This window comes from Papio anubis, chromosome 13 (assembly GCF_008728515.1).
Source record: "Papio anubis isolate 15944 chromosome 13, Panubis1.0, whole genome shotgun sequence".
Lineage (NCBI taxonomy): Eukaryota > Metazoa > Chordata > Mammalia > Primates > Cercopithecidae > Papio > Papio anubis.
The window spans coordinates 3,738,257-3,799,204 of NC_044988.1; the positions used below are offsets into that span (position 1 = coordinate 3,738,257).

The window sequence follows — 60,948 nt, forward strand, 5'->3', positions numbered from 1 at the left end:
GGGGTGGCCAGCTTTTATTCCCTTATTTGTCCCATTCCATGTTCCGTTTTGTCCTATCAGAGTGCTCTTTTTTCAATTCTTCCAGCAATTGGCTACTTTTTAGGATCCTGCTGATTGGTGCATTTTACAGAGTGCTGATTGGTGAATTTTATAATCCTCTTGCTAACTACAGAGTGCTGATTGGTGCATTTTTACAGAGTGCTAATTGGTGCACTTTATAATCCTCTTGCTAACTACAGAGCACTGATTGGTGGGTTTTACAATCCTCTTGTAAGACAGAAAAGTTCTCCAAGTCTCCCACTCGACCTAGGAAGTCCAGCTGGCTTGCCTCTCACTGGGATTACAGATATGAGCCACTGCACCCAGCCAACTCTGTTATTTTGAAATATTTAACATGTTATTGACTATAGGCACCCTGTTGTGCAATAGATCGCAAAAGTTATTCCTCCTTTTATGTAACTTTCTACCCTTTGATCAATGACACCTCATTCTCTCCCTCCCATCCCCATCACCCTGGTAACCTTCATTCTACTTTCTATGAATTCAATTTCATTAGAGTCCACAGATAAGTTAGATCACATGGTATTTGTCTGTGTCTGCCTTATTTCACTTAGCATAATGTCCTCCAGATTCATCCATGTGTCACAAATGACAGCCTTTCTAAGGCTGAATAGTATTCCATTGGGGAATATATATATGTGTGTGTGTGTGTGTGTATAGATATATTTAAAAAATCACATTTTCTTTATCCATTCATCTGTTGATGAACACTTGTGGGTTGTTTCCATAGCTTGGCTCTTATGAATAATGTTATAATGAACATGGGAGTGAAGATATCCCTTTGACATATTGATTTGTTTCTTTGGATATATACCCAGAAGTTGGATTACTAGGTTTTATGGGAGTTCTTATTTAGTTTGTTGAGGAACCTCTATGTTTGCTGTTTTCCATAATGGCTGTGCTAATTTGCATTCCTGCCAACAATGTATAAGAGTTCCCTTTTTTCCACATCCTCTTCAGCACTTATCTTTCATCTTTTTGATAATACCCATTCTAACAGGTGTGACATCGTATCTCATTGTGGTTTTAATTTGCATTCCCCCCCCAGTGATTAATGATGTTGAACATTTTTTCATGTACCTGTTGGCCATTTGTATATCTTCTTTTGAGAAATGTCCTTTAAGGTCCGTTGCCTATTTTTTAATTGGGTTGCTTTCTTGGTATTGAGTACTTTATACATTTTAAATGTTAAACCTCTATCAGATGGGCCCATATATGATTTTGTTACACCATGAAGTGGTCTTTTGGAAACTACTGGTTCACTGAGATATGCAGGGCTTTCCAATATTAACACAATTTTTTTTTTTTTTGGTTGAGACAGAGTCTCATGCTATTGCCCAGACTGAAGTGCAGTGGTGCGATCTTGGCTCACCGCAACCTCCACCTCCCAGGTTCAAGTGATTCTCCTGCCTCAGCCTCCCAAGTAGCTGGGATTGCAGCACAATTCTTTATATAATATCAAAAATATCATTATCATTGATCTTATTGGCAGCATCTTTAAATATTGAGAAGCAGATACAAATTTCCAAAATACTAAACTTTGCTTGAAAGCTCAAATTTTATCATTGGCAACAAACGCTCTCAGAATGACAGGCTTATTTTATTAATTTTTAAGAAAATGCCTGCCAGATATCCAAGTCTGAATATTCATTTTTTGTCTATCAGTAATTCAAAGAAAAATGGTTTTCCTACATATATATAAAAAAAATCAGACTGGGCACCATGTCTCATTGCTGTAATCTCAGCATTTTGGGAGGCCAAGGCAAGAGGATTGCTTAAGCCCAGGAGTTCTGGGCAACATAGTGAGACACTGTCTCTACCAAAAAAAAAAAAAAAAAAAAATTAGCCAGTCATGGTGGCACATTCCTATAGTTCCAGTTACTTGGAAGGCTGAGGTGGGAGGATCACTTGAGCCCAGGAGGTCAAGGTTGTATTGAGCCGTCATCATGCCACTGCACTCTAGCCTGGATGATGGGGGAAGACATTAAAAAAAAAAAAATCAGTTACCGAAGCTCACAAACTCAAATAATTGCTCAAATGCTTTATGCACGCTTCCCATTTCATCATACAAAATACTAAAAACTCATGTATATAAGGGTGGAGAATTTTTTTAATTAATAAATTTACTACTTCAGCAAGGAGATTCTTCAGTAAAAGTGGCATTTTGTTTTTGTATTTTGAGATGGAGTTTCACTGTGCAGTGGCATGATTTCGGCTCACGGCAATCTCTACCACCTGGGTTCAAGCTATTCTCCTGCCTCAGCCTTCCGAGTAGCTGAGATTACAGGTGCCTGCCACCACACCTGGCTAATTTTTGTATTTTCAGTAGAGATGGGGTTTCACGTTGGCCAGGCTAGTCTCAAACTCCTGGCCTCAAGTGATCTGCCCATCTTGGCTTCCCAAAGTGCTAGGATTACAGGTGTGAGTCACTGTGCCCGGCCGTTTTTTGTTTTGTTTTGTTTTGTTTTGTTTTTTGAGACAGAGTCTCACTCTGTCACCCAGGCTGGAGTGCAGTGGTGCGATCTCAGCTTGCTGCAACCTCCACCACTGGGGTTCATGTGATTCTCATACCTCAGCCTCCCAGGTAGCTGAGACTACAGGCATGCACTACCATACCTAGATAATTTTTTTGTATTTTTAGTAGAGATGGGGTTTCACCATGTTGCCCAGGCTGGTCTTGAACTCCTGGCCTCAAGTGATCCACCTGCCAAGGATTCCCAAAGTACTGGGATTACAGGTGTGAGTCACTGTGTCTGGCCAAAGTGGCTTTTTATTTTTATTTTTTTAGACAGAGTCTCGCTCTGTTACTAAGGCTATAGTGCAATGGTGCCGTATCAGCCACCTCACCTGGCTATTTTTATATTTTTAAGAGAGATGGGGTTTCACCATGTTGGCCAGGCTGGTCTCAAACTCCTGGCCTCAAGTGACCTGCCTGCCTTGGCCTCCCAAAGTGCTGTGATTACAGACATGAGCCACTGCACCTGGCCCCAAGTGGCTTTTGAATGACTCTTTGTATGGCAGTGAAGAAAAAAGTGACTACTAGTATAGTTTGGTACTACTGCTTTGATTCATGCTAAAGGGACCAGCAGTGTTACCTATCATTGCTTTTGGACTATCTGTGCAAAAATTAACACACTGAAAAAAGTAAATAGGATATAAAATATTATAAAAATAATTTTTGATATTTTGGATCCCCAAAATAATCTTTTTTTTTTTTTTTTTTGAGACGGAGTCTCGCGCTGTGTCACCCAGGCTGGAGTGCAGTGGCGCGATCTCGGCTCACTGCAAACTCCGCCTCCCAGGTTCACGCCATTCTCCTGCCTCAGCCTCCAAGTAGCTGGGACTACAGGCGCCCGCCACCACGCCCGGCTAGTTTTTTGTATTTTTAGTAGAGACAGGGTTTCACCATGTTAGCCAGGATGGTCTCGATCTCCTGATCTCGTGATCCACCCGCCTCGGCCTCCCAAAGTGCTGGGATTACAGGCTTGAGCCACTGCGCCCGGCCCCCAAAATAATCTTAAGGATCCCCAGGAGGTCCATGGACCACATTTTCAGAACTGTTGATTGTCCAGTAATCAGGCAATGTGCCAGCTTTTTAGTTGGGGTTCTCTTAAAGGTCAGTATTTGAATGTCTTTCTCTGGGACAATTATTTCTACAGTCTTCTGCCAGGGGGAACTGAACTCACTTTACTTGAAGCAGAGTGCAAAAAGCCCTATATCCAGCAACTCTGTCAAAAACAGTAGCAATCTAGGTATCAAACAAATAGGAAAGGACAATGACTCAGCTACCCTGAGGTTGCAGTCCTGGTTGGGGGAAAGCAAGGCACCAGCAGACTAACCAGAAATTTAACAAGGAGATGTTAAAAATGAGGTAGACATAGAGAACCTTGATAGGCTCTCCATACGTCCCAAACTTACTGGAAAGCTGCACACACGTGTAGAAGAGGCTGGAGAGGACTAGAGCTATTCACACATTCCTGGATGACTGCAAGACTGTGCACACATGTAGAAAAGGCCTGAAAGGGCTCAAAAGAAATAAGAGCTAGGGAAGATTTGAAAGCCTAAACTTTGATTACTTTCTTAGTCCGTTTTCTTTTACTTATAACAACATACCCAAAACCAGGTACTTTATAAGAAACAAAATTTATTTTTTACAGTTACAGAGGCTGAGAAGTCCAAGATCAAGGGGCCACATCTAGTGAGAGCCTTCTTGCTGGTGGGGACTGATACGGTTTGACTGTTTTGTCCCCTATAAATCTCATGTTTCATGTGACCTCTGATGTTGGAGGTGGTCCTAGTAGGTGGTGTTTGGGTCATAGGGGTGCATCCCTCATAAATGGCTTGGTGTGTCCTCACAGTAATGAGTGAATTTCAATCTGTGAGTTCACGTGAGATCTGGTTGTTCAAAAGAGCCTGGCAGCTCCTCCCTCTCTCTCTTGCTCCCTCCCTTGCCATGCCACATGCTGGCTCCCCCTTTGGCTTCTGCCATGACTGTAAGCTTCCTGAGGCCTCACAGGAGCAGCTGTTGGTGCTGTGCTTCATGTACATCCTGCAGAACCATGAACCAAATAAATATTTTTTCTTTATAAATTACCCACCTTCAAGTATTCCTTCATAGCAACCCCAAAATAGACTAACACAGGGACTTTCTGTAGAGTTCCAAGGTAGCATGGGGTATCATGTGGGGAGGGGAATGAACATGCTAACATGCTTGCACATGTCTTTTTTCCTCTTCTTATACAGCCACCAGTTCCCCTCCCATAATAACCCATTAATCCATTTACCCACTAATCCATTAATCTATGAATGGATTAATCCATTCATGAGGACAAAACCCTCATGATCCAATCACCTCTTAAAGGCCCCACCTCTTAATAATGCCACATTGAGGATTGTATTTTAACCCAAGTTTTGAAGGAGACAAATATTCAAACCACAGCAAATACATTCTCCAAACCATACACAGATCTATCAGCAAAGAGTGGGGACCTAACTGGCTTAAGATGTTTGAACGGAACCTCTGACTAATCTTTGGCTGACAAAATATGCTGAAACAAGAGTAATTCTAGAAAGCCTGTCTCTTTAAAGAAATGTGAGTGCAGACATTAGCAGCCTTACATTGTAGTGGAGACAGATTCCACAGAATTAGTCCAGACAAGTGTATCATACAAACAGACAGCAACCCCCTTTGGGGCAAATCACAATGTAGCGTTCCTATAACATAATGTGTACAATGTCAATTTTTTCTTTTTCTTTTCTTTTTTTTTTTTTTTTTTGTTGAGACAGAGTCTCGCTCTGTTGCCAGGCTGGAGTGCAGTGGTGCAATCTCAGCTCACTGCAACCTCCGCCTCCCAGATTCAAGCAATTCTCCTGCCTCAGGCTCCTAAGTAGCTGGGAGTACAGGTGTGCACCAGCATGCCCGGCTAATTTTTGTATTTTTAGTAGAGATGGGGTTTCACCATGTTGGCCAGGATGGTCTCTATCTCTTAACCTCATGATCTGCCTGCTTCAACCTCCCAAAGTGCCAGAATTACAGGCATGAGCCACCATGCCCAGCCAGCAGTGTGTTCTATACTTAGGAAACAAGTCAACAGAAATCATCTTTCAGTAATCCCAAACAATAGATTTAGCAGAGACTTTTAAAAACTATTTTAAATGTATTTCAAAGAAAAGAGATCACATTTAAATCAACTGATAAATGATTACAAGTAGGGTTTATTACAGGCATGCATGGCTGTTTCAATATTTGAGAATCAATCAATCTAATCTACCATGTGGATAGGCTAACTAAGAAAAATCACATTTTATTTTTCTTTCCAAGATGGTGGATTGGAGACAGTGTCAGCATGACTCTCCCACTTGGAGAGACAAAATGGTGAGTAGAAATTCATACTGTGAACTTTTTTTCTAAGAAGCAATACAGGAACTGAACAGAAAAACAGAAACCATAGACCCTTTGAAAGAAGCAGCAGGCTGCAGCCTACACCCGCTGGGAGCCAGGTGAAAAACTGTTAAGTCCTCAGAGTGTGACAGGGGAGAGACGGCCTCCAGGATATACATCCCCACCAGGTAACCTGGCAGTCCAGCCCACAGGGGAAGGCCTTAACCCTACCCAGCACTGGAACTAATATAGGGAGTGGTGGGGGAATATAAAAGTAAGAGCAGCAGCAAGAAGAGCCTTGCATGCATTCCTAGTCTCCAGCATAGACCAAGGAAAGCCACTCCTGATTCTGTGTCACAGAGGACCTCACGGAAGTAGACTAACTAGCTCAGGCAGAGCTTGCAGGTTGAAAGAAGCTCCCAACTGAAATTCATATAATCTTGAGTGGGGATGAACTCCCTTGACCAGAACCAGTGGGTGAGTAAGAAGTGTGCTGCAGCCACAGGCACAGGAACTGGGCACTCTTGCTTTGCAGGTAGATTGGGAAGGGGCATGGCCTGAACGCTGGTTCCTGTCTCCACAGGGAAGGCTTATGGCCTAGGGCAGTTTTGAGTTCTGAGCTTACACAGCCTGGAATTTAGCTAGCAGCTGCTAGTGAACACTGCAGGTGAGAGACCTGCCTTGCCAAGTGCGTGAGAGCTGGGTGAGGCTTGTGAACTCTTTTGTGTGGCAGAGGCGGCTGTGTTCCTTCCTGAAACATTACCCCAGTGGCCAGAGAAATGCCCCCTAAACCCCACAGGAGCTTCTCTGCTTGCCCTGCACATGGAGAGCCAAAGCATGGCTGACCATGCCCTGACCCAGCCCCTACCTGGCTTTGCCCCTACACCAGCCCTGGTAGTTTACTACAAGGGACAGCAACTTTTGGGAGCCCTATGGCCATTGCCTGAGAATCCAGAGTACCTCTCTGAAGTAACATAAGGCAATTAACATAAAGCAAAGCAGTTAATCCCACCACTTCTACTGCAGCTGGTGCTCTTTTGCAAGTGCCACCTCCTGGCTGGAGGCCAACTGATACATTATAGCATCGTTGGGTAGAATAGCACTGTCCCCAGGAAAGAGAAAACTTGTGCATGACCTCAGCTATCACCATTGCCTGCACCACCCTGGCTAACCAGGAGGTCCTGATCTGTCCACATGACAGGTTCATTGCTACTACAAGCAGCATTTCAGAAAGCCAACACATTAAGGTTATTTAGAATCAAGGAATCTCAGAGTCTACGTCACTCCCCTGCGACCTGCATCAGAAGGGGTGTTGGTACTTGCTGCTGGGAGGATTAAGGACAGGTCACATCACTGGATCTCTTGCAGACATTCCCCAGCACCAGCCTGGAGTGTGGCAGCTCCACTGGGTGGCTAGACGCAGAGGAGCAGCAGCATTCACAGCAGTCTGTTTCTTAGGGAATCCTACTCCTAGGGGAAACTTCCTAGGGGAAGTGGGTGTGCACCACATCAAGGGAATACCCCATGGAAGAAAAAAATCCAGATGCAGGCCTTGAGTCCTAGACCTTTCTGCTGATGCAAAGTCTCTTTCAGCAGAGGCACAGTTACAGTACTGAGCTCAGCAGGGAAAGTCTGAAGCTCTACCCCAACACACAGGTGATCCTGATGCTCATGAAGGGTCTTGGAGAAGGGGACTTTTTTTCCCCTTGTCCACCACTGCTGAAACAACTGGGGCTTTTCCAGTGGGAGCATGTGTGGGTACACCATAGAGAGTCTTGCTGGAACACTTTGGGGTAACTGCATCCCCACAGTAGAGAGCACCTTCTATGTTCAGACTTGGATGAGATGTAGACTCACAATTCCTTTCTACTTCAAACATTAACCTTCCTGCAGACAAAATGAGGTGCCTGTCTGATCTGAATGGCTGGAACACTGGGTCAGTAGTGTGTCTGGGAGGTGGACTGCTTCCCTGCTGGCCTTGCAGGGGAGCTGAGGTGGCTCCCAACTGTGGGGAAAAGCGAGAGAGATCAGACTGTTACTGTAGAAAGTACAGTTCTACATAGAACTGTCTATGTAGAAAGAAATAGACATAAGAGACTCCATTTTGTTCTGTACTAAGAAAAATTCTTCTGCCTTGAGATGCTGTTAATCTGTAACCCTACCCCCAACCCTGTCCTTGCAGAGACATGTGCTGTGGTGACTCAAGGTTTAATGAATTTGGGGCTGTGCAGGATGTGCTTTGTTAAACAAGTGCCTGAAGGCAGTATGCTTGTGAAAACTCATCACCATTCTCTTAATCTCAAGTACCCAGGGACACAAACACTGGGGAAAGCTGCAGGGACCTCTGCGTAGGAAAGCTAGGTATTGTCCAAGGTTTCTCCCCATGTGACAGTCTGAAATATGGCCTCGTGGGAAGGGAAAGACCTGATTGTCCCCTAGCCCGACACTGTAAAGGGTCTGTGCTGAGGAGGATTAGTAAAAGAGGAAAGAAGGCCTCTTGGCAGTTGAGATAGAGAAAGGCATCAGTCTCCTGCCCATCCCTGGGCAATGGAATGTCTCCCCTTGAAGTAAAACCGATTGTATGTTCTATTTACTGAGATAGGAGAAAACCGCCTTAGGGCTGGAGGTGGGATGTGCTAGCAGCAATGCTGCTCTTTATACACTGAAAATGTATAAATACGGCCGGGTGCGGTGGCTCGAGCCTGTAATCCCAGCATTTTGGGAGGCTGAGACGGGCGGCTCACGAGGTCAGGAGATCGAGACCATCCTGGCTAACACGGTGAAACCCCGTCTCTACTAAAAATACAAAAAATTAGCCGGGCCTGGTGGCAGGCGCCTGTAGTCCCAGCTACTCCGGAGGCTGAGGCAGGAGAATGGCGTGAACCCGGGAAGCGGAGCTTGCAGTGAGCCGAGATCCAGCCTAGGCGACAAAGCGAGAGTCCGTCTCTAAAAAAAAGAAAAAAAAAAAAGATAAAAAAGAAAATTTCAAAATATATATTTTAAAAATCCATATGATCATGACTATACTAATAAATACAGAAAATCATTTGACAAAATTCATAGCATTCATAGGAACTCTCAAAAAACTAGCAATAGTGAGAAATTTCCTAAACTTGACACAGATTTTCTTAAAAACAGCTACAGCTAACATCATACTTAACAGTGAAAGACTCAATGTCTTCCAGGTGAGACCAAGAACAAGGCAAGGATGCCTTCTCTCACCATTCTTTTTCATCTCTGTGCTGGAAGTTCTAAGGCAAGCAAAAGCAGTTAGGTGATGCCACATAAATGATGGAGTAGGGAGTTCCAATAATCAGTCCAGTCCCTCCACTGAAGCATCCATTAAGCTGGCAAAATCTGACAGAATCAACTTTTTCAAACTCTGGATTCTAATACAAAACTGGGAGCAACCAGGGAAGTGCTTAATGAAAAAAGAAATGTTTGTTTTTGCTTCCTTTCTTGTCAATTCCACTTCCCAGGTCACCAATAGCAATGGGAACAGGGACCTGCATTCCTAGTGTGGCTTTCTGATGCCAATAACCATGTTGCCCAAAAATTATGGCTCTGAGTTTTTGTTTTATTTATTTTTTTGAGACTGTGTATTGCTCTGTCGCCCAGGCTGGAGTGCAGTGGCGCCATTTCGGCTCACTGCAACCTCCGCCTCCTGGGTTCATGCCATTCTCCTGCCTCAGCCTCCCGAGTAGCTGGGACTAGAGGTGCCTGCCACCACGCCTGGCTAATTTTTTTGTATTTTTAGTAGAAACAGGGTTTCACCGTGTTAGCCAGGATGGTCTCCATCTCCTAACCTCGTGATCCGCCCACCTCGGCCTCCCAAAGTGCTGGGAATACAGGCGTGAGCCACCACGCCCAGCCTGGCTCTGAGTTTTGACCTGACAATTCCCTGAGGGACTGGTGCATAGGAAAAGCTTTTTTACAATGCCTTCAGGCTAGAGTGGTTTTCCAGATGACATCTGTCAAAAGCATTCAAAGACATATACTACACACAGCTGTCTGGATCAAGGTATGGTGAATGGTGCAGGGGCTGGTGGGTGGCATACAGAATCAAACATCTGGAAAGAAGGAAGTTGAGGCAGAAGTTTCTTGGGAATTAATGGTTTTGAAGGGCTACTGCGTATACCGGAGAACCCAGAGTGCAATATGCATGCACAAGGCTGGAAACATGCTCATAAAAAAAGAATGATAGAACTCTAGGCTTGCACCTTTGGCTGATTTTTGGACTCTGTGCAAGCAGGAGGTAAAGACTAAGTCAGAGTCATAGACAGCCTGGCTAAGCATTGAAGGAATTCCTCAGCTCAGATCCAATCTGCAAAGACTAAGAGAGTTTTTTGGTTTTGGTTTCTTTTTGGACCCAGCTGTTAAGGCACATCTCTGTGAAATAACTGCTAAAAAAAGAGAAGAGACTTCAGTGACCACACAAGACAAGGAATATAGTGTTTGCAAATATAAATTTGGAAAAGTCACTAAACAATTGGATGATGGCAAACATCTACAATCAACAACAGCAAACAGTGGGGAGGAGGGAGAATCAGCTTTTCACATTATAATATTCCAAATATCCCCCCTTTATTTTATTTTATGTATTTATTTATTTATTTCTGGAGATGTAGTCTCGCTCTGTCGCCCAGGATGGAGTCCAATGGTGTGATCTTGGCTAACTGCAACCTCTGCCTCCCGGGTTCAAGCCTACTTTCTCTTTGCCTCAGCCTCCCATATAGCTGGGATTACAGGCACGCCCGACCACACCTGGCTAATTTTTGTATTTTTAGTAGAGGCGGGTTTCACCATGTTGGCCTGACTGGTCTCGAACTCCTGACCTCAAGTGATCCGCATGCCTTGGCCTCCCAATGTGCTGGAATTACAGGTGTGAGCCACCATACCCAGCCCAAATATCCCATTTTTAATAAAAAAATTGTATGGCATACAGAGAAACAGGAAAGTATGGCTAGCCAATAGGAGTAAAGAAATTAATAGAAACCATCCTTGAGGAAGCCCAGACTAAATATAAAAGGTTTTAAATCACCTGACCTGAATATGCTCAAAGAGCTGAAGGAAATCAAGAACAAAGAACTAGAGAGAACCAAGAATATATGAACAAATAGAGAATATCAATACATAGAAAATAGAAAAAGAAATTCAAATAGAAATTCTAGAGTACATGTTTAGGTCATAAGGGCTCCACCATCATGAATGAATTAATGACCCTATAGAAAGGGTTTGTGGGATTGGATTTGCTCTCTCTTCTCCTTCCACCTTCCACTATGTGAGTATGCAGCAAGAAGACCCACACAAGATGTTGGTGCTTTGTTCTTGGACTTCCCAGGCTTCAATACTGTGAGAAACAAATTTCTGTCCTTTATAAATTAGCTAGTCTGTGGTATTTTATTATAGAAGCATAAAACAAACTAAGATACCTCTTCTTACCACTTCTATTCAGTAATGTAATGAAGGTTCTAACTAATGCAAGAAGGCAATTTTTTAAGAAGCAGAAGGAAGATAAATTGCACCCAGATTGATAAGAAATAGTAAAACTGTCTTTATTCACAGATGACATGATCCAAATTGTAGTAAACTCTAAGGAATCCCCCCAAATACTACCAGAACTAATAAATGAGTTTAATAAGGCTACAAGACACAGATCGGTATATGAATGTCAACTGTATTTAGCAATGAACAATCTGAATATCAAATTAAGAAAACAATATGTTCACAATATTATCAAAAACAATAAAGAGCTGCACACAGTGGCAAACACTTGTAGTCCCTGCTATGTGGAGGATGGGGCAGGAGGATCACTTGAGCACAGGAGTCAAGGTTATAGTACACTATGATCACACCTGTGAATAGCCACTGTACTCCAGCCTGGGCAAAAGAACAAGACCCTGTCTCAAAAAAAAAAAAAAAAAAAGAATATAACAGGAATAAATTTAATAAAAGAAGTGTAAGACTTACACGCTGAAAACTCCAAAAGACTGCTCAAATTATAAATCTAAAGAAATTGAGAGATCATTCCAGGTTTGTGGACAGGAAAACTCAGCATTGTTATCAATTTGCTATCCCTGTCAAAATTCAAGATTTTTTAAGAAACTTACAGGCTGATTGTAAAGTTTACATAGAAATGCATGTAACTTAAGAGTAGCAAAAACAATTTTGAAAAAGAACAACACTGGAGGACTTATACTACTCAATTTCAAAACTTTATAAAGCCACAGTAATCAAAACAGTATGGTACTAGCATAAAGATATATAGATTAATGAAACAGAATAGAGGTCAAGCAATAAGGCCTCCTATATATAGTGAATAAATTTTCAGTTAAGGTGCCAGGCCAATTCAACTAAAAAAAGACAGTCTTCTCAACAAATGGTGCTGAAACAATTGAATAGTTTGACGGTCTGACATTTTCCTAGAAGGTTAAATTTAACATGCAACTCAGCAATTCCCCTCCTAGGTATTTCTCCTAGAGAACTGAAAACAGATGTCTACAGAAAGAATTGTGGACATTAATGCTGTGTAGCAGCATTAATCATAAGAACCAAAGCTAGAAAAAAAAAAATCCAAATACCCACCAACTGGTGAAAGGATAAACAAGGCTGGTGTTGTGGCTCACGCCTGTAATCCCAGCACTTTGAAAGGCCAAGGCAGATGGATCACCTGAGGTCAGGAGTTTGAGCCCAGCCTGGCCAACATGCTGAAACCCCGTTTCTACTAAAAACACAAAAATAGCCAGGCGTGGTGGCAAGCACCTGTAATCCCAACTATTCCAGAGGCTGAGGCAGGAGAAGGCTTGAACCTGGGAGGCGGAGGCTGCAGTGAGCCAAAATCACGCCACTGCACTCCAGCCTGGGAGACACAGCAAGACTCTGTCTCAAAAAAATTAAGATAAAGAAAATTTGATATCTATACAAGAGAATACTACTCAGCAATATAAAGAAACAATTGAGCTCAGGAGGTCGATGCCGCAGTGAGCCAAGATCACAATGCTGCACTCCAGCCTGGGAAACAGAGTGAGAACCGATTTCAAAAAAAAAAAAAAAAAAAAAAATTTTATATATATATAAAATCACACCAAGAATGAACCTTAAAAACATGCTAAATGAAAAAAGTCATATTCAAAGGTCTACATATTGCATGATTCTTTTAGGAATTAAGTCACCATTTTCCCCAATCACGAAAGAAGGATGTATCAAGCAGATATTATTATTATTATTTTTGAGACGGAGTCTCGCTCTGTTGCTCAGGCTGGAGTGCAGTAGTGTGATCTCGGCTCACTGCAAGCTCCGCCTCCCGGATTCACGCCATTCTCCTGCCTTAGCCTCCCGAGTAGCTGAGACTACAGGCGCCTGCCACCAGGCCTGGCTAATTTTTTGTATTTTTAGTAGAGTTGGGGTTTCACCGTGTTAGCCAGGATGGTCTCGATCTCCTGACCTCGTGATCCACCCATCTCGGCCTCCCAAAGTGCTGGGATTACAGGCGTGAGCCACCACACCCAGCAGAACATGGTTTTTAAGTGCACGAATTACTGTAACAAGATGCCAGGCAAAACAAGGACTATACACACCCCCACCCACACACATACACACACACACACACACCCCCACCCACACCTACTTGCATTTGAGAGCCTGTCATGTGAAATGTGCTCGTGTTCAGTACTCTGGACAATATACCTAGGTGTCTAAAATGAGACCTTGGGTTTAAGAAACAGGCTACGTTACCTGAGATAAGCTATATAATTTTCTTTTAAACATCTGTTTCTATATCAGTATTTCATTGTAAGTCATGAAAAGTCTATAAATAATAAGTTCTGCATTAGGGTAACTGCAGAGGTTCAAAGTTTGCAGTTGCCATTCAAGAGAGCAAAAATGTAACAAAAATTGTTGTTGCTGAATATCTTGAGCCCCCATGTCTACTAATGGCAGAACACTGACATTTCATCCATTTAAGGGAATTGTCTTGACTTAAAGCAGTTTTAGGAGAGTTAGTTTATCAAATTCAAGAGGATCTAAATTTCCAAAGGGCTTAACTCATGTCAGCACTAAGGAGGGGTGTCCTTACTGTCTGGTCCATACTGTCTGCTGCTTCTAAGATCCCAGTTTCAGAAATGTGCTCTTGCCGTCAGCCTCTCACCACTTCATGTTCATGCTCACGTTCATGGTCCTGCTACAGATGTCAGAGATCCATTGTCTACCATCCTTATCTAAGCCACAGGCTTCTTCCTAACTATGGCCTCTTAGCACCTTTGCTCTTCCCTCACACTTAGGGGCTTTCCCTGGACTTCCCTATGCGGGATCCTGTGAGGGGAGCTTTTCTCTGCAAGTTTCATAACCCCTGTTCACTATAAGGTAGTTCATTTTTCTCACATAATACAAAGTGTAGAGGAGACCAGATGCTGGCACTGACTCAACAGCTCAATAATGTCAGAACTCTAGGTTGGTATTATTGACCCTTAGTGGTCATAGATGGCTGCAGTAGCTCTGATCATCACACAACCACATTCAAACCTAAGCATGATGTAGGCAGGTGCAGTGGCTCACACCAGTGATCCCAGCACTCTGGGAGCCCAAGGTAGAAGGATGCCTGAGCCCACGAGTTCAAGACCAGCCTGGACAACATAGCAAGACTCCATCTCTAAAACAGAAAAAAATTAGCCGGACATGGTGGTGTGTGCCTAAAGTCCAAGCTATCTGGGAAGCTGAGGTAGGAGGATCACTTGAGTAGGGGAGGTCAAGGCAGCAGTGAGCCGTGATCACGCCCCCGCACCCCTGCACTATGTGACAAAGCGAGACTCTGGGGTGGGGAAGAAAATAAACCTTCCTACTGCTGCTCCTTACATCTCATTAATCAAATCTGGTCACATGCCTACCCCCAGACGAAAACCTAGGGTAACTTTCCTGAGATCCATACCTCAACAAAATCAAGGTTCTCCTAGCAAGGGGATATTTGGGTAGGCAAGTAACAGTGCCTACCTGTCTTTAGCCAGAGCATTCTTCAAGTCTTTCACTGCTGTGGGGCCACGATGTACACAACCCTTCCCTAGCTTTGTGGTCTCAGGTTATGCCCTGGGGAAAAAATGCAAATCAACCATCCCCTGATCCTGGATTCCCCTTAATCCACACAGGTAGTCCCAACCATGCCCATGACAGGAGTGTGCACATGGACCTCTTTCCAGCACTCAGCAGTCTGACTGGTTTCATTTTCTCACATCTTACTGCTTGCTAGTAACTCTTCTTGGGTGGAAAAAAAGGCATGGTTCAATATGCATCTTTCTCTAGTCCATTGCATATAACTTGATGAGACCAGCTGGTTGGGGAGACCCTAACCCAGCGGTGCTAGAGGCATTAAAGACACATACAAATACAGAGGTGTGAAGTGGAAAATCAGGCGTCTCACAGCCTTCAGACATGAGAGCCCCAAACAGAGATTTCCCCATATATTTTTTAACAGCAAGCCAGTCATTAGTATTGTTTCTATAGATATTCGATTAACTACAAGTATCCCTTATGGGAAACGAAGGGATGGGCCGAATTAAAGGAATAGGTCGGGCTAGTTAACTGCAGCAGGAGCATGTCCTTAAGGCACAGATCGCTCATGCTATTGTTTGTGGCCTAAGAATGCCTTTAAGCGGTTTTCCGCCCTGGGCAGGGTGTTCCTTGCCCTCATTGGTAAACCCACAACCTTCCAGTGTGGGCATTACGGCCATCATGAACAGGTCACAGTGCTGCAGATTTTGTTTATGGCCAGTTTTGGGGCCAGTTTATGGCCAGATTTTGGAGGGCTTGTTCCCAACAATAACTCATTGTTTTCAGCTCTCCAGGTTTACCTCTTCAAATTTATGCAGAACTCCAAAAAATCATTTTCTGTGTACCTCCTTCTGACGTTTTCAGCCAATTTTGGCCTCAAAGCTAAGAACATGTTACTTGGTCATTGCCGAGTTATTTGTCCTTCCTTCCATGGGGCAGTAAGCTAAGACTTTTAGCCTAATTCTCATGATGGAACAACTTCAAAGGGAAAAACAAAGTGCTTTATTAAAATGTACCATTATGGTCAGAACTTCAATAGTGCGGAAGGCAATGTGTGCATAGGAAACAGGGAACTATATGTGAACTCTATAGTTTCTGTCAATTTTGCTATGAACCTAAAACTGCTCTAAAAATTAAGGTTTATTACTTTAAAAAATGCTTTATTGTTCCGGTTCTGTACCAGGCCCTGTGACAGAGATCATATATATTGTAGGGTCCAAGTAATGTGGGAAGCCTCCCTCATCTAACCAGCTTTCTCTGCTCTTCTGCTTGAAATTGAAAACAGTCCCACACAACTCTGAGCCTCATCAGACTCCCAGTGAAAATTTCTCAAGTCCAGGGTCAGGAGTGCTGCTCATCGGAGGCCACTTGGTGTTTTTCTTTAAATGGCAAGAGTGGAACAGAGCTTGTCAGTCCTTGCCAAGTTTTTTTTCCTAATGCTGATTACTTCAGATAACTGTCATTTCCTTTCTCCTCTCCTTCCCTACTAGTGGAACCCTGATTCTATTCAGCCTGGCAATCAGTCCTGCCAGGACCACACTTTCCAGGGTTCCTTGGTCTAAAGTAGTCTGTGACAGTTCCAAGGGATTACACATAAAGGAGTCACTAGGTGGCATTTCTTGAGAAAACTAAATGAGTTCAACCATAAAAACGTCTCTTCTGCCTTTTCCATCTTCATGGTTGGAAAAATGATGTGGCCAGTTATAGCAGTCAGTTGTTACAGAGGTGACCTTGAGAATGGAAACCATGTGTTAGGGATGGAAGAAAAGCTAGAAACAATCTAGGACATCAGTCACGAAGCTTCCATATCACTGGGGTACCTCATTTTTACCCGTTTTTCTGATGTTACCAGTTCAATGCAGTTACACCAACACCACATGCTTACTTATGGATAGTTTTTAAGTCAAACTAAAATAAGTTATGGGTTTCTATCAAGAAGTAGGATTTCAGAATCCCAAAGGGTCTGATGCTTCCTTCAGGTCAACCATTCAACCAGCAAACAAAACATTGCTCAGGGTAAAGACTGATGACCAGTCCTAAGAGGGCTCAACTCCTTTCCCAGTCCTCACAGGACCCCAACAACAGAAAGCAAAGTAGGAAACAAAATGAGGGGAGAGCAAGGAACCTGGAAATTTTTAGTTCAACAGAGTAGAAAAAAGGCTAGCGGATGTGACTCAAATATTTCAGTAAAAATGATTAGAGATAAATTTAGAATAAGTGAAACTAGAAATACTTTAAGTGTCTTTCTCTGTCGTCCAGGCTGGAGTGCAATAGCACAATCTCCAGTCACTGCAACCTCCACCTCCCTGGTTCAAGCGGTTCTCTTACCTCAGCCTCACAAGTAGCTGGGATTACACGTGCCCACCACTATGCCTAGCTATTTTTTGTTTTTAGTAAGATAGGGTTTCATCATGTTGGCCAGGCTGGTCTCGAACCCCTGACCTCAGGTGATCAGCCTTGCCTTGGCTTCCCAAAGTGTTGTGATTACAGGCGTGAACCACTACGCCAGGCAGAAATACTCATTTTGAAATCACCCCAATCCTATCACACCTCATTTCCTTGCTCTTTTCCTACACATCTTCACCTAAATCAGTGCACATGAAATTGATGCAGTTTTGCCACAACTTAAATCTTTAAAGAACTGTACCATGTAAGGTACCTTAGAAAACATACCCAACTATCTCAATTCATAAAGGAAATTTGAAGCCCCAAGTATGAGAACACCCCTAGAACCTGCTTCCTTCCTTCCACTGGAACAAGGGGCTGGGCAGCAGAGGGGCAGGATGGGAAATTCCACTGAATTTCCTTTCAGCCTTCTCACCCCTGGAGCCTTTTAAATGTATTAACTGCTCATGATCAGGCAAGGGTGATTCACGCCTGTAATCCCAGCACTTTGGAAGGCCACAGTGGGTGGATCACTTGAGGCCAGGAGTTCAAGACCAGCCTGGCCAACATAGTGCAACCCCATCTCTAATAAAAATTTTAAAAATTACCTAAATCCCATCTACTCCACCCAGGAGGTGGAGGTTGCAGCAGTGAGCTGAGAGATCACACCACTGCACTCTAGCCTGGGAAACAGGGTGAGACTCTGTCTAAAAAAAAAAAAAAAAATTAAATACACTACTGTTCAAAATAGTTGGAAAAAGATGGCATGCTAATGCACAAATTCCAGTCTCATTCTTAGAACAAATGCTCGAACTAGTGAAACGAGAGATAAGAGTTTTTATAAGGTAGTGTCTGCCTGAGCAGACTCAAACAGTAATTACTGAAGTAAAGAAAGGAGGCTGTCCTGGGTTGGGAGGTAAAGGTCAGAAGATAATCAGGAGTTCAAGATCAGTCTGGGCAACATGGTGAAACTATCTCTACAAGAATAAAATTAGCCAGGCATGGCTGTGTGCACCTCTAGTCCGTTACTAGGAAGCTCGAGTCTGGGAGGTCAAGGCTTGCAGCAAGCTGTGATCATTTCACTACATTCCAGCATGGGTGACAGAATGAGACCATCTCAAAAACAGAAACAAAAACAAAAAGGAGGGCGATCCTGAGCAGTTAATTGTCTGTACAAAGTCACACAAGTGTTTACAAAAATGGAAGGGCTGCAAATGGCTCGCATTGGCTTTATTAACACATCTGTAAATGATAGTCCAATGACCACATTATTGCTAATGAGAAATGAAACTAAGAACAAATCATACTAATTACAAATGAAAAATACATCTAATACTGCAAGGATGGGGATAAGTATGACTTAAAAACCACAAGTTTTGAAGTATGTAATGTTTTTATTGAAAAGATGTGTAACAAAACATGTAACACCATTACCCTGTCAAGGAAATCATTTTCATTTTATTGACCTTCCAGTTCTTATATATATTAAACAGACAAATCACTGTTACATACCATAATGAGCAGCAGCTCAATTACCCATTCCCACACCATGCAATTCCATCCCAACAGCCCCAAATTTTAAATCCAGAAGACAAACCTAGAAACATGGCAAGATAAATATTTACAGTGTAGAAAAACAGCAGTATTTCAAGTTTTGTTCAATTCTTTCCTTCAGACATAATGTAGACATCGAGACAAGAGAAACCTGAGCAAAAACAAAACCATGCTTTCTAAACTTTCCAGTGACCCCAAAGGGGAGAGACACCAGCAACTAAGTATACTTCAGAAGTCTCAAATTCTCATTAGTTGACTTTCAGTTATCAATGTCAGCACCATGCTGCAGTTTATAAATCCCTAATGCAGACACTGCTCTTTGGTATTCTTGTAATGTTTTCATTTGAGAAAACCTGCAGAAAGAACTCTGCTTACACCAAAGCAAAGCAGCAAGGAAACAGGTTACCGTTGAATAATAAGGCCCTAAGAAAGGCAGCAGGTCGTATAGTTACCTCCTTGTGGGCAAAATCCCTGCCCTAAAACTATGCAACCTACTACCTCTTCCTAGGAACCCATTTTTTTTTTCTTGCTGGTCTTCTACTTGGCAGATGCACTTCAAATTAACCTGTTAAATTAGGTCATGTTCTTTTGAGTTTTGGTTCAAATTCAAACTAATCAGAATTCTTTCACTCATGCTTTTGAAAAGTTATCTGGCCATGTATGACCTTGGTAAAAAGTCGCAAATATATTTGCTTAAAATGCAACCTCAAGTCAGAAAGGAACAAGAAAGTAATCTAATTACATCACAGGATGTAAGCCAGTAGTCTAACACTCAGCCCACCACATATTACTGGAGTCCTGGACTTTTAAACATTTAATTACCTTTTTTTTTTTTTTTTTTTTTTTTTTAACAGAGTCTCGCTCTGTCACTCAGGCTGGAGTACAGTGGTGTGATCTCGGCTCACTGCAACCTTCACCTCCCGGGTTCAAGTGATTCTCCTGCCTCAGTCCCCCAAGTAGATGGGATTACAGGCGCCCACCACCACACCCAGCTAATTTTTTGTATTTTTAGTAGAAACAGGTTTTCACCATGTTAGACAAGCTGGTCTCGAACTCCTGACCTCAGATGATCCACCTGCCTTGGCTTCCCAAAGTGCTCGGATTACAGGCATGAGCCACCACGCCCGGCCTAATTTTTGTATTTTTATTAAAGACAAACCACCAGCTGGTCAGGACGGTCTTGAACTCCTGATCTCAGGTGCTCCGCCCACCTCAGCCTCCCAAAGTGCTGGGATTACGGGTGTGAGCCATGGTGCCCGACCCAATTACCAACATTTAAATATCAAATTTCATAAAATCTCCAGTCTCTCCTGGTAACTGGAAAAGTAGGTGACAATGTAAACCCTACTTGCTATCAACCATAGTAAATTAATTTACTGTATTTCCCAGTTACAGCTAGCCCCTCCTGGGCCTCTGATGGTATTTCAGTTTTTGACCCCTGAATTAAAGTAAACAGAAACAAATTCTGATGAATTTCATCATCATTAAAAACAAGCTTTTAGTCACTCTATCCATAAAGGCACTTTTAAAGTTTTATTTCAATTTACTTACTCTGCTTAGCTAATAATGTCCATACGTAATTAATATATAAATTAATTTTTCTGCAGGGCTTAGTTTAATTATTACAGATACGTTTCCAACTGAAGGTGGCAACATTATGCTGGAAGAACATGTGTCAGAAAAACCACAAAATTTCATGACTGTACTTGCTACACTTTCACCAAAAGAGTTATACGTATTTTCAATTCACAAAGATTAAGCCAAAGAGAATTCTTAGAACATTCTCACTCTTCTTTGGCACATCAAAAGGCAACAAATGTCATTTTCTCCCATGTTTTTATGTGCAGTTTAGAACAAAGACCAATTATCTATGCAGCTGTTCACAGTGGATAAAACAAAAGGCATAAATTTGGTCCAGAGTAAGTCACCTGGGTTGGGCCCATCCAAGGAAGTCTGATGTTGCTACTACTCCCATGAAAAGTACCAATAGCACTGCACAGTGATTATCTTAGATATTAAAGATAAAAATTTCTCCTTAAATTTCCATTTATTGGAAATGACTGGAGAGGGAGGAACTTCTCCCTCACCTCCACACTGCCTCTTTTCCAACACAAAATAGTTTAAACAACATGCACTTAGAGAGCTTTTAGCCTTGCTTGTTGATTACAAGACCCAAGTTAAGAGTATGGGTTGCCCATCGGAGGAAAGCTAAAACATGGGCCTTCACGGGTGTTAAAATTCAAGAAAACTTTTCCAGCATTTTTTCTCTTTTCTTTAAAGCAGCAACCTATCGACTTCCCCATCTGACATTTTCAAGTGATTCTACTGTGTGAATGAAGGACTACTTCAGGGTTTGAGGACAAAGCTGAGATCTTAGCACTTACCAGTGAGCAAAGGTAGAACCCAGAGCCCATCTCCCATCTCTCCTTTTCCAGCTGCTGAGTAAAGTCTGGCTCAATCAACATATCAATGAAGCAGTGCTTACAACATTCTCCAAGACCACCCAAAACCCAAACTGGAAATAATCATGATTAATCCGACTCATTTGGCTCACACAGTGCCCTTCCAATATGTATTTACCTTTACCACCCAGGACCTCACCTTGGACATGTGTACCAGGATGTAAGGCTATAAACCTATTCACAATTCCAAAAGGGCCTGGTCCTCTAATTAAGATTTCCTGAAGGCTACTTACTTACTTTCTCTACTCATTAAGATTTTTGCTTAACTTCAAATTTCTGAAATATACCATATGTGAAAAATTTAAATGTTAATCTCTGTGTTACTGTACTATACTTGAACAGAGAAAATTAACTGATAAACTGTAAATACAGAAAGTCAAAATTAATTCTTCTGAGTTTTAATATCATCTAAATAAAAACAAAATAATGCAGCAAGTCTACTCCTCAGGGAAGGCAATAGATTGTATAGTTATCTCCTGAACAGGGTAAAATCACTACCCCACAACTATACAATCTACTACCTCACTCTGATAGAGCAATCTTTTCTTCTGGAATGGAAATTACAATCTCTTTCAAAAGAAAATGTCAACATAAAATTATCAGCATCAATCAAAATAAAAAAATACATTTATTCTGACACAGAGAAATAAGACAAGAAGCAAAAGGTATCCCCACCCCCATCCAGTGTACTTGCTACAGACTTTACCTCTAAAGTAATAAACTTACAGGCCATAAACAAATGCTGCACTACATCTTTTTAAGACAAGTTAATCTTAAATATTGTACAATTAGTTAACTGACTTTCTATGAGACCGCCTGGATGCAGACTTTTCTATCACGTTAGGAAAGACAGTAGATTGTATAGTTATCTCCCAGTGGTGGGTGTGACCCTAAAACTATACAACCTACTACCTCATCCCACAGTGAAGAGAACATCCAGGGTGAATGATGAAAAGGAATCACAGCTGACCACCACAGGAAGGCTTTTTTTTTTCCTCCTCGGTAATCTTGGTTTCCTGTGTGAGTGACAAGAAAAAAAAAGTATTAGACCATTCACTTATGTTGAAAATGAAGTTTAACTCAACATTTTGGCTACATGCATAATCTATGCTGTGCTTTCTCTTCATTTCCTGTATTTCATTAATAGTATTTTAAATGCTTGGTTATCTGAATCCACTCCTAAAACCATGTATTTACAAGATTCAGAAATCACCTTCTTACCACCACCTTTTACTGAACTGTTGTTCTTATAGTTCCTATAAATGAAAATTTATGAAATAACTTATCCTTCAAGAAACAACAAAAAATCATTACAGAAAAAAACAGCCTCTAATTAAAAATCCAATGACTTCAAAACCCAAAAGTGCTGTACATCATGCATAATCCAAATGCACCAATGTACAATCAGATGATATAAAAAATACACACAGAGAGAAACTAATTTTTAAACGAACCTACTCATTTATCCCATGCCAGCAAACACGAAGTGGTCTTATTAGAACTAAATCAAAGATAATCACCTGGATCTGATTCAGGGTCAGGATTCTTTAGACAGAAAGGTAATACGTGCACTGAAGGTAGAGTCCAAAATCTTTAATAACCCCAAGTAATCTAAACCGTATTATTACTCTTTAATTTACAGACTTCATATTTAGGAGGTAGCTACTACAAAGATCATTTTTTAAGTTAGGGACTACATTTATTTTGTAGTGATTTAGTAATCAAAAGCACTAATTTTTAAAATTGCAAAATGTAATAAAAAACATACGGCTCAATATAATAGAATTTAAAGTCTAGAAATAAATCCATACATGGGTCGACTGATTTTCAACCATGCCAAGACAATTCAACTGGGAATCGTTTTTTTGTTGGTTTTTTTTTGAGAAAGAGTCTTGCTCTGTTGCCCAGGCTGGAGTGCAGTGGCACGATCTCGGCTCACTGCAAGTTCCGCCTCCCGGATTCACGCCATTCTCCTGCCTCAGCCTCCCGAGTAGCTGGAACTACAGGTGCCCACCACCACGCCCAGCTAATTTTTTTTGTATTTTTAGTAGAGATGGGGTTTCGCTGTGTTAGCCAGGATGGTCTCGATTTCCTGACCTTGTGACCAGCCCACCTCGGCCTCCCAAAGTGCTGGGATTACAGATGTGAGCCACCGCGCCCGGCCGGAAATCATTTTTTCAACAAATAACGTAGAGACAGCTGTATATCCACATGCAAAAGAATGGATTTGCATTCTTCTTTGTATACTGGTGTGCAAAACATACCACATAAAAAAGTAGCTTAAAACAATCTAATTTAATGGTAAGCGAAATTATTTTAATAAATATTTCACCAAAGATATAACTCATAAGCACAAATGGCCAACAGGCACATGAAAAGATACTACATTATTCATTAGGATGGCTAATAAAATTAATGAAAGTGCTGACAAGGCTGCAGAGAAAACTGGAACCCTTAGATTGTTGGTAGGAATGTGAAATGGTGCAGCTGCTTTGGAGAAAAGCGTAGACAAGTCAAACAGTTGTTGTAAGAGGATCAGAAATACGTATTTGGTGTTTGTCTCCATCTGAAGATCCTGGCTGGCATACGGCTCCTAAAACCCTCAGAATTTCCCACGTGATGAATGTCTGTTTAATGTTACTGAGTTGATTGGTGCCTCCTATCATCCCCCCAAGAGGGGGATGGTCACCAGAAAGACCAAGGCGTGATTAGTGGGGTGGAACTTTCAGACTCACCCCCTCAACCTCCAGGTAAGGCAGAGAGGATGGAGAGTAGGCCAATCATCAAAGGCCAATAATGTAATCAATCATGCCTAAGTATGAAACCTCCACAAAAACCCCTTAAGTGTCAGGGTTTGGAGAGCTCTGAGTTGAAAAACACATCTTCTTGCCAGGAGGGTGGTGTAACCCTAACTCCATAGATACAGAAGCTCCTCTGCTAGGAATCCTTTCGGACTTCAGCTTAAGGACCTCTTCATCTGGCTATAATAAACCAGTGACAGTAAGTGTCTTCCTGTGTTCTGTGAGCCATCCCAGCAAATTGTAGACCCAGAGGAAGAAGTTGTGAAACCCCCTAATTTATAGCTGGTTGGTTAAAAATTCAGGCGGAAACCTGGGACTTGAAACTGGCATCTGCAGCGAGTGCAGTCTTGCATGTTAGAGCCCTCAACCTGTGAGGTTTGTACTAACCCCAGGTAGTTTCAGAATTAAATTGAATTGCAGGACACTCTTGGTGTCGAGTTGAAGAATTGATTGTTGATGTTGGAACTGGTTGGTGATGAGTAAAAAACAGTTCACCGTATGACCCAGCAATTCCATTTCTAGGTATATATCTTAGAGAACTGAACATAGCTGGGTGTGATGGTGCAGGCTTATGGTCCCAGCTGAGTTACTCAGGAGGCTGAAGCAGGAGGATAGATCGCGCCTGGGAGTTAAAGTTGCAGGGGGCTATGATCACACCACTGAACTCCAGTCAGAGCAAGAGAGTGAGACCCTGGCCCTCCCTGCAAAAAAAAAAAAAAAAAAGAGCAAGAGAATTGAAAAACCATGTACTCGAATGTTCACAGCATTACTCATTTAGAGTCAATAAAAACCAGGGTTCAAATCCTGGCCCTACTACTAATTCATTGTCACTGAAATCTTGCAAAAGAAATTTAGCCAAAGTCCCTCAGCTTTCCTAGCTGCAGTATCAATGTGTCTGTAAGAAAAAGGGATTAATACCATATATCCAAAATATGTAAGGCCCCACTACTTCATCATCTCTAGATGAAAACTGGTGCTAAGAAACTTAACAACTTGCCCCAAATTAGAGGAGACAGCACTGCATCACCAAACTATACTACATTTTAGACTATTTCAATTCATTTCAATTCTACAAGGCCAGGTTATGCAAAGTACGAACTTGCAGACACACTTGTCCCTAAAGTCAGGCTCTTTATAAGCCAAAATATTTCCCATGAATCAGCACTGTCCTTACTTTTAGTTTTCACTTTTTTATTTTTTTGAGACGAGGTCTCACTCTGTCGCCCAGGCTGGAGTGCAATTGTGTGATCTCGGCTCCTGAAACCTCCGCCTCCTGGGTTCAAGCGGTTTTCCTGCCTCAGCCTCCTGAGTAGCTCGGATTATAGGCATGCACCATCACGCCCAGCTAATTTTTGTATTTTTAGTAAAGATGGGGTTTCACCATGTTGGCCAGGCTGTTCTCGAACTCCTGACCTCAGGTGATCTGCCTGCCCGCCTTGGCCTCCTGAAGTGCTGGGATTACAGGCGTAAGCTACTGCACCCAGCCTAGTCCTTACTTTTAAAACAGTAACAGCCAAAACAAAAACAAAAACAACAACAAAAAAACACAAAAAACAAAAAACAAAAACGGCTGAAAGAAAAAGCATCTGGTACCTCTACTACAATCCTCAACCGCTTACCAATTTTCTCAAATTTATTTTTTTTCCAACCTTGGTGTCACATGCTTACTTCGTATTGTTCTTTCTCAATCCAGCTATATAAATACATTATTGCTACAAAGCACTCTCGTAATTTACATACCAAGTGCTATTACGTGACCCTCAATTTTTTGAAAAGCCTATGTATATAAATAATCCAATAAATAATATTGCTCACAAATCAATACTCTCACTCTAATGTGTTATTTTATTATATACATAAACTGATTTTATAATCTAATGGTTCCCAGCCTGCAGTTCAGAAAACACTGATTAGAGCAAATGGTGGAAACTAAAACCAAAAAGGTGAGGAAAAGCAATGTTCAGTCAGGGTGAGCTCTCATAAATACTGAACATAATCCATGAATTTATGGATTACAAGAACCCATGGAAATACTCATTTGGAAGTTAATTAAAAATCTTAACTAATCACAGCTATATAATGCTTGCCTCCTGGGAAAGAGTGGGTTGATAGCCAGTATACATTTAGTACTTGAAATTTTTCTGTCTACAGTTAATGCTGGCTCTCCATTTACTATGTCCTTAGACATATCATCTAATTTCTGGGCCTTTGTTTACTTCTTAGGCATGATACTACTAGCTAAATTATCAAAATTTGAGCCTTCTGATACTTATGTCTTAAAAAGTAACAAAAATACTTTTATATCCACTTTCTATCGTTATTCACATACTACCTCAATCTACAGGTGGAACTACCCTCCCATTAAAAGTTATGGCAACTGGCCATGTGTAGTGGCTCATGGCTGTAACCCCAGCACTTTGGGAGGCCAAGGCGGGCAAATCATGAGGTCAGGAGTTCGAAACCAGTCTGGCCAATATGGTGAAATCCCCTCTACTAAAAATACAAAAATTCACTGGGTGTGGTGGCATGCGCCTGTAGTCCCAGCTACTCGGGAGGCTGAGGCAGAAGAACTGCTTGAACCCGGGAGGTGGAGGTTGCAGGCAGCCGAGATCACACCACTGCACTCCAGCCTGGGCAACAGAGCAAGATGCCGTCTCAAAAAAAAAAAAAAGTGGCTGTGTTCTCTCATCGCCACTTGGGGGAACTATAACATCCACACCTCATGGGGTTGCTGTCAGGACTGCGATACACGCCAAGAAATTTAACCACTGAGAAGTTAACTCAATAAATGGCAACTGTACTTAATAAATTAATTTGACAAACTATCCTAACAGTAATTTTACCTTTCCAGATATACTTGTGATGGTTAAAAATACTATCAATTTAAAGCATACTACAAGCAGGCAAATCTATTAGTTATAGATTTGTCTATATCTACATTTACATCAAGTAAGTTTTCATAACTAAGTTATTAACATTCACATTCTTAATTTCATTTTTGTAATGAGTTTGTTTTAAATTAACATAAAAATGGTATTTTTATGGTGTACATAAAATAGGTTTATATTATGGCTAAATCAAGTTAATTAACATATGTACTATCCCCACAGACTTATTTTCTTATGGTGAAAACACTGAGGAACACATTCCTAACTTTAAAATATTTTTTAAAATAGCTTCTAATTTCTTAAAATACACTAAACTTTAGTCCAAATGCAAGCACACTCTACCTTTTAAGCACTTAATATCTAGTAAGAGTTTAAATTTTCTGAGCTAAGACATTTCCCTACACTTTACACTTTTACATTAATTTAGATACTCCTATAACAAAAGTAGCTCAAAAAGTTCACAAGTAAAATAAACTATTTCCTCCAGTCTCATCTTTGTTTCATATTCTATAATCAAATACAAATCAAAATTACAACACTGGCTACTATAATAGATTTCTTTCAATATCAAATAGTTGGTTATCAACAATTATCTGACAATGATGCAGGCTGAGTATTACATTAATAAGCAAACTCTCCGATAGTATTTTGCTTCCATCGATAGAGCATGTGCAACACATGAGATAATGAATTCTTCACACTTATAACTACGTTTCCCTAAAGAAATTTAACCTAATTCTAATTTAAGATTTTTATTTCTTATTCTATCAAACATCACACTAACCCTGAGATTAAGTCTGAAATGGCTAAGTACTAGGTCAGGTTTGAATGGCTAAGTACTAGGACTATTCCTTATTTCCTTTCACTTTTAGACACATAGCAGACACTTAAGATAGTCTTAAAGAATATCCAACTTGGCTGGCTTGTTTTGCTGACCATTATACATAAACCATTATTTCTCAACCCTTTAAAAATCTTCTGCCTTCCTATCCTCCATTACACTGTTATGTTCCTGGGTTGAAAAAACCACTATGTAGTGTACACATCCCCCCAGCCAAGAAAAAAAGTAGGGTCTAATTATTTAATCTAGATTCCACAGTTTACTACAATTAACTGTATCCTTAGTAGGCAATTCATGGTCTATACTGCGCAAGAGTGAATTCATTAAGAAAAAAGTTCTCTTCTAAGCATTCGAGAATTATGTAAGTGGCCAATAAAAATGTGGGGTGGGTTTCTCAGGTGACCAAAAAAGTATTGTAACTTCCTGTTAATGAAAAATTCACACAAAGCAGAAAAGTATCCTCAGGGGATTGCTTCCAGGATACTTCCTTCTCCCGGAGGAAACAAGTCCCTTATAAAATGTGTCATATTTGCATGTAACCTGCACACATCCTCCTATATAACTTAAAATACCTAATACGATGTAAAATTATGTAAATAGTCACTATACTATATTGTTTTTGTTTGTATTATTTTTGTTGTATATACTTTTTTCCTCCAAATATTTTCCATCCGAGGTTGAATTCAAGGATGCAAAATCCTTGGACAGAAAGGCCAACTGTGCTTAACAGAAAAGCAAAATACTCCCAACTTGTATAGATTATGTTATTGTAGAACAAATCACCCAAAATGTCTTATTCTTAGAGAAGCAAAAGAAACTTAAAAGTATGGCTGTCGGCTGCCTCAAAATACTTCAATCTTGTATCTAGAAAGGGCCTAAGAAATCACCTGATTCAGCCAGGAACCCAGTGGCTCACACCTGTAATCTCAGCACTTTGGGAGGCTGAGGAAGGAGGATCACTTGAGCTCAGGAGTTGGAGACCAGCCTGGGCAACCTAGTGAGACTTTGTTTCTATCATTAAAAAAAGAAAAACGAAAAAAAAAAAAAAATCACCTAATGCAATTTCTTCACAATTGAGATGAAACTGTGGAGAGACAACATTTTTGACTGTTTATCTGAAACTACAACTATTCAGCAAGAGAAATCTAATTTTAAAAAATCTAATTTTTTTAAAACACAGTGCACTAAAACTGCACTGTTCATTTGGTAGCTGTTGAGCACCTGAAATGTGATTAGCCCCAAGTGTATGTGCCACAAGTGTAAAACACAGTCTGGATTTCAAAGACTTAGTACCAAAAATAGAGTAATGGCTCTCATATTTTGTCTGTTTATTTAATGAAGTCCATTCTTAAGTGATTATACAATGCTCAGAACACCCACACAGGCAAAAAGCATATACCGATCAGTCCTGAGGTCACATTAGGCAATGCTGACAACTCACTACTGGGGATTCGGATTCTTCTAGTCTCATCTAGACATGGACAGATAATTGGCAATTAATATTCTGGGATGGAAAAGATCTCTTATGGTCTAAAGAAAAGCTTCGCAGGCTATTAAAAAATACTATGATTAAAACGCATACTGGTCATGGATGGCAAATTTATTTCCCAACTTGTGAAAACTAAAGTGAGCGGCTCATGTTCCACCAAATATAAACAGCCCATTTAATACTCCTTAAAAAATTAACTATAATACTTTATACAATGCTATAAACGAGAAAAACACCCTACAGAATAAGTTTTTCAACTTTTGACGCTCAGCTTCACAGGATTATTTTGCAGGAATACACGTGTCGAGCTGCATCACCACGCTATTTTGTATTCAATTGAGTATTTTCTACTTTTACAAAAACTCGGATCACCACCCACTAAAGTGACTTCATGACACAATGACTCAGGACCTACAGTTTGAAACACTAGTTTGGCGCTCTTAACACTCAGTAATTCCCATATGAGTAGTTGTTATACTATCTTAGCTATTAAAATAAAAAATACACAATGTCTAGTGTACTGCTCTCTAACCCAAGAAATGTCTAGTTAAAGGAATAAAATGACCTTAAGGTATAAACATTTGAGACTAACTTTTTAATACTTATTTCTTCACTCTGTAAAACTGAACGCAGTTACTTACACATTTTCGTTTTAGAAATGGTTGTTTTGTTTCACTCCACTTTTCACACTTGCAAGATTCTTAAGGGTCTCAAGTTCAACAGAGCTTCAATTTAAGTGGGGGGAACCCACAGCCTATCTACACATAAAAATACTCTCTAATTGTCACTGCAATGTAACTATCCAAAAAAGTTAACTTTTTCCCTCACACTGTAATTGTACCTAAGTGATACATTTTAAAACGCTATTTAATACCACTGAATTCACAAGACGTCATGAAATTTGTCTATTCTCAAAGCTGAGGTTTCAAAGTAAACTTTTAACAAATATGTATAATAAATCAAACATTCTCACAAAACCCAAAGTAACTTCCAAGTTTTCACTTCCCTAAGTACACGTACTTCCTGAATATACAGTAAATAAAACCAGGCCCTGCCAAACACCAAAAGAATTCTGGATATAAACTATTATTTCCTAAACTACACATAAATTTGTAATTTGACATTCAATGTTCTTACACTTCAGGCCAACAGAAATAAATGCAAAGGAATGCCACATGATGTTTTAACTTTAGGAACTGGATGCCAAGAAAGCAGTATTTATCAATGAGGTTAAAAAGCAAAACTCAACCAGTCTCCTGATTTACCTCAACATTTTAACATTCCCTGTCTTCTCTGCCTTTTTTCTTGTCTGCCCACCCTCTCATTAGTCAATTTTTTTAAAACCGGCAAGTTGAAAAATACATACCATCACCTCTGACACAGAATCTACTGTAAAAAGTTGAAAGACCGAAGGGCATTACTGGCCAAGGACATACAGGTTACCACATTCCTCACACTGGAGCCCGCCGGGGAAGTTTATTAGCAAGCCTTCTCCAGGCACTCCGTTCCAAGAGTTTGTAGTGTCGAGTCAAAAGGCCAGCGCTGTTTCCGGTGACACCGAGTCACAAATCTCCAAGCCCCGTCCCCCGGGATACGATTTCCTCCCGCTCCCGCGTTCCCCTCCCCCTCGCCAAGGACGGCTGCCGCAGCGGACCTCCAGCCGCAGCAGCTGCTTCAGGAAGGGAGGCTGCACTTGGCCGCGGGGAGCAGGGGCATACAGCCAGCCACGACTCTCCCGCCCTCCCCGCCCGCGCCTTCCCGCCCCGTCCCCCCGCCCCTCGCACTTCCTACCTTCCCTCCTTCATCCCAACCCCCAAGGCCAAGGTCTCCCCGGCCCACAAACATGATAGCGGAAGTGACGTAAGAGGCACCTGGCGGCGCCTACATCCAGTCACGCCACAGTATGAGGCGGCGCCGGCCAACAGGCGCCGGCCGGAGGGCGGGCCTTCCGCCCGCCCCAAGTTTGATTGAAGCGGGGGGAAGGGCGGGGTAAGGAATGTGAAGAATGACCCCCCTCCCCCGCCCTGTCGGTGAGGAGCTGGGCGGGAAGCGGAGGGGGTTGGGGCCAGCCCCGCGGCGGCCACGCGGCACCCCTCCCCCGTGCCCCGAGCGCCCGCAACCTCCGCTCGCGACCCGCCGGCCTCCCGGGACCACTCACCCGCTGGAGGCGGCAGGCCGCCCCACGAGTCCCAGCCCGCGCTAGCCGGACGGGCGCGGGCCGGCCCACGGCTCTCCCATTCTGCCCACCCGCTGCCGCGAGTCTCAGAGAGAAAAAATGGCGACGGACCCGCGCTCGCCGCCGCGGCCGCCATACCCACCTCGCGCTCGCGGAGAGGGCCGTCGCCGCCGCGGGAATGTCCCGGCCCTCGGGCCCGCCGCCGCCGGGAGAGCAGCGCGCCAGGACCCGGATGAAGGCGCGGGCGTGCGCCGCCGCGGCGGCCTGAGGGAAACCAGCGCGGGCGCCGGGAGGCCGATGCAGGGGCGGGCGCCACGGAAAGCGCTCAAGCCCATTGGTGAAGCCGTCTGATTGAAGTGCGCGTCGCTCTTTCGCCTTGGCCTAGCTGAGCTCGTCCGTCCCCCCGACTGGAGGGCGGCGGCTGGGCCCGCCTCGCGCGGGGCGTCCACCGCGGGGAAGGCGGGTCTGGACCGCCTACCAATACCATCTCCTTCTTTCCTATTGGAGGGCTGGGAGAGTGGCGGGAGTGGTGTCCTCCGGGCCCCGCCCTTTGCGCGTGATGGGCTGGCTGTGTCACGTGGCCGCTGAACGCACTTCCCGCGGGGCGGGGCGGCTGCTTTGCTTCCTCAGGCTTCTGGGGCGATTTACACGTGCGCGACCCGGAAGGTCCAAACGCTGTCCAGGGTGCAGCCTCGGGCCCTTCTGTGTCAGCTGACCCTGTGCCCTTCAGGAGGCCTTGGCCAGGCCAGCTCTCTGTGCCTCAGTTTGCTCATCTGTCAAATGGAGGAGTTGTGTCCGCCCAACCTTTTACTTTTATTACTTTAAGTTTTGGGGTCTGAGAGTTCTTTTGTTACTTGTGTTTTCGAGACAGGGTCTCTTGTTCTGTCTCCAGGGCTGGTGCAGTGGCGCGGGTCACGGCCCACTGTAGCCCTGACACCCGGGCTCTAGAGATCCTCCCACCTCAGCCTCCCTGAGCTTTCTTTGTTATCTTTTCCATCCCATGTTTTGAAGATTTTTGTCTTAAAACATTTTTCAAAGCAATCCTTGATTTTCTTGTTTTAAAGTTAATCCAAAGCAGAGTTCCTCCATCCCCATTACAACTTTCACATGCTAGGACTCTGAAATCACTAGTTAAGGTACCGTTTGAGGTCTCTGCCAGTTCTAAGATTTTATGACTGAGAACCCCAAGACCTGGGCTCTTGCTCTGCTTTTAGTAATTCTTTGTGACTTTGAGCAACACTTTAAAAATTTGGGTCCTTATCTGTAATAGAACTATGGGAAATAGTACTTGACATGCTGTACGTTTACATTTATGATCTCAGGTGGTGATACCAGCTCCCCTTTTAGCACTCATGTTAGTGCATGCAGTAAGTGCCAAAGGAGTTTGTTTCGTTTTGTTGTTTTTGATGGGGACTTTATTTTGTGAGCTAAAGTGGACAAGAAACTAGAGGGGGGAAAACTTGAGCTTGAGCCATGGGTGGGATTTAGGGAGGACTTCTTGAGGTTGGAAGATGTATTGAGAAAGGAGAGAGCAGGCCCCAGAGCTGGATAGAGTACAGTTCAGGGAAACTGTGTGTTTATGCTGCAGGGGATGTGGAACGCTTCAAGGGCAGAAACTGTTTCGTTCCTGTCTATGCCAAGTACCTAGCACATCAGTAGGGCGGTATTAAATGAAATCTAATAATGATGAAGTAGGCAGAAGTGGGAAGAAAGTATTAGCAAATAAATCAGGATGTTGTTGAATATCAGAGTTAAGAGGTGCTGTGAGCTTCAATTAGAGGTTGGTAGTAGAGGCTGGTGGGCCAGTGTGTTTTAGAAGAAATTTATAACAAGAAGCCGTATAGCACTATGAGCCCTTCTGACATTTTCTTCATATGTTCATCGGAAACTTCTTGGTGAGTTTGCAAAGGTGCATATGACATACATTACCCTTTACCTTCCTATCTATGCTTCATTTTTTACCCTTAAAGGCCAACTAAATGACCCTAAAGTGGAATCCATTTGGAAAATGTTAATGGATTTGCCAATATACATGAAAACTGAATTTTAAAAAACTTTGAAGTTAAAAGACAAATAAAAATTGGCAACATTGTAAAAGTCTAAAAACATCTCTAAGAGACAAAACATTAATCTGAATGTCCAGTGGTTAAAAGCAAGGATCTGGAACCAGACTGCTGAGTGTGAATCCTAGTTCTGCCTCTTCCTAGCTGTACAACTATACACTGGGCAAATTGTTTATCTTTTCTGTGCCTCAGTTTCTTCATCTATAAAAGAGGGATAACAATACTTACAGGCTGTTGAAAAGATGAATATAAACATCTTAAGAGCTAAGAACAGTGCTTGGTACACATAAGTACTACATAAGCGTTTGCTAATATGTTATCCTTAATAAAGTGGATTTTTTTTTCAAATCAGTAAGATAAAGTGAACACTCCTATTAAAATATGGTCTGTTTAAAAGGATGTGAACTGACAATTAACAAAAGAAAATGGCAAATACATGTGAAAAGATGCTCATCCTCACTAGTAATCAAATAAAGACAAATCTTTAAAATACAATGAAAGCGTTCTCATCTCTTAGTTGATCAGTGGCATTGTAGAAGGAAACACTGGAGGCATTAGTATAAATTTCTGCAATTCTACGGGCCAATTTGGCAGCAAGAATCGGAATCTTTAAAAGTGTTCTTTAATCCAGCATTTAGCCCTGCTAGGAATTTATGCCTAGAAAATAACAGGACATACATACAAAGATCCTCCACAGGCATCATCTTGTTTATAGTAGCCTCAAATCACAACCATCTACCAGTACACCATAGGGAGTGCATAAATTATGGTCCAAACATGCCATGAGAAGGTATGATCATGGCCAGGCATAGTGGCTCACGCCTGTAATCCCAGCACTTTGGGAGGCCGAGGAGGGGGGATCACTTGAGGTCAGGAGTTTGAGACCAGCCTAGCCAACATGGTGAAATCCCATCTCTACTAAGAATACAAAAATTAGCCGGGCGTGGTGGCATGTGCCTATAATTCAGCTACTCAGGAGGCTGAGGTGAGAGGATCACTTGAACCCAGGAGGCAGAAGCTGCAGTGAGCCAAGATCATGCCATGGCAGGCCAGCCTGGGTGACAGAGTGAGACTCCATCTCAATTAAAAAGAATTTCAGCTTAAAATGTTCTTAGTTCTTCAACAGAACCAAGATACTGATGGTTGACAAATATCTACAAGTCAAATCAAAGCATTTGTAAACAACAGGGGAAACAAAATTCATTGAGCGGGAACTTTGTCTTGCTCTCTCTTGTGCATCCAGTCACCACCACAGGGCCTAGCACCCGACAGGCATCCGAGAGATACAGACAAATAAGGCTGAGGCAGGAGAATTACTTGAACCTGTGAGGCAGAGGTTGCAGTGAGCTGAGATTGTGCCACTGCACTCCAGCCTGGGCGACAGAACGAGACTCTGTCTCAAGGGAAAAAAATTTAAAAAAATAAAAAAAGTTCTGATTGTAATGTAGATCTATATTTATTGATATGGGAAGATTATCAGGATATACTATTTTTTTTTCTTTTTTTTTTTCTTTTTGAGATGGAGTCTCACTCCATCTCCCAGACTGGAGTGCAGTGGTGTGGTCTCCGCTCACTGCAAACTCCGCCTCCTGGGTTCAGGCCATTCTCCCGCCTTAGCCTCCTGAGCAGCTGGGACTACAGGCACCCGCCACCACACCCGGCTAATTTTTTTTTTTTTTGTATTTTTAGTAGAGATGGGGTTTCACCGTGTTAGCCAGGATGGTCTCGATTTCCTGACCTTGTAATCCGTCTGTCTCGGCCTCCCAGAGTGCTGGGATTACAGGCATGAGTCACCGTGCCCGGCCTTCTTGTTTTTTTTTGAGACAGAGTCTCGCTCTGTCGCCCAGGCTGGAGTGTAGTGGCGCGCTCTTGGCTCACTGCAACATTTGCCTCCTGGGTTCAAGCAATTCCCTGCCTCAGCCTCCTGAGTAGCTGGGATTACAGGTTCCTGCCACCATGCCCAGCTAATTTTTGTATTTTTAGTAGAGACAGGGTTTCACCATCTTGGCTATGCTGGTCTTGAACTCCTGACCTCATGATCCATCCACCTCAGCCTCCCAAAGTGCTGGCATTACAGGCATGAGCCACTGTGCCCAGCCAGGATATATTATTAAGTGAGAACTAAGGTTACAAAAAATTCGTTTGCCTTAAACGGCAGTTAACTCTGGAATTACTCGTGGCCTATATATATATGGATTCCTGGCAGTATGTATTGCTTTCATAATTAGGAAAAAATATAAAAATAAAAGCCATGCCAGTAACTGATAGTTGTTCCCCAATATCCAATGTCTCCTTTTTCTATAGTAAACAGAAACCCAGTTTTTTGGTGAGGGTAGAATTAAATGACCCCCTGAGCGTGCCGGTGTGACTAAGTTCTGGCTGGTGAGCTGTGAGCAGGATGGAAGGGGGTTCTTGGTTTCCTCTCTCTCCCGCTTTCTGATTTCTAGCTACCTGGGTGTAACTGGGGTGTGGTGGAGAGCCGCTGTCCCCACCAGTTGCACGCAGCAGTGAAGAGCTAACCTGAGTCCCCTGGTAGCATCACAGGGCACTTTCTACACAAGCTTAGACTTTAAGTGAGGAAGACATGACTTCTATCTCATATAAGCCCCTGAAATTTGGGTATACTTTTGCTGGAAGCTGGCCCAATGTGGCAGACATGCATGTGGGCATTTTGTGGAGAGAACATGCAGCCTTTGGAATAGAACAAACATGAGTGAATGTCCAGCAACTCTGTTTCCTAGGAACACCTTTGGATAGAGACTTCATATTTCAGCTAGATCATACCTAGGAAAGTGATTTGGGACTGCTGAATGATAAACAGAGCCTGGTTGTCATTAATGATCATTATTTGGCAACGGATAGGAAGAGCATGCATTTTGCAGTTTGGGATCAAACAGAACAACCTGCTTGCAGTGCAAAGCAGCCCATGGTGTTCCTTGGGTTCCAGTCCGAGCATGCTCCTGTGTCCAGCCCGGGCCTACCTCTCCATTCGCCACTCCTGCCACTGCTCAGGTCACCTGGCATGCTTGTCCCATCTTCGTCTGGCTGCTCCTTGTCACCCAGATGGCACTTGAACCTCCCCTATTTAGAGAGGACTTTGCTGGCCACCCAGTGTAAATCTCCACCTTAAATCAGATTTCACCACTCCGTTTTTGTAACATAACATTTTGGCACTCTCTGGCTCCATCTTGCTTGTTTTATTGATGTTCTACCCCCATTAGGGCAAGGAACTTGTCTGGCATGTTTTCACTACTGTATCTTACATTCTAGAACAGGGCCTGGCAAACACAGTAGGTACCCAATAAATATCTCTTGAAGTGTACAATTAGTGAAGAGATGGCCAGGCGCGGTGGCTCATGCTTGCAATCCTAGCACTTTGGGAGGCCGAGGCAGGCAGATTGCCTAGCTCAGGAGTTTGAGACCAGCCTGGGCAACATGGTGCAACGTGGTAAAACCTCGTCTTTACTAAAAAAAAAAAAATTAGCCAGCCATGGTGGCACGTGCCTGTAGTGAGGGAGGCTGAGGCACAAGAATCACTTGAGCACAGGAGGCAGAGAGTTCCAGTGAACCTGGTGAGCTGAGATCACACCACTGCACTCTAGCCTGGGCGACAGAGGGAGACCCCACCTCAAAAACAAAACAAAACGAAAAACCTCAAAAAAAAAAAAAAAAGTGGAGGCGGAGCTTGAAGGATACAAATAAAAGGAGTGGCCACAAGGGGAGTCTTGCTCATGAGAGTCAGGACTCACAGAAAGTATGAATAAGTTGAGAGAGAAGCAACTGGCTGGGCCCAGGAAGATAACTGGGCAGAGATGCTGAGTAGCGAGTAGACCAGCAAAGTCCTGCAGCTGAGGTTCCTAGAGTAGCCGAATCCCAAACCACAGCCAGAGACCCCTTGTCCCTAAGGCCTGTGTCCCAGAGGCCTTGCCATCTCATGGTTACAACTCTACCTGTCTATCTGTCTCCATGCAGCCTTAGGACAGAACCCTCCCTCTACCTTTCTTAAAATGGACAAACAAGTCTGTTTTCCTTGTAACCGAAACAACTAAGGGAAAGCAAACACATCCTCCTGGAAATTGTGACCTTCACCCTCCCTAAGCCCTTCCCCTGGGAGAGATGTAGTGCTCTGCCTTCATGTAGCTGCTCCCTTCCGGCCCGACACTCATCACATGGTGTTGCAAAGATGAGTTTGCCTCTTGGTCTCCCGACTGTTCACAGGTTAGACTTCCTGCTCTTATTCCTGAGTGTGACAGTTTTATGTGTCCTCTTGACTGAGCCTCAGGGTGCCCAGATACGTGGCCAAGCATTATTTCCAGGTGTGTCTTTGAGGGTGTCTGGAAGACAGCAACATTTGAATTGGCGGACTGAGGAAGGCAAGTGGCCCTCCCCAGTGTAGGTGGGCGGCGTTCAATCCATTGAAAGCCCAAATGCAACAAAAAGGTGGAGGAGGGTTGAATTTGCTCTGCCTGTTTGAGCTGGAATATTGATCTTCTCCTGCTCTCAGTGCTCCTGGCTCTCAGGCCTTCAGACTCAGACTGGAATCTACACCATCACCTCTCAAGCCCTCAGGGCTTTGAACTGTACCACCAGCTAGCTCTCCTGGGTCACCAGCTTGTGGATGGCAGATTGTGGGATTTCTCAACTTCCATAAATCACACAAGCCAATTCCTCATAATAAATCTCTTTATATCTGGATATATCTCCTCTTGGCTGTTTCTCTGGTGAACCCTGCCTAATACACTGGGTCTTCTGCAACAGTCAGCCCAGGTCTGTCTTAGCACAGAGCATCATGGATTTTTTGACCACGAGGGTGATGTCTGGATAGTGCCTTCCAGAACCTCACCTAGGAGCCTCCCATTTTCTCTGTGCTCAGAAAAGCTGCCTCTTGAAGAATTACAGCAGAAAGAGAGAAAACCCACAGCTGGGGGCCCAGGCATAGTGAGTCTCCCCAGGGAGCATTCCAGGGTGGACTGGACATTCATTATATTTTCTACCTACAACCAGGGGTTTGCAAACTGGTGATGGCCTGGGGGTCACATCTGGTTCACAGAAGTTCTTTCTTACACCCACGCAATGTTTTAAAGCTATTTTTAACTAGCTGACAGCATGCAAAAGAATCAAGACATTTAAAAGGAAAAAAAAATCTAGATTTCTTGCTTTTCTAAAAAAAATTGGCATCTCTGGCTACACTCAGCCTACATTCCAACATGACAATATTTTCTTTATGTGCAGCATGGGCTCTGATATTTGTCACAGTCCCCATTGAGCCTGCTTCATTCTTACTACGAGCCTGGCCTCTGAAGTCATCTAAATTTGTGTCCTCTGGCCTGGAAGCATGGCCTCTTCTTTTGAAATACAGCTCCTGCCCCACTTTAGTTAGTGGGGTTTTGGTCTCAGCTGTTAATCACAGTACCTTAAAAACGGAGGTGAGTGGGTAACACACACTGGTAAGTCCTATAAGGGGACAGTACCTCAGTAAGGCCAGTGTCCCCTCCTAGAAATGTAGTAAACATGAATAGGAGAAGGAAGTCCTCTTAGCCTCAGATCTCAAGCTGTAATGACATGTGAGAAGAAGTCAGCCCACAGCAGAAAAAGCAAAGCAAGAGTAAAGAAACAGAGACAAGGCCGGGCATGGTGGCTCACGCCTGTAATTCCAGCATTTTAGAGGCCGAGGCCGGCAGATCACAAGGTCAGGAGTTCGAGACCAGCCTGGCCAATATGGCAAAACTCCATCTCTACTAAAAATACAAAAATTAGCTGATTGTGGTGACACACGCCTGTAGTCCCAGCTACTCGGCAGGCTGAGGCAGGAGAATGAATCACTTGAACCCAGGAGGCGGAGGTTGCAGTGAGTTGAGATCACGCCACTGCACTCCAGCCTGGGTGACAGAGCAAGACTCTGTCTCAGAAAGGAAAAGAGACAAAAAGCAGAGAAAGAGGTCATGATAGCAGCTGAGTCCCCACATCCAGGCATCCTCAAGGCCACTCCCCCGCTTCCCCACTGAGCGTCAGAAGCTGTACATTTCCCTCTTTTCTCCCCGGAGCTGGATGGAATTTCTGTCACTTGCAACCAGAGATGCTACTAATGAAGTGGTTAGGAGGAGGACTGGCTTGAGAGTGACATCTGCAATCCGCATTTCTACCATGCTATTTGCGATTTTGGACAAACTGCTGATCTTCTTTCACCTCAGTTCATCTGTCTGTTCGGTGGGCACGGGGCACGAGGCAAATGCTTGCCTCCGCAGGTGGAATGGAGTTCTCATAATGTAACGTACATAAAGCATTCAACTCGGTGCTTGTGCATAAATAGGTATGCACAAAGTATTTCATCAACACTGAATTTTAAGATAAATGTTTAATAAAAACTAGTGGACTGGAAAGAGGAGTGAGTGAACTCCTGGAGAATTGTAATAGTGGTTTCTTTTTAAAGATAGGATGTCACTCTATCACTCAGGCTGGAGTGCAGTGGCACGATCATAGCTCACTGCAGCTTCGAACTCCTAGGCTAAAGCGATCCTCTCACCTCAACATTCCAAGTAGCTGGAACTACAGGTGGGGGACACCACGTTTGACCATTTAAAAAAAGAATTTTTTTTTTTTTTTGGTAGAGACAAGGTCTCCCTATGTTGCCCAGACTGATCTCAAACTCCTGGCCTCAAGTGATCCTCCTGCGTTGGCCTCCCAAAGTGCTGAGATTATACAGGTGTGAGCCACCGCCCCAGGCCAGCAGTGTTCTTTAAGGTGATATTTCCAAATCAGTACTGCTTTCAGAAACTTGGGAATATCCCACAAGAAACTAGGCCTCACCCAGATGGACTTGGATTTGTTTTACGGCTCACTGTTTAAGTAAATGTGTGATCCTAAATCAGTTATTTACATTTTTTGACCCTGAGTGTCTACCTATAAGGTGGAGATAATAATTCTCAGCTCTTTTAGTTATTTTGAGAATTAAATTAACGCGTTAATACGAAGGGTGCATAGTAGTCTATGGTAAGCATTGAATAAACTGCAGTTAGGACTGTTGTGATGGAAAAAGAACAAAATCCATGGACAAGGGCTAACCAAAGGCTTCATTTCTGTGGAGTCATTGCCATTGTAATGTCTAGTATTTGAAGCTCAATTGAGCTGAAATTGCATAGTAAGTCATCAGAGCACAATGCTGTTCTGTTCAGTTGTGCCAAGAACTCACCTCCTGCACCACCTCCAGCCCAGCCAAGCCCAGCATCTCCCACTAGTTAAAGTCCTCCTATGTTAGCTTTCAGCAACAAGCTTTTAAAGCAGGTTTCCATTAAAAATGAAAAAAACAAAAACAAAACAAAACAAAAAAAACTCTGGATGATTAATTAGCAGCAGAATAACCCAAATCAGGAGAGAGATCACAATGTGGAAAGTTTTTTTTTTTCTTTTTAAGAAGTGAAGTCTAGCAACTTTCAAATTACAGACAAAATGATGAAAGTGTTTGACATTTTGAGGTCAAAATACGACTTTACACTGTTGATTCCCTAGACCTAAACCCACTTCCTTGTGTGGAGAACACACCAGTGGAGGAAGTGGAGGAGGAATAACATGGGTCCCCAGGAAGCTTTGCCTCTTTGTTCGGTTTTGGCAGCAAGCCCAACTCTGACTTGCATAAAATCTCCTGGAGCGTTTGTTCCAACAGTTCGCTCTGCACGGCCCCGCCCATCCTGCAGGCCTGGGGCAGCCTGGCTGCGGTGGCCAGCGCCTGGGCTAACTCAGGCAGGACCAAGCCAGCAGTATCTATTCCTTTAATGAGCTCTTGAAAATAGTGCCTGATAGACACGTTGTCCTTTTCAGGGACCTGGGGGACCATGCCGTCATGCATGAGCCTCTTCATCTCTATCCTGAGCTTTTTGTCCTTTCTTGCAGAAACTGTACCGCATTCCGGTGCTGCTGCAGGAGCCTCAGCATCTGGTGGCAGAGCTGGTGGGGGGCTGTGAGGTCCCGGGCCACCCACTGCATCCTCTCCAACTCGGAGCCATGCTCCAGCTCCAGCTCCTGCTTCAAGGTAACCATGCAGCTGCAGCTGTGGATGCCGCTGATCAGGCAGTTTCCGATGGTTTCGATCATGGTCCTTCTGCTGGTGGCACCGGAGGGCAGGTCTGATGAGCCTCTCTGTGTCCTGCCAAGGGAGCACTAACACACACTTAGGCAAGCCCTGCAGGGAGGCCCTCCAGCCCACAGGCTCTGCTCTGCCCGGGCTTCCACCCTGAGTCAGGGAGGCCCCAGACCTGGCAGACACTGCTGGTTGCCAGACCACTACCCGTTTTTCACCTCTTTCCTACCCAAAGAATTCTGATTTTTTGGAGAAACCAATGTGGGCAGCTAAAAATACGACATTCATTTCCTGCTTCCCTTGACATTGGGAGTAACCAGGTGTGCAATGGAAGCAGAAGTAGAATCCAGTCAGGTGGGCTTCTGGGAAGCTGCTTAAAAGTGGGTAGGTGCCCCTGGGACCAGTCTTGATCCTTCCCTTTCTCCTTGCCGGGATCACGGACAGGATGCCTATATGCAACAGTCATCCTGTGACTACTTGCTGACAAGAGCACATACCAAATAGCTGAGAGAAAAGGGCTGGAGCATCACGGCTCGCAAGCCAGCCAGCCTTGACTTCCTACCTTGAGACATTTCATTAAAGTAAAAAAATAGAACCCCTAATTCTTTAAAGCCACTGCTCATGGACTTCTGCTACAGCCAAATGCAGACCATTGTTGAAAGAATAGCCACATGGAAGAAATCACCTGAATAATTTAGAGGGGAATAAATGAAATCTAAGATACAACCATTCTAACATTTCTAGAAAAAGTCAAGATCTCATACTCTAGAACTGGTGGTCTTCAGTTCACCCCTGAAGCCCAGCACCAAGCTAGGCACAGCGGCTCACACCTGTAATCCCAACACTTTGAGACCCAAGGCAGGTGGATTGCTTGAGCTCAGGGGTTTGAAGCCAGCCTGGGCAACATGGCACAACCCCATCTCTGCAAAATATACAAAAATTAGCTGAGCATGGTGGTACATGCCTGCAGTCCCAGCTATTCTGGAGGCGGAGATGGGAGGATCCCTTGAGCCCAGGAGGTCAAGGCTGCAGTGAGCCGTGATTGTGCCACTGCACTCCAGCCTGGGTGACACAGCAGGACCATCTCTCAAAAATAAGTAAAATAAATAAACCCCAGTACCAGTATCACCCGGTGATCAGGTCTTTCCAGATGGGGCAGCAAAAAGTAGAGGAAAGCACACCAATGGAGCCACACAGACCCAGGAGAACCTTGGTTCTTGCTAGCTGGGTAGACTTGGATCTCAGTTTCCTGCCTTCTAAGAAAGGGATCCTGGCTAGGCACAGTGGCTTATGCCTGTAATCCCAGCACTTTGGGAGGCTGAAGTGGGCGGATCACCTGAGGTCAGGAGTTTGAGACCAGCCTGGCCAACATGGTGAAACCCCGTCTCTACTAAAAATACAAAAATTAGCTGGGTGTGGTGGCAGGCGCCTATAATCCAAGCTACTGGGGAGGCTGAGGCAGGAGAATTGTTTGAACCTGAAAGGCGGAGGTTGCAGTGAGCCAAGATGGTGTCATTGCACTTCAGCCTGGGTGACAGGGCGAGACTCCATCTCAAAAAACAAAACAAAACAAAAAACAAACAAACAAACAAAACTCAGGAGTTGGGGGAGTGGGCTCAAGCATGCGCACTAAGGGGTAAAACGGTGGAGTGTAACTGTTACATGACTGTCTAGGAACACTCGACCAGGACAGGAAGAACGCCTCGAGTGAGCATGCTCACAACTCCAGTAAACGCACTGTGCATGCAGCTCCTCTTAAGTGCTGGCGGGCCACTGCACATGGGGACAGCCCACCCCACTGGAAGAATCAGGGGAGAAGGGACGCAACTGCCCGGAAGCATGCCAATGTAGAAAACCCCCGGTCAAAGGTCAAACAATGCACTCTGAAGTTGCCCGCTGGCCGTCTTCCAAATGTACTTTCTTTCTTTCTTTCTTTTTTTTTTTTTTGAGAAGAGACAAATGGTTTATTTGGTAACAAGGATTAAAAAGAAATGTTTAATTCTTTGTCTCTATTCTGATGACTGAACTGAACCGCAGAAGTCAAATGGAAAGCGACACACGAGAATTCCCTTGCAGACCTTGATGTTTTGCGGAAATGCAAAGACGCCTGAGTTATACAACTTGCAATTATTATTTTCTAGACAGAAGTGCCAACTGTTGTGCTTTCCAGCATATCAGTGGTTGCTACATTCTCCTTCTTGTCTTCGGGTTTCGTGGCAGGAAACAGAAGTACTTCCTTGATGTTGTTGGAGTCCGTGAGAAACATGGCGACTTGGTCAATGCCCATGTCCCAGCCAGCTGTGGGGGGCAGCCCGTATTCCGGGGCAGACAGAAGTTTTCATCCATGAACATGTTGATTCTCTGGAAGGATGGGGTGAAGTCAATATCATAGACTTGGCCCTCTGGGCCACCTGGGGGTAGGTGACCTTGTAACTGCCTGTAATATGCTTCACCATCCCTGAAACCATCTTCTCTATGACTTCCATGAGATCGTGATAGTCTGCATAGGCCACGTAGAACTCACAGGTGGTGAACTCAGGATTGTGTGTCAAATCAATCAATCCCCTCATTCCGGAACTGGCGTCCAATTTCATAAACCTGGTCGATGCCACCAACCACAAGCATGGTAGAGTTCTGGAGCAATTCTCATATATAAATTCATGTCCACTTTGTTGTGATAAGTGATGAAAGGCTTGGCCACAACTCCCTCTGGGATGATGTTCATCATGGGAGTTTCAATCTCTAGGAATCCCAGCTCATTCAAGAAACTTCCTTTTTTTTTTTTTTTTTTTTTTTTTTTGAGACGGAGTCTGGCTCTGTTGCCCAGGCTGGAGTGCAGTGGCCGGATCTCAGCTCACTGCAAGCCCCGCCTCCTGGGTTCACACCATTCTCCTGCCTCAGTCTCCCGAGTAGCTGGGAGTACAGATGCCCGCCACCTCACCCGGCTAATTTTTTTTGTATTTTAGTAGAGATGGGGTTTCACCATGTTAGCCAGGATGGTCTCGATCTCCTGACCTCGTGATCCGCCCATCTCGGCCTCCCAAAGTGCTAGGATTACAGGCTTGAGCCACCGCGCCCGGCCAAGAAACTTCTTATATATGTGATGCTCTTAGAGTAGATGATAAATTTCTGCCTCACAAAATATTCAGGATCAAGTCCACATATCTCTGGTGATACCTTGTTTCCTTATCTCTGAGGCCAAAGTGAAGATGTGGTAACATCTGCAAACAGGGAGACAGCAGTGTGATCTCATGCGGAATGATGCTCAGCTCACCTTTCTTGGTTTTCCCAGGACTCCCTGAACTCCAGTTATGTCTCCCTGACACAGTTTGTTATTAATATGAATAAATTCTTCTTCTGATTTATAATTTCTGGAATTGGCCATGACTTGCAATTTCACCCCCTCTCATAGAAGACGAGCTTTCCTCCAGAAGCTCTTTTGGTGTGGATCCTACCTGCCACCTTTAAGGTGATGTCAGTCAGGTGATCCCCAGGCTGTAGGTGACTATATTCTGGGATGAAGTCAGTGAGATGTCTACATAGAACTTGTGTGGGGATGGATCTTCCCCTTTGACCTTCCGTTGATGAATTGCTTGACGGTGGATTTTGTTGTATTGATTTGGGTCCAGGCTCTCTTCCTCAGGACCCACACCATTGTCAGTGGTGTGCTTGGTGGCAGCAGTGGTGGCTTGGCTTAGCTGTTTCTCACTGAGCCCTTTCCGCTTGGCTTCCTTCTCTGCTACTTTCTTATTGGCTTTCAGGCGTCTCTTCAGCTCACTTCTTTGATCAGAAAATGGCTTGTCCTTGTGAGGCGCTGTAAAAGGAGCAAGTTGACCCAGTCACAGTTCCCTGCGACCCAACTCTACCCAGGAGGTTTTGTGCAGGGACCCCCTAACAAGCCTTACAGCAGCTTGTGTCAACATGGCAGAACAGCCTGGAACTAATGGTCACCACCACCACTGCACTCCAGCCGGGGCAACAGAGACTTTGTTGCTCAGTTTTGGCTCGCTACCATCCACTTTCACCTCGGCTCCCTGCACTGCTGCCATCTTCCCAGAGGGCCCGACCCAGAAGTGATGAGGATAGTACGTTAATTTCCAGGTCCAAATATACTTTATTTCTTTCAGTCCTGCTCTAAAGCTTTTTAATAAACTGTCACTCCGGCTCTAAAACTTGCCTCAGTCTCTCCCTCGACCTTATCCCCTTCCGTCAAATTCTGTTTGCTGAGGAGGCAAGAATTCAGGTCGCTGCAGACCCACTCGGATTTGCTGCCGGTAACAGATGCAATTCATAAGGAGGGGTGCTGCAGTGATAGCCCCAGTCATTCCGATCCCTGGGGAGCCATGGTACCTGGAGTCCAGCAGGTTAGGAGGAGGAATTTTGGGGTGGGTAGCAAGGAATTGAGAATTCTCTTTTGTGCATGTTATGGTTGAGATGCTTGAGGGCATCCCGTCAAGATTTCTCTCTCTCTCTCTTCTTTCTTTTCTTCTCTTCCTTTCCTTTCCTCTCCTCTCCTCTCCTTTCCTTCTCTTTCCTTTCTTTTCCTTTCCTTTCTTTTCTCTGTCTCGCTTTGTCACCCAGGCTAGAGTGCAGGTGCCATCACAGCTTACTGCAGCCTCGACCTTTCTAGATCAAGTGATCCTCCCACCTCAGCATCCCGAGTAGCTGGGACTACAGGCTCACACCACTAAGACTGCATAATTTTTGTGTTTTTTGTAGTGATGGGGTTTTGCCATGTTGCCCAGGCTGGTCTGGAACTCTTAGACCCTGCATCTGCCTGCATCTACCTGCCAAAGGGCTGAGATTACAGGCATGAGCCACCATGCCTGGCCCCTATGGGGACTTCACGGAGGCAGTTGTGTGGGACTGGGATCAAGACAGGGATCTGAGTTGGAGATCTAGCTGTGGGAGTCATCAGCACAGAGGATTTTTAAAGGAAGGGACTTGAGATGAGATTATTTTTGGAGAGAATGTAGACACAGGCCTGAGGGCTGAGCAGTGGGGCACACCAAGATTTGTAGATGTAATAGAGGAAGATGAACATTAAGAAGTGGCCAAGTGAGCTGTAGAAGTTGGGAAAGACAGGAAGGGTAGATCTCCTGGAGGTTGTGGCCATTTTACTTCCCTCGAGTCCAGAAAATAGTTACTAAACACAGACTACTCTATGCAGAGTAACTGGAAGTGAGTGTTTCCTGAGATGTTGGCACATGGGGTCAAGAAAGGAAAGAAGTTAATAAAGAGAAGACTCTTGATTTATTTGTATCCTTCACCCAGTTGGGTCCTTTAAGATTTAAAACATTTCTTTTGAATTTTTAACACTAGTTTGGTTGTACTTCAGCTTCCAAGAAAACTTACAGTTCTGTTCTATATAGGAATATTAAAATGCTACAAGTTGTGGATTATTTTATACTTGTAAAAGGGTCTATTTTCTGATAAGTGAAATGATCTATTTTCTGATAAATATTTTAGGACTTTCTATTGAGAACAGAGCCACAAATATGAAAAAGATTTAACATAGATTCCACCTTATTCGTTAGCTTGAATGAGTCATTCAAATTTCTGTTTTTATGATAAGGAATAAATGGTACAGTACACTTGTTTTCGAACAGGACAACTCCCATGGAGAAGTTCACACAAGAACAAGCTTGTTTATCTCCCCCAGCCCTGCTTCTCATTTAAAATACACTTGGATTCCCAGCACATAGAGTTATGGTTTTCCTCAGTACCCCTCAGTGAGCCATTAAGCTGGATCGTTAGGGTCCAGAACAGAGCCCTCCAATTCAGAGTGTACCATTAAGCTGGATCGTTAGGGTCCAGAACAGAGCCCTCCAATTCAGAGTGTACCATTAAGCTGGATCGTTAGGGTCCAGAACAGAGCCCTCCAATTCAGAGTGTACCATTGCAGGGGCATTTCTCAAAAGTATTAATTTAGCTCTTCACCACCACTGAATTTCAGCTTAAAATGGGGCCGGGTGGGGTGGCTCACGCCTGTAATGCCAGCACTTTGGGAGGCTGAGGTGGGCAGATCACTTGAGGTCAGGAGTTCAAGACCAGCCTGACCAACACAGTGAAACCCCGTCCCTACTAAAAATACAAATATTAGCTGGATGTGGTGGCGTGCGACTGTAATCCCAGCTCCTTGGCAGGTCGAGGCGAGAGGACTGCTTGAACCCAGGAGGCGGAGGTTGCAGTGAGCCGACATCATGCCACAGCACTCCAGCCTGGGTGACAGAGCGAGACTCCATCTCAACTAAAAAAAAAAAAGAAAGAAAAAAGAATTTCAGTTTAAAGTGTTCTTACTCCTTCAGTAGAACCAAGATACTAATGGTTGACAAATTTATCTAAAGGTCAAATCAAAGCATTTGTAAACAACTGGGGAAATAAAATTCACTGAGCTGGAACTTTGTCTTGCTTTCTCTTGTACACCCAGTCACCATCACAGGGCCTAGCACCTGACAGACATCCAAGAGATGCAGACAAATAAATAAATGAATGAGGAAAGTATGCATTTTGTTTTCTGATAATGCCATATGCATACTAGAGTTCAGTAAGCTCAGTTTTTCAATATCCTTTAAATCTTTAAAATAGCTTTATTGTCGGGTACGGTGGCTCATGCCTGTAATCTCAGCACTTTGGGAGGCAGAGGCAGCTGGATCACGAGGTCAAGAGTTCGAGACCAACCTGGCCAACATGAGGAAACCCCATCTCTACTAAGAATACAAAAGTTAGCCTGGCATGTTGGCACATGCCTGTAATCCCAGCCAGTCAGAGGCCGAGGCAGGAGAATCGCTTGAACCCAGGAGGCAGAGGTTGCAGTGAGCCGAGATTGCGCCACTGTACTCCAGCCTGGGCGACAGAGCAAGTCTCCATCTCAGGGAAAAATAAACAAACAAATAAATAAATAAATAAATAAATAAATAAATAAATAAATAAAATAAAATAGCTTTATTGAGTGTAATTTATGTACCAAGAAGTGTATAATTTGATAAGTTTTGAAACTTCTTTGGTATTTGGAAACCATCATCACAAGCAAGATCACGAACATATCTATCACTCCCAAAAGTTTCCTCATGCCTTCCTTCTACCCATTCCTGACCTTGCCTCTCCAAGCAATCACTGACCTTCTTTCTCTAATTGTATATGAGTTTGCATTTTCTAAAATTTTATATGAACAGAATCTTGCTCTTTTTTGTCTGGCTTCTTTCACTCAGCAATTTTCAGTTCCATTCATGGGTTCTTGTGTATATCAATTTGTTTCTCCATTCATCTGTACATCTGGGTTGTCTCCAGTTCATGCCTATTCGTTGAAAAAGTTACTTGGAACATTTGTGCACAAGTCTCTGTGTGCATGTCCATTTCCTATTCTCACATGCTTTGAGACCTAGGAATGGAATGACTGGATCACATCTTTAACTTTTTAGAAATTTGCCAGACTGTCTCAAAGTGTCTAGACCATTTCTGACAGCAGTGTATGAGTTCCAGTTCCTCCGCATCCTCATCAACACTTGGTATGCTTTATCCTTTGTAAGAGGGGTGTAGTGCTATCTCCTGGTTTTATTTGCATTTCCTTAAGACAACCTTTGCATATGTTTATTTTTTTCATCCGTGTAGCTTCTTTGGTGAAGTATGCAAATACTTTGCCCATTTTTTTTGAGTTGTTTGTTTTCTTATTGTCGAGTTTTGAGAGTTCTTTATATTCTTTACCTTTTATCAGGTATGTGCTTTGCAAATATTTTTCTCCTTTTTTTTCTGTAAGTTTTATAGTTTTAGATGTTGTATGTAAGTTTATGATCTATTAAGAGATCTGTTACATATAGTATTAAGGATCAATGCCGGTTCTTTTTTTCTTTGTTTTCTTCCTTCCTTTCTACCTTTCTTTCCTTTTTTTTTAAAAAAAAATGTTTTGGTATATGGATATTCACTGAAAAGGCCATCCTTCCTCCACTGCATTGCTTCTGTAGCCTTGTAAGAGCTCAGATTTGTGGGTTTATTTCCCAACTCTTTATTATTTTCCACTGTTCCATTTGTGTATCCTTATGCCAATATTATTTTGTTTTGATGGTTATAGCTTTATAATAATACTTTCTGATTTTTGTTTTTTATTAAAAATCTTTTTTCAGAGAGGTCTCACTCTGTGGCTCAGGCTGGAGAGCAGTGGTACAATCATAGCTTGCTGCAGCCTCATACTCCTAGGGTCAAGCAGCCCTCCTGCCTTAGCCTCCCAAATGGATGGCTGGGACTACAGGTACATGCCACCTCACCTGGCTAATTTTATTTTAATTTTTTGTAGAGACAGGGTCTTGCTTTGTTGCCCAGGCTGGTCTTGAACTCCTGGCTTTAAGCGATCCTCTAGTCTCAGCCTCCCAAAGTGCTGGGATTATAGGCGAGAGCCACCATACCCAGCTATAATAGTTCTTCAAATCAGGTAGTGTTAGCACTTCAACTTTGTTCTTTTTCAAAATTGTTTTGGCTACTCTAGAATCCTTGCCTTTCCATCTAAACTTTGGAATCGCCTTGTTAACTAAAAAAAAAGTTTGCTGAGATTAATAACAATTGGATTAATAATTGGATTAAAGCTATAGAACAATTTGGGGAGCACCAACAGCTCAACAATGTTGAGTCTTCCTGCACATGAACAATGTATACCTCTTGTGAAAGAAAGATAAATCTTGGGGCACAAAATCACTAAGCCAAAGGGAAAAGTCAAGCAGTGAGCTGTGTCAGGCAACCTGCCTCCCATTTTATTCATAAATAAGATAGCTACAAAGATAAAACAGCTACACACCTCCCTCATAATTTTCCCATAAGGAAATTCTTTTTAAATTAAAAAAATTTTTGACCAGGCCAGTGGCTCACGCCTATAATCCCAGCACTTTGGGAGGCAGAGGTGCGCGGATCGTGAGGTCAGGAGATAGAGACCATCCTGGCTAACACGGTGAAACCCCATCTCTACTAAAAATACAAAAAATTAGCCGGGTGTGGTGGGGGGGGCCTGTAGTCCCAGCTACTCAGGAGGCTGAGGCAGGAGAATGGTGTGAACCCAGGAGGCTGAGCTTGCAGTGAGCCGAGATCCTGCCACTGCACTCCAGCCTATTTTTATATTTTCTGTCTGTAATGTTCTGAAATATGGAATATAATTATTATAACTTTTAGTGTCTTCATCTATTAATTCTAACATCTGTCTCAGTTCTGATTTGATTTTGATTGTGTGATTATTGTCCTCATTATAGACGATGTTTTCCTGCTTCTTTGCCTGCCTGGTAATCTTTGATTGGATGCCAGACATTGTGAATTTTACTTGGTTGGGAGCTGGATATTTTTGTATTCCTATAAATCGTCAATTTTGTTATGGGATGCAGTGGAGCTACTTGGAAAGAGTTTGATCCTTTCAGGTCTTGCTTTTATTGTTTTTTAGGTGGATCCACAGCAGTGGTTCATCTAGGGCTAATTATTCCCGACTACTCGGAGGCAAGACCTTCCGAGTACTCTTCCCAGTGTTCCATGATGTATGAGTTTTTCCGGTCTTGTGGAAATAGGCATCGTTCCTTGTCCTGTGCAAGCATCAGGTGCTCTTCCCTCAGTATTTTTGTTTCCTTGTCTAACCTTGGGTAGTGTCTTCACAGACATATGCTGATCAGTTCACTGCTAAGTAGTCAAGGAAGACCCTCAACAGGTCTGCAGGATCTCTCTTTGTGTAACCATCTCCTCTCTGAACTCTGTCCTAGGTACTCTAACTGCTGTGGTCTCCCTCGACACTTAGCTCCATCTCCTGAACTCAGGGAAGGCAAATTAATTGGCTATTAACTGTTTACTTTTTGAAGTCCTGAAAGTAATCAGGACTGACCCAGTTCTTAAGGTGCACATTTCAAAACTTGGCATGTTTCAGGACAGACTCAAGGGGAACCTGTCTCTAGAGAATGCAATGTATGATTTCTCCCTTGCATTTATACACGACCTTTGTTGGCCTAGTGCTCTGAAGAGAAAACTGTTGAATCCAGAACCAAACATTGTCTTCCTGTTAATGCAGGGACAAGAGAGGAACCATTCAAGCCATACCTCAGTTTCCTGGGCTGTGCTCTCAGATCTCTGCAGTACCTGCTGAATGTCCTCAGCAAAGCGTTTCTCTCTGTGTACGCATCAGCAATCTTGGCTACCTGGCGAGAACTGTGGTCCCCAAAGAGCTTGAATATCCTGCACATTGGCTCTTCATCACTTAGGCACATCTGATTGAGAAAAGAAAAGTCAGTGAAACTTTCTTTCCTTCCTTTTCTAGCCCTATGCACTAGAGACCTGCCCTACCCAGGCTGATGACATTGTGAATGTGTGAAGCAAGTATTAAAAGTCAGTTGCACAGACACCTTGGTGTGTGTAGAACAGAAGTGATGGTAGTACTAGGATGGTCTGGTCGTGATTTAGTAAGTGCATGTTGTTATTTCATGGAATCCTCACACAACCACCACCCTTTGCCTTAGATAGTATTTTTTTTTTTTTCCAGACAGGGTCTTGCTTTGTCACCCAGGCTGGAGTGCAGTGGTGCAATCTCAGCTCACTGCAACCTCTGCCTCCCGGGTTCAAGTGATTCTCCTGCCTCAGCCTCCCAAGCAGCTGGGACTACCGGCACATGCCACCATGCCTGGCTAATTTTTTGTATTTTTAGTAGAGACAGGTTTCGCCATATTGGCCAGGCTGGTCTCTAACTCCTGGCCTCAAGTGATTTGCCCGCCTCAGCCTCCCAAAGTGCTGGGATTACAGGTGTGAGCTACCACACCCAGCCTACATAGTACGGTTTTATGGGTGAGGAAGCTGAGAAGGCGGTAAGTAACTTGCCAGGAAGGGACAGCACTGTGATTAGAAGACAAGGTCCTTCTGAGTCTAAGGTCAGAGCTTTTCCCATGTTGCCACACTGCCTGCCTCACAGGACTGCCGTGAGAATTAAATAGGGTGATGCACATAAGATGCCTGGAGTAGTGCCTGACACCTGGATGACATTAAACCCCTGGTAGCTATTGATAATATTACAAGGACCTCCACAAACAAAGTAAGCCCCACTACGGGACTCAGAGCTGAGAACATTTCTAGACGGAGGGGATCAAAGAGGTGCCATGCCCCCTGCCTGCTGCTTCTGCTTCCTCCCCTTCCTTACTCAGCTCAGGGGCAGGCTCTGAATGAATACCCTGGAGGTGACTGCTGAAGATGAGGCAGAACCGTAGCAAATTTGTGAAAAACTAAACCAATTCTTAAAGGCATAGTCTAAAGAGGAATACGTAATTGCACCTCAGGGGCTTGACCTAGCCTGTCCCAAGCAATGTCATTGATCTCGGCAGAAGTGCAAGCTGCAAGGAAGAAAGGAGTGGCCCAGGCGGCTGGCTGAGGGTAGAGGATCTCAGAGTGACCCTGCCCCACCGTGGGGGACCTGATTCAGAGCTAGGAGACCCTCTTCCAGAGCCTCTTTCAGAGCCACATCTCTGCTTTGGGAGTTGGCTTCAGAGTTTCAAGTTAACGGCAGAATTATGAAGTCTCATGAATACTTTTGACTTCTTCCAAATAAATTGTCAACTTAGGAGACTGGATGTGGTGCCTCACGCCTGTAATCCCAGCACTTTGGGAGGCCGAGGCGGGTGGATCACGAGGTCAGGAGATGGAGACCATCCTGGCTAACACGGTGAAACCCGTCCCTACTAAAATTACAAAAAAATTAGCCAGGTGTGGTGGCGGGCGCCTGTAGTCCCAGCTACTCGGGAGGCTGAGGCAAGAGAATGGCGTGAACCTGAGAGGCGGAGTTTGCAGTGAGCCGAGATCGCGCCACTGCTCTCCAGCTTGGGCGACAGAGTGAGATTCCATCTTAAAAAAAAAAAATTGTCAACTTATTTTACACTTGATAATTAGCAAAGACAAGCAACCTAGATGAGGCCCCTAAGGCCGGTGGCTGATGCTACCTAATCTATGTAACATGGAAACTCTGCCTTCTCCTGCCCCTCTGGGATTGCTTGGGGAGTCAAGTAGGCTAAAGGTTGTAAATGTGCTTTGTCAACAGCAAAGAATTAAAGACTTTTTAAGGGGTATCCCATCGGACACAAGGATCCATCCTAAACTCAGTGCCAAAGGGGAAAATTACCTCAAAATTCCCTTTGAAGATCCCTTAGCAAGGGAATGTGGAGTGTCTTGTAGAACACATATAGTTTTGTAACAAGGCACACTGTAGATATATGTGTAGAAATGTACAATGTACAGAGCATTGCACAGAAACAACCAAGTGTTCATATGACACACTGTGCGGAAAACGTGTGCTGAGCATCCAAACGCCAGAATTTCACTCGGCTCTCCAAAGGAGTCACTCCTCACCAGCCATTCAGGAGGCAGCAGAAGGAACAGCCAGTTCGCCAGTCTCATCCTATCCCACCCCCTCTCTGAGATGACTTGAGGGTGGCTGGAGTCTCATAAATCTCCTAAATCACTGTAGCTGTTTGAGCCCCTTCTACATGTGACCCCTTCAACCCCACTGTGGGCTGCAGGGCGCCCACACACGCACACACACAGGCACCCACACACATGCACATGCACACACGCACCCACACACGCACGCACACACACGCAACGCACACACGCACTCACACACATGCACAAACGCACCCGTGCACACACACATGCACACACACACTCACCCACACACGCACACACACATGCACACACATGCACACATGCACACGCACACACACGCACCCCCCCCACATGCATACACACACATGCACACATGCACCCACATAAACGCACACACATCCACACCCGCCCACACACACACACACACGGACACACACATCCACACACACACATATGCACCCACACGTGCACCCACACACCCACACGTGCGCACACACACACATATTCGTCCCTGGGCTTCACGTTACGAATCAAGAATAAAGTTAGCCTTGCGTTGTGGATTTGGAAAGTAATCCTCTCCTACACTCCTGAGTAAACATCTGGTTTCAACTACGTAGGGTTGCTGAGTAATTTGACAGCATGAGCAGCTAGGCAAAAAGAAAATTTTAAAAAGTATAATTTAATACCAGATTAATGACTTCTCCACGCTTTTCACACAGCTGCGCGAGCTGGTTGTGCTCCTCGGTGTGAAGTGTCTCAAGCGCTTCCTTAAGCTTTGCCAGGATATTTTCAGCCAGGATGGTTCTCTGCAATCCATTTGTTCCCCTGCCCCTCAAACAAATGTCCTAAGACACAGAGATGACATGAGTTTGTGGCAAATGCCTGAGGCCAAAGGCCACCTCATCTTTGGGGAAGGTTGAAATACGTCCCTTCCTGGTCACCAAAACACCATCTGGGAGGAGGAAAGAACTCACATTACACCCTGGGGAAGGCTGACAAGACCTGGAGAAGGAAGTGACTGCGAGAACCCTGCAAGATAGCACTTCCAGGCTGGCCCTGCTGTGGACCTGTTACCAGCATCTGTCATGCAAGTCACTACAAGCTCCATCAGGTGAAACTGGAGCCTGCGTTCCTTCAGTCCATTGAGTTTTGGTTAGGACCTACTCTGTCTTCCACAGAAACTCAGCCCAGTGGTAAGACAAATGCTCACAGTCAATGACTGTACAGTTGGATATGCCAGTGGAGTGCAGAGAATGAAGGACCAGGTCTCACTGTGTCTTTTATTGTCTGTATTGTGATGCTTTGACACCTGGGGCCTGCCCTCCCAGGGTTAGCCAACTCCTAGACAGAGTAAAGGATCTCACCTGGGACTGTGCGTTTCAGATGCAAACCAACCAACCCAGATCCCACACCCCCAACCATCCAGCCTTCTCACCCACAGGCCACTGTCCACCTGCCCTAATTACCAGACCCAAGGTGCAGCTCCTATGCCTCAGAGCCCACTGAAATGATTCACACTAGCCAGTCTTTAGCCTGCTTCCCTTCCCTTCCCCATTTCTTCCTGTGGAAACCATAGCAAAGGCCCTGGACCACAGTTCCCTGCCATTCCCTCTGCCTCCTGATCAACCCTGGGGCTTCCCCATGCGGCCCTGCATGGTGGGGGGCTCCCTCCTCTTGGGAACTGTGAGTAACAAGCTACCTTTTCAATGGCAATCATCTCCTGATCTTTTGGCCCCCACAGAACCAGTGCAGGGAAGTGATTTCTTTTCTACCCCACTCAGAATTTCCCTGGCCCCTCGGAAATGAGAAAAGAACTTGTCTTGAAAAGAGGTGGACCTGGGTTTGAATTCCAGCCTAGCACTCACTACAGAATGCCACTGGTATATAAATCTTTTCCAGAATTCAGCAGAATGAATACTCCAGGGAAGATGAATGGGCCAGCACCTGGGATCTGGGCCTTTTTTCTTTTCAAAGAAAACTGAAGAGCATTGAAAATGTCCCAGAGGTCCTGCCTTCAGAGCTGGGCACACCAGTCCTCTCCCGTCCACCTCTCTCAAATCTCTGCCTCCACTCAATCAATCCCAAGCTCTTTCCCACCCCCTCTAGGCTGCAGGTACAGCCGGTATCCCAGTCAGCACTGTCCCTCCGCTCGATCCTCTGTGTCCTGTCAGGGTGAGGACGCCTGGCTACACGTGCTCAACCTTCTTGGGATGGCACCTGCATGACCTGCCCAAACCCCAAATCCAGTCTCAACAAAATTTCTGCGAAGACCTCCAGCATACTTCCTGTGCCCTTTGCAGGTTCCTTAAGGGCTCCCGGAGTCTGAGGAGCCTGTGTGTCTGTCACCTGGGAGGAGGGAAGCCAGAGAGCAGGGCAGGGGACAAGGACCGCCTCCCTTACAAAGGGGAGCTTCAGAGGGTGCCATTATCTCTAGTTGCTTGGTGCATAACTTAAAATCACAATAGAGAAATTAAGGCTGCCATGGACCTGCTCAGGGACGGAAGATGAGGAAGGAGCTGTGCACAAGAAGCTCGGTCGTCGGAGAGGCAGCAAATGCCAGTAGCGTCTAAAACCAGTGGACGAAGAATGGCGAGATGAGCACATACTCAGAGCTGTGGTGGTGACTGCAGGAAGAATGATGTAGAAAAAGTGAGGAGAGATTGCCTCTGGAAAGTGGGACTAGGGGTGGGATGGCAGCATTGCTTTTCATTATAAACTCTTTTCTACACTATTTCTTTGACATGATTTAAAAATAAACATACAAATAAGTGAAAATTCCAGGTTGAGAAATAAAATGATCCATCCAAATGTGTGGTGCTTCGGAGCTGCTGCCCTGTCTCTGCAGTCACCTAACAGCACCCCTCCCCCAAGAGCCAGGTGATGACCGCCTGGGAGATCAGTGCCTGTCTCTCTACCTGCCCTCCAGCCCCTCACGATTCCTCTGCCTGCAACCTATTCCTGCTAGACTTCCTTCCTTCCTTCCACGAATATCCAAAGGGCCCGGAGCAACACCAATCATGGTTCCTACGGTCCAGCTGGGGAACTGTGTTACACAAAGCGTTTCCATGAGAGCGTGTGACGTTGTGCTTTCAGATGTCAACGCTATGATGACCCTTTCCAGGTTAAAATGTGTCACTAGCTCCCCTCTGCTTACAGGATAAAATGCAAAGCCCTTTGCATGATGTGTAGGGCCTCCTGGAATATGTCCTACCTACCCTTCGGGTGGGTACCCTAAAGCCCCAGGTGTCTCCCACAGCACCTTATACTCAAGCCTCCCTGATCTCCGGGCCAGACCCTCGAACACCTCCTTTCTTAGGTCCTCTTTCTCGGGCCTTGGTGTCGGCCACTCTCTCTTCCTGGATTGCCCTCTCCATCAGCGTCAGTCCCACTGTAGATTCTACTCAGCAGCGTCTCCCCTGTGGCCTTCCTGTCCCCTGCGGTGCATTGCAGACCTGCACTGTGGGGTCTCCCATTATATGCGTGGTCCATCTCTCCTTGAAGGATGAAGTCTGAACCCTCATCAGCTCTGCTTCCCTGGTCTTCCACCACAGTGACAAGGCACCTAGCAAGTGCTAATAAATGGCTCTACCTACCCCGGCACATACTGAACAAGCTGTTCTGTGGAAACGTTCTCTCCAACCTCAGGCCACAATGTACATCCTCCTGTAGCTCCTCCCTGCGGGTCCCGGTGGGTCTTCTAAGCCTAAAGGAAAAGCCTGTCCTCCCCTCCCCCGACGCCCTCCCGCAGCCCTTCAGAGATGTGGGTCTGCCTGTCTAGTCTTCATTTTGGCGCCCAGCGTCCCCAGTTTTCCCACGGGCCGGGGTCCGAAGAGTGCAGCCCAGAAAGAAGTCTGCTTCCTCGTGGAGTGCAAGGGCCCTGATCTTCCTCTTACTTTCCTACACACTGGACAGCAGAACCGACCCTGGACCTGGGTGCAATTCTGGCAAAGCAAGATAAGCTCCGGCCACTGTTTGCAGAAGTTGTGTGGGAGCAGGAGAGCAGCAGTGCGGGCCACGAAAGCAGCTCCATGCGCACGGGCAGGACACTGCTGCACCTAGCAAGTCCACGGCTTTCAGGCTGCTGCCCTGGCCAGATGCTAGAACAGGCCCGGAACTGCTCTGGGAGCCACATCACAATAGCGCCATGGCCAGGCCTGGCTTTCCTCCAGGGGATGAAGAAAGGAAGCTCCTTGAGTGCTTCAGGGGTGCCAGGACATGTCAGGGAGCCAGGAGGCCAAATCCAGCTGCGGCTCCTTTCTGTGCAGCTTGTGTGCCAAAATGGTTTTTAGATTTTTTAGACTTTTTTTTTTTTTTTTTTGAGACGGAGTTTTGCTCTTGTTGTCCAGGCTGGAGTGCAATGGCGTGATCTCGGCTCACTGCAACCTCCGCCTCCTGGGTTCAAGCGATTCTCCTGCCTCAGCCTCCTGAGTAGCTGGGATTACAGGCATGTGCCACCATGCCTAGCTAATTTTGTATTTTTAGGAGAGATGAGGCTTCACCATGTTGGTCAGGCTGGTCTCAAACTCCTGACCTCAGGTGATCCACCCACCTCGGCCACCCAAAGTGCTGGGATTACAGGCATAAGCCACCGCGCCCGGCCATTTTTTAGACATTGTATAAAACAAAAAGCAAAAAACAAAACAACAAAAACAAAGATATGCAACAGAGTCTATGCATGACCTGCAAAGTCTTAAGTATTTACTTTTTGGCTCTTTACTGAAAGAGTCTGTGGTCCTGTGTAATTGAGAAGATGAACCTACTAAAATCCAGCTACCCCTAGGCACAGCATCCCAGCCTCCGGTTACCAGGGAGGAGTTGGGGGATAGGGCCACCCCCCACCATAGCTGGACCATCTGAGGCAGGTAGCTCCTGGCCTCTCCTGTTTGTTCATTCATGCGTGTTGAACGAGGCCATCTCTCAGCCCTTCCAGTTCTCTGACCCTGGGCATCTCCAGTCTCTGGATTGTGACTTGCCCTTTCCCAGCCCCAGTGCCTGTCTCGCCTGCCTGTCTGGGGGCTCCTGGAGGATCAGCCAGTCTGAACAAGGAGCACCAGTTGAGCACCCATGTTGGGCCGGCATTGTCATGTGTTATCTCTTATTTTATCTCCACAGCCCCAAGAGGCTCAAGAAATTAGCTTTCATTAAGTCAGAAAAACTGAGGCACAGAGAGGTAGGATAACCTTTCCAAGGCTGCAGTGTCACATTCCATATGACTCTTTCTCTTTTCCTGGCAGGCCATGTTGCCTCACAGATGAGGTTGTCCTATAGATGTGAAGGTTCATGGTAAAATGTATGGGTGTGGCCAGGTACGGTGGCTTATGCCTGTAATCCCAGCACTTTGGGGGGCCGAGGCGGGTGGATCACCTGAGGTCAGGAGTTTGGGACCAGCCTGGCCAACATGGTAAAACCCTGTCTCTACTAAAAATACAAAAATTAGCCAGGCATGGTGGCACGCATCTGTAATCCCAGCTACTCAGGAGGCTGAGGCAGGAGAACCGCTTGAACCTGGGAGATTGGGGTTGCAGTGGGCCGAGATCACGCCACTGCACTCCAGCCTGGGTGAAAGAGTGAGACTCCATATCAAACACACAAAAAAGGATGGGTGTGTTACACTGCTAGACATGCTCATGAGACCATGGGGAGCAGGGAGGAAGGAGTAAAAACCTACACCCAACAATCAGCCCCTATTCAGCACGCAGGCACCCAGCATCAAATGTGTTCAAGACACAAGATGGGCCCTGGGGGGCTGAAGGTGCTGTGACTGTTCCTTGTTCATGGTGGTGACAGCCACTCTTGGAGGGCTCAGCACATACGAGTTCTCAGCATGTGCTGTCCCAGTTACTTACCACAACACTCCTGTATAATCAGGTCCAAGTCATAAATAAGAAATCGGCTGGGCGCAGTAGCTCATGCCTGCACTCCCAGCACTTTGGGAGGCTAAGGCAGGAGGATTGCTTGGGCCCAGAAGTTCAAGACTAGCCTGGGCAACATAGCAAGACCCTGTCTCTACACAAAATAAAATAATAATAATAAAAAAGAAATATGGCAATTATCCCTGCTCTCACAGAGCTCTCAGTCCAACGGAGAAGACAGATACAGAAGGAGAGTTGCAGGCATCCCAGCTGGCCCACCAGTCATGGCATACCTGACCATCTTCCATCAAGGCCAGAAGCACTGACCACTCCCCTCATCAGCCTAACGTCGAGGGGTGGTCATGTGATATGCTTTTGTCCAGTGAAACGTGTTGAAGTCCACATGCCTGAAAAAACAAACATGCAAATTTTTTGCACTCCTGAAAAAAGAAACATGCAAATTTCACCACACCTCCCCATATCTTTCCACCTTGTGTGAAGACTCAAAAGCTGGAGTTGCAGCAGCCGTTTTGTAACCATGAGGGAAACCACCAAGAGAATCACAATACGGACGCTGACATCAGTGAACTGCTGGACCTATGTTAATGCTCACTTCTCTCCAACCTATTGTTATGTGAGAACAACAAAGCCACTAAAAGCCAGGTTTGCAATCCTAACTGATAACAATAAGGTAGGAAATATTATGAGCCATGAGAGATAAGTAGCTGTAAACATTTGGAGAATACAAGACTACTTGCAAATGGAAACAGAAAGGATGGGGAAGGCGTGGCAGCCTCTGTCTGTTGCTGACTCTACTAGAGCCATTGCCTTCTTTTTTTTTTTTTTTTTTTTTTTTGATACTGAGTCTTGCTCTATCGCCCAGACTGGAGTACAGTGGTGCAATCTTGGCTCACTGCAAGCTCCGCCTCTGGGTTCAAATAATTCTCTTGCCTCAGCCTCCTGAGTAGCTGGGATTACAGGTGCCCGCCACCACGCCCGGCTAAT

General features: G+C 44.4%; 2 protein-coding genes and 1 pseudogene across 3 annotated transcripts; all 3 read right to left on the bottom strand.

Moving 5' to 3' along the window:
* Positions 1–20,387: 20,387 nt before the first annotated feature.
* On the bottom strand, positions 20,388–41,470 carry LOC110741473 (translation initiation factor IF-2-like). Its single transcript, XM_021927733.2, has 3 exons — positions 41,130–41,470; positions 31,719–32,197; positions 20,388–22,397 (listed from the first exon to the last, which is right to left on the bottom strand). The coding sequence occupies exons 1-3, from the start codon at positions 41,468–41,470 to the stop codon at positions 22,222–22,224; spliced, it is 996 nt and encodes a 331-aa protein (XP_021783425.2). The 3' UTR covers positions 20,388–22,221.
* LOC103878537 lies at positions 40,260–60,346 on the bottom strand. The gene is made up of 4 exons (XM_009189212.4): positions 60,237–60,346; positions 54,778–54,936; positions 51,770–51,936; positions 40,260–41,779 (listed from the first exon to the last, which is right to left on the bottom strand). The coding sequence occupies exons 1-4, from the start codon at positions 60,249–60,251 to the stop codon at positions 41,497–41,499; spliced, it is 624 nt and encodes a 207-aa protein (XP_009187476.2). The 5' UTR covers positions 60,252–60,346; the 3' UTR covers positions 40,260–41,496.
* Positions 43,824–46,266, bottom strand: LOC101011384 (annotated as a pseudogene). The gene is made up of 2 exons (XR_162704.5): positions 44,803–46,266; positions 43,824–44,485 (listed from the first exon to the last, which is right to left on the bottom strand). The product of XR_162704.5 is annotated as a lysine--tRNA ligase-like (transcript).
* Positions 60,347–60,948: the final 602 nt, after the last annotated feature.

What these genes read in the sequence shown, in the direction of transcription:
- LOC110741473 (XM_021927733.2), bottom strand. Translation starts at nt 41,470, where the DNA reads ATGGTCCCCCAGGTCCCTGAAAAGGACAACGTGTCTATCAGGCACTAT. An exon ending in AGGTCTAGGGAATCAACAGT is followed by an intron (nt 32,198 to 41,129) that starts GTAAAGTCGTAT and finishes AGCCTGAGGAAG; the next exon opens with CAAAGCAGCCGCCCCGCCCC. An exon ending in GCCCTCTCCGCGAGCGCGAG is followed by an intron (nt 22,398 to 31,718) that starts GTGGGTATGGCG and finishes TCACTCACACAG; the next exon opens with GAAACCAAGATTACCGAGGA.
- LOC103878537 (XM_009189212.4), bottom strand. An exon ending in GTGGAGAAGTCATTAATCTG is followed by an intron (nt 51,937 to 54,777) that starts GTATTAAATTAT and finishes TTTCTCAATCAG; the next exon opens with ATGTGCCTAAGTGATGAAGA. An exon ending in GCACAGCCCAGGAAACTGAG is followed by an intron (nt 41,780 to 51,769) that starts GTATGGCTTGAA and finishes CTCCCTTGGCAG; the next exon opens with GACACAGAGAGGCTCATCAG.